This window comes from Dermacentor variabilis, chromosome 5 (assembly GCF_050947875.1).
Source record: "Dermacentor variabilis isolate Ectoservices chromosome 5, ASM5094787v1, whole genome shotgun sequence".
Taxonomy (NCBI): Eukaryota; Metazoa; Arthropoda; class Arachnida; order Ixodida; family Ixodidae; genus Dermacentor; species Dermacentor variabilis.
Genome location: NC_134572.1, coordinates 115,339,099 through 115,411,187, shown reverse-complemented (window position 1 = coordinate 115,411,187; position 72,089 = coordinate 115,339,099). Strand labels below are relative to the sequence as shown.

The 72,089-nt window shown below is 46.7% G+C and overlaps 3 protein-coding genes across 3 annotated transcripts in view; 1 reads left to right on the top strand and 2 right to left on the bottom strand.

The window, feature by feature from the left end:
* Positions 1 to 21,246, bottom strand: part of LOC142583076 (glycerophosphocholine choline phosphodiesterase ENPP6-like) — a 92,159-nt gene extending 70,913 nt beyond the window's left edge. The window contains exon 1 of the mRNA XM_075693365.1: positions 20,644 to 21,246. Within this exon, the coding sequence (XP_075549480.1) occupies positions 20,644 to 21,034 (391 nt within the window). The 5' untranslated portion in view covers positions 21,035 to 21,246. The remainder of the gene's footprint in view (positions 1 to 20,643) is intronic.
* Positions 21,247 to 41,663: 20,417 nt separating this feature from the next.
* Positions 41,664 to 52,850, bottom strand: LOC142583075 (uncharacterized). Its single transcript, XM_075693364.1, has 3 exons — positions 52,460 to 52,850; positions 47,908 to 49,105; positions 41,664 to 42,299 (listed from the first exon to the last, which is right to left on the bottom strand). Exons 2-3 carry the CDS (start codon positions 49,095 to 49,097, stop codon positions 42,038 to 42,040), a joined length of 1,452 nt encoding a protein of 483 aa, XP_075549479.1. The 5' UTR covers positions 49,098 to 49,105; positions 52,460 to 52,850; the 3' UTR covers positions 41,664 to 42,037.
* Positions 52,851 to 68,954: 16,104 nt separating this feature from the next.
* Positions 68,955 to 69,314, top strand: LOC142583626 (dynein light chain roadblock-type 1-like). Its single transcript, XM_075694118.1, has one exon. The coding sequence runs from the start codon at positions 68,955 to 68,957 to the stop codon at positions 69,312 to 69,314; it is 360 nt and encodes a 119-aa protein (XP_075550233.1).
* Positions 69,315 to 72,089: the final 2,775 nt, after the last annotated feature.

Genomic DNA, 72,089 nt, shown 5'->3' with positions numbered 1-72,089 from the left:
GAGAAACTAACTACAAGGTAGTGGAGTCCGCTATGAGAGCGTGCTGCCTTTAATAGTCAACGACTTCTAAGCTAGAGCAATCGCTTTTGTCTGTTGACATGCTTTTGCTTTTACGCTCTTAGCGTGGCTCGGACAAATTTGACCTCAATTGGGCACATTTTGGCTTCGAGCTTTAGCAATAAGCGAAATGCTAGGTTTGTTGAAATAGACATAGCAAAACCAGGGAACGGTATTCTGAACATCGTCAACTCCCTCTATATTGTCGAATTCGCCATTTGTCAGCTGTGATGGGGTCACGTGCTCGTATACGACCCTTCTGATTCGCTCAAAACGCCGATATTGTCATATTTGACAATATGGCGGTATTTGAGAGTGTCCAGAAAATGAGCACCCTTAATTGTCTCAAGCAGGTTAGGGGACTGTTTGTCGCCGTCCGGTTTTCAAAGGGATGACATTACAAATCACCACCACCACCCCTTCATCGTCGTCGTCGTCGTCGTCTTCATCATCATCATCATCATCATCATCATCATCATCATCATCATCTTCTTCTTCTTCTTCTTCTTCTTCTTCTTCTTCTTCTTCTTCTTCTTCTTCTTCTTCTTCTTCTTCTTCTTCTTCGTCGTCGTCGTCGTCGTCGTCGTAGTCTTCTTCTTCTTCTCCCTCTTCTTCTACTTCTTCTTCTTCTTCATCATCATCATCATCATCATCATCATCATCATATCAGTTTGAACTCTAAGAAGAGTTTACACCCTTTGGAGTGCCCCTTCTGCCACACAACGATAATCGTCATCTACCTTGATGCGTTTCCTTTCTTTAACGCTGCGAGCCCGGTACTTTCGAGTAACGAACGGCATGCGCGTTATCAGCGTGATAGCATTCCCGACAGGAAAGTAGCGGGCGCGGCGTTTTCAAGAAAGGAAACGCATCAAGGCAGATGACGATTATTGTTGTGTGGCAGAAGGGGCACACCAAAAGGTGTAAACTGTTCTTAGAGTGTAGAAGATAATACAAGTTAAAGCCAAATGGGTACCAAGGGAAGGGAAGTGGACGGCGGAAAATTAGGTGTGGTGATGAAATTAGGAAGTTTGCAGGCATAACTTGCGACAGACTAGCGCAAGACAGGGGTGTTCCGAAATCACTGTGAAAGGCCTTCGTCCAGGCAGTGGACGTCAAAGTAGGCTGATAATGATTATGATGACGATGATCGTTATTTCTATTGTCATCACCTCTGAAGCAGGGCGTCGACAAATAGTCACCTATAGCCTGCTTGAGCCAATCAGGTTTTACTCCATCTATAGCAGCTCTAAAATGTTCACTATCTTTACTTAATCTTCTCTCTGTCCTGATCAAAACATCTCTGACTTGTGCAGTTACCTACGCATAAGATGACACCGGCCTCATCGTTTTCTTCCGTGCTTCTTTTTTTTTTTCCTTTCCCGCCAATATTCCGAAGGTCTCTTGTTTACCTCGACTGCTGACCAGTTAACGCGCGTCGCCATCATGGAGCTTTGGATCCCGGCGCTTTCTGTTCCGTGTCGCACACAAACTGCGCAGCGCCGCGGCGCGGCGATTTCACGCGGACGCGCGGTTCGCGCGGCTCGCGCGGGCCCCGGGCACGGCTCTCTCGCGCGCGGCCCCTCAATGAGGCCATTGAGGAGGCACCCGGAATCAGCGCGCCACCCGTGGTGGCCAACAACGAACCAAGGACCCGCTCCCCGCGCTCGCCCTCTGTGCCACACACTGCGGCCATGGCGCCAGAGAATCAATTGCACCACTGTTTTCTTGCCCGCGCTGCTGCAGTAAATCCTTCTCGCTTCCATCCTTTCTGCCTTATACTCCCTCCCTCCCCCCCCTTTCTTTTTGTTCCCGTGCGTTGTTACTTTTATGCCGTTGACAGTTTTACTACCACTGTTGTGCGAGCTTTATTATTTTTTCTCTCTCGTCCTTCTCGTTCTATGCCAGTAGGGAACGCCTGCGCCGAGGGACGAATGAAAAGTAGGCGCATCCCAGCGTCGTAAAAAGAAATCGCGGCGCGCCGTTTCTCGGCAACTTCTGCGTCCCGCGCGCGGCGTCGTCGCGGCCTGCGAAGCAAGCGCCCTGCAGGCGTGCTGCACCATACGTTTGCACCATAGGAACGCCGCGCAAGCGTATTCAGTGATGTTGCATGCAGAGATTTTCGTATAGAGAATGCGGTTCCACGTAGACAATCTTGTTCCAAGTGGAGCCAGTGATGTTGCACGTAGAATTTTCTGTGTCTAGAAAATTGTTCAATGCAGAATGAGAGAGAGATAGAGGAAGGGGGAAAGGCAGGGAGGTCAACCAGAGGGGGGAGATCCGGTTTGCTACCCTACGCTGGGGAAAGAGGGGAGGGGGAGGTAAAGTGATAACAAAGTAGAGATAAAGAAAGAAAGGAGCATAGACATACAATTACAATCGGTCACTGTCCACGCATACTGTCACCGCACAGCACAGTAGCACTTGCAGCACTATAAACCTCTGTTCAGGCTACAGCCGCTTGTCCAATGAAGTTGCCCTTAAAAACTGCAACAGTGCCCTCGTCGCCCTCTGCTGTGATGGCTTGTGATGGCGGCATTTAAAAGTTCAATGCAGAAGGATTTTGTTTCATGTAATGTCAGAGATGTTCTATGCAGAAATTTCTATGTCGCGTGTAATCAGAGATGTTCCGCGTAGCAATTTTTATATGGAAAATTTTGTTCTGCACCGAATTCTCTTTGACGTAGTCAGCGATGTTCCATGTAGAAATTTTATGAAGAGAATTTCGTACTATGCAGAAAATTTTGTTCCGTGTACAGTCTGAGTTATTACTTGTAGAAAGCGCTTCTCTAAACTTAGTCAGTGATGTTCTATGCCGAGAATTTTTTCTACAGATGGATAGAGAAATTAACGACCAAAATTCGGATGAGGAAGAAAAATTCAGTGATTGCAGGGAATCCCAAGAATTGCCGAACGGAACACCAAAGCATCTGTAGCGATGAATGCATTCTGATACTGTAGTCTGTTCTCTGTGATTTGCAACTTAGCATGTGAGCGCGAAAGAGAGAAACAAAAATCATGGCCGCTTTCGGTAGTATGTCGTGCTATAGTAGTTAGTATGTAGGTAAGAGTGGAGTAAAAATAATTTGAGAAGGTAATGAGGTTAACCAGGCTGAGCCCGGTTGGCTACCCTACACTTGGAAAAGGCAGGAAGGCGAGAAACCAAGATTAGTGTTGAAGGAGATGAGGGAAAGGTCATTCACGCAAGTGCACACGAACCGACTTGAGCGTTCATCATTCAGGCACGAGTGGTACAAAACAGACGGACGCCGAACAGGGAGATACGCTGTAGCGGGACAAGGATATATAGGGTTTGAAAGAACGATGAGAGGACAAGAACGCAAAATACGCACATAAACGCGGATAAATGCACTACGGATCCTGATAACCCAGCTTGCTATCTAGTAGATTACTGCAACCATTACGGCGATTAGGCAAAGCACATGTCAAGGCTGCACAGGTTCACCATCCAATTTGATGCACGCGGCGGGCCTCGTTGGAGATTTCAACCAAGTAGGTGCAAGACGTTTAACGCAACATCGCATTCAAAGTAAACGGGTACAAGCGCACAACAGCTATGTCAAAGGTTAGGCAAGCTAGTGAACTCGAGCTATGTTTGACAACAGCGCAACAACGGGACTCACGCAGACGCAGATAAAGTAAAAGTAAAAACGAGTGATGACGGACACAGCACCGACTGACTTTGAGCTGAACATACCAAATGAAAAAAAAAATTCCATAATCCGTCACGTGACTCGACTGTCAAATGACTAAAGCAGGCAAGAGTTCATCGCTGGAAATAAAAGATGAGCAGCAGCGATCATCGTTCTCAAAGAGTCCAATGCTCCCGCCTACTTTCACCGACTATAACTACGGAGCCTAACTTTCCGAAACTGCAGCTTCGGTGGATTTATTTATTTGGCGATATTGGAAATGTTGGCATCCTTCGTCGCCCGCAGTTGTCAACCACATGGCCTCCTTTCCACAGTGGGCTATGAGTAATGACGTAGAAGAAGGCTCCGAATTAAGTACGGCCACCTGGGGTTCTTTAACACAGTCCAAAGCCCTCAACCGAAACCGTTCGCAGTGGTCGGGAACCGAACCCGCGACATCGGGCTCAGCAGCCCAGCGCCATATATATGGCCGCTGAGCGACAGCGGCGCGGGTCCTTCATCGAATGCGTCAATAAATGTAGTTGAAGTGCCTATTCACTTTACGACGTGGACAGCCTATTCGCATCGGCGCGCACGGGTGGGCCGGTGCTTCGGGGTCCCTGTATACTTGCTTCTCTCGCCTCAGAGGGCGCCTTCGAGGCCCTGAACAACGCACGTACCAACGACATTTGCGGCGACTACTCAGACGAACAGAGGAATCGGAATATCATCGATGCATGCCCCTCGGTGCCGTTTGCGGATGGTGATCGACAAAGATGATGGAAATGCTTCGTCCCAAAGCGGTCATCTCCATCGATCTCCGCCGGCGAGACTGCCGCTCTGCCCGTAGCTGCAGCGTTGTCACGGCCGTCAGGACGACGACGCACTTCTTCGCTGCGTTTGCTCTTTCGGCCCTGTCTCGCTGCGCTTTCTGCCCTATAGAGTGCGCAGTAGTCGCGGTGTGGGCGAGCGAAGTGCGCCCGACTGCATGGGACACGCCTCTACGAGTCGTGTTATCAAAGTGTCGTTTTTCTCGGCCCAAAGCGAGGTTGACCGAATGATCGCGGCTCGATGCGGTGGTACGTTATCCCGTGGGAGTCACTGGGTGCCACGTAGCGGACCAACGACGCAAAAAAACAGTTAGAGAGAGGCGGGCACGGAAATAGCGAAGAGAAGTCCGACGTAAAGGCCGGCACCTCTTGGCTCGCTGAGTGATTCAGGCAAAGGTACACGTAGGCGGAAGCACTGGCTGCGTTGGTAACGGAAAAACCCGAACGAAAGGTCACATTAATTTTTAGAGATTTCGCAGTAAGGTGTTGAGTTTCAAGGGTCGTATGGCGTTAAAGAAAAAATTGCCCCGCCATTCCGGCCCTGCGAAAGTGAATGTCCAGCGAAGCTATTGAAAACCACCACTACAACTTCTGAGGGGGGTATGTAAGGCTTGGTTGCTTTAAGAGTAATGGTAGTAATTATAATTTAGAGTAATTGTAGTAATGGGAGTAATGGTAATTTTCACTGCACGCCGCTTTGGTCATATTGCCTTTTCTTTTTCCTTTTGCCGCTCCGCGTATTCACGCTGCTCCTCGGGAGTCCTAACTATGCGTCGCGCACTTATAACTGTGCTTCAAGAACAATGAAATCAGTTGCTAGGCTGGTTCGTTTATATACGAAAGACTAGTGACGTCACTCCCCTCGTCTCAAGCTGCCGTCGCCACGGCAGCTTTCGCAACAGTAATCTTTACTGGGACACGTATGCAAGGAGTGCTACATGATTCGCGTTGTTATAAGGAGCCTTATAATCAATTGTGTGGTTCGGATGATTGTTTTGTGCTTGTTCTTTATTGAAACGAATGCTGTTCTGTATGTTGTATGCCTGAATCCAAAGAATGTATGCACCTTTCGCTTCACTTTGCTGAGTCCTTGAAACCTGCTACCCCACCGCCACGGGTCTTCACGGTATTGCACTACCCCCGATATCGGCCCACATTTTCGTCCACGGACGACGACACTAAAGATGCCGACCACAGCGAGACTAACAGCTTCGCTGTAAACTAAAGGATAAGAAAAGAACACGCGTTAAGGACAATCATTATGCTCAGAAATTGTGCTGATCTGAAGTTTCATCGCAAATACGATTTAGAGTGTGAGGACTAAAGCATGATTGGACATCACGTTTCCCAAATTTCAGGTGAAGGTAATAATAAAGACTGGAACGTATGTATCATTCATTCCTAAAGGCTACTGCGTATTTTCATGTTTGTATAACCGATAAACATCAAGCATATGTGCTCCTGTCTGTAACTGCCTCATCGCTATAACTACCAACGCTTATCCCCACTTGTTTAAGTTTGTCTGATGAAATCACATCCCAGTCTTGCGGCATCGTTTACAGCAATGGGTCTAAACGAACATTTGCCAACAAACAGCGCTCATCAGCCTTCATGCTGAGTTAAGAAAACACAATATTTTACTTACTGTTACGTCGCCGAAAAACGCAGTTGACCTTTCGGGTATAAGTGATCCTTCGTCTATAAGCCTGTCGCGTCGTGCAGTCCTTCCGTAAATGGCGTTTTTCCTCCCTTCTAGCGTTTCATTTTCTTACAGTTGCACTTTCTTAACTAAGCTTTCGGAACAGCCGAAGTCCTTAATCATCATCTAACCGTTTCTATCCATTTCCAGCTAATTAATAATGGGACATTAATAATTGAAAGAAGCCGTCAGGTTCATTTTACTTTATTCCATCCACCCATCCTTCTATTGATTTGTGTAGGCGACGAACGAAATTCATTACCGATAGTTCCCTCTCTTAATTACTACAGCGCTGCTTGGACGCACTCTTGAGCGCGTGCTCATTTATCGCTTTCCGCTGCGCTGTGCAAACACTCATGTGTGCGCGGTCATTTATTGCGAGTCTCTCAGATGTAGGTGTGCGTGTTCGCGTCGTTTTCGCATCTTTCGCTTACGCTTACGCGCCATTTCAAACGGACGCGCATGCGCACGTGTTCGCACGACGTACACCGCGCGTATACCCGAGGACGCACTCACGCATGCGCTCGCCTGAGCGCCATTGAGCGCCATTGAGCGTCACGCATGCGTGCGCATACAAGCCGAGCGGCAATTAAGGACGTGCCAACAACGCAACGCCACTGCCGAATGGCTGGCGAGGCCGCGGCTTAATTCATACAGCTTAGACCTCCCAAACACACGAGCCAGAATCGCACCGTGTTCGTTGTTTTCCTTTTTCTCTTTTTCTTCTCTTTTTTTTTTACCTACATTGCAGCCACGAGGCAGTCACCGTCACTACAGAGGGGACGCACGATGCGTGTACGCGCTACAATAGCGCACGTTTTCAGAACAGCGGAGCCAAAACACGTCGCGACGGCGGGACGTCAGCGAAAGGTTAAAGGTTGGCAGACTTCGCTACGAGGACCCTGACGCTGCAGCCATCGCATAAAAGAAGTGGAGCATCGGAGAATAAGTAGAGACGTAATAGGTGAGAGGCATAGAGAGAGGAAAGGGAATGGCGGCAAGAAAGCGACATGAGAATTAGGAAATGTTCAGTTCCGCATCACCGGCTTGACAGCAGCGATGTGAGCGCGCAATCTCGCCCGCACTTCCCCAGTTGAACGAGTTCGACGCCGTATCAGGCGGAAGGGAGGGGGCGACGCCCAGGAAGTTCCTTGCGTGGCCTCTCTTTCTCATCAGCATACCAATTTGTGCCGCCTCATAGTGAATGCAGGGTGCTATACCCCAAGTCGTCTCTGCCACGCGCTTTGCAATTCTTCGGTCGCTCGCGGCTGTTGGCCTCACGCCGGCTAGCTTCTTCGCGCAGTGCGCTCGCTTCTGGGGTGAAAAGCCTTTCAGTGAGGGCGCGTGGGCGAGCTCTTTCTGGGTGCAGGGTGGAGGCGCCGCCACTCCGTAAAAGCGCCATGGAAAGCCGTTCCGTCTTGCTTTCAGCCACTACCTCTGGCGCGGGCTTCAGTTGCCGCTCGGCTTTCTGCCGTCCCGGTGCACTTGTTCTGGCCTCTCTATCGATGGCACTCGCGTGGTTTCTTCTCCAGTGGGACGACTTTTCTTCTTGCTCCTCTTTGATCCTTCGCGCATTTCGCCCTAGAGCCGCAGCGTACTTATCTATCTATCTATCTATCTATCTATCTATCTATCTATCTATCTATCTATCTATCTATCTATCTATCTATCTATCTATCTATCTATCTATCTATCTATCTATCTATCTCTATCTATCTATCTATCTATCTATCTATCTATCTATCTATCTATCTATCTATCTATCTATCTATCTATCTATCTATATGTGCAGTGCTGTAGGATAGTATAGAAAAACGTCATGTCTACACTCGCTGCTTCATAGCATATAACAAAGGACAGTTTTACGACAAGTTGACACAAACATCCGTGCCGTTCATCCCGTTGTATACGACGACGGATCGCGGGATCGAATCCCGGCCACGGCGGCCGCGTTTCGATGGGGGCGAAATGCGAAAACACCCATGTACTTAGATTTAGGTGTACGTTAAAGAACCCCAGGGGGTCGAAATTTCCGGAGCCCTCCACTACGGCGTGCCTCATAATCAGAAAGTGGTTTTGGCACGTCAAACCCCATAATTTAATTTTTTTAACGACGACGGAGTGCATCTAACCATGATGATTACTTGTCTTCGTATCTTCTTCCATGAAATGCCTGTTACAGGAACGGGATAGGGAGAGGAGTGTTGCCATGCGCTGGAGAAGGGGGAAAGGGGAGTGAGAGATGAGAACGCTATCGAAGCTCTCGAAACGCCATTCTTAGTCCACACTCTAACTAGCCCTATACCGCTTATTTTATATCGTGTATTTGGTAATATGCGCGTATTATCTTTCTTTTTAAGTACCTGCTGTGCTGTTCTGTCTGTTTCATCGCAAGAAAGTACCAAGTCGCCCGGCCAGAAGTTTATTCATCATAGTGTTATGTTAACACTGCAAATGCGTTCTTTCATGCAATTAAGTTCCACGTGCTAGTGTTCACACTTTTTCAACGCACTCTGCAAGTGAATCGACAGACAGAAGCCAAACAATGCGCGTCTCAGGCTGGTGAAGGACTTGTTTTCGTTAGGCAACATTCACCACATTCAAAGCAATACGCACTAGTGGGCGCTTGAAGCCGGCATATGGGAAAAACAGGTCAAGTGATCGAGTGGTATTGGCTTGGCCTCAGCGTCGTGACAGGTGCTGAGCCGGCGATCAGAGTTCGCTTGATGTAATGAGTCAATGCCATAGTTGTTTTGTTGCCGGGAGTATCTTTTTTTTTTTTTACGCTTGAGGCAAGCAACGCGAAAAATAACACGACCAAGAAGGAAATGCAGAAACACCTTTACTTTCTGTCGTGTTATACTTCGCGCTGTTGGCTGCAAGAATGAAATGCTCAGTAGCGCAGCAAGCCATCCTTCTGAAGCTTTCTAGGTCTGTTTTCAGTCAAAGCTAGCGCACAACCACGGATACCCAAGAAGTATATTGGCCGTGTCCGCTTGACGTTGATGACCGGACCCACACAGTATTGCAATGGTGTAATTATATACAACGCTTCAACCCAGGTAATAAAGAGTTTCAGCTTCAGTATCTACGTGCGACTATTCATATCATAGCAATTTCTTTGTTTAGATATACTGCTCTGTTGATAGCACGAGATATAGCAGAGTGGGTACACGAAATATATAATCATCCTCACAGAATGCAGACTATACACAAAACTGCATTTCCTAACAAGGCAGCAAAAAATGAATAAAGTATGCAGTGCTAACATACGATATGATTAGACTTTGCCGGAGCAATTTCTTCACTTGGCGTTTCCCTTAGTGTACTCCCGCCTAGGTTATCTCATTTTTGTACAGTTAGAAGAAATAACAAAAGCTCAAAGCAATCCAGCACTGGTTACACAGAACAGTGTTTAAAGGCGTGCGAGACCGGCGATGCAATAGTAGACTCGTGTGCAATCATGAGCAGCATGACAAGGCGGTTATACACGCGTCTATGGGCCAAGGGACAGAGTTTCAAAATGTGGGCATGTGGAGAAGGTTAGAATTACCGGTCATAAATGCAAAAAATAATATAATTATTTCATTTGGACACTTCCAGCCTTATCTATAGCAAACCAGTGGTGTAATGCCGGCACTACAGAAGCGTAGTAAAAATCGGCAGGACTAGCGACTGATGAACTGTTTTGCAATCATTTATCGAATTCTTTAGGGATCGCTTTAATTATCCACGTGTTTGTAGTGCTTTGGCGCCGGTTAGAACAATATGCTTATATTGCACATTACAGCCGTAACTGAGATGTAATGGTACGCTTTTGTTTGTGAATTTCGTAGACTGTTTTCCTAAAGTTAATTGCCGTCTACCACACGCGCCACTCCACAAAACACGGACAACAACATTGTTTACTAACTCATTGGCCAACACCTGGCTTGAAAAACGTGCCGCACGATGTTTACTATTCATAATGACAGCACCAAGTTTGGGGAGCACATTGTGGCACACGGTGTTGAATTATTTTCGATAGTCATTGAACATGGCGTCAATATGGCCCCGATTGTTTATTGCGAAAGTGATGTAATGAGAAAATTCAATCAATGGAGTCACCGTGGAATAGCCAGCCCGAAAGCCATGTTGGAACTTCTAAAGAACGTTATTTTCGGTTAAGTGCTGTATCATGTACTTGTGAATGATAAGCTTAAGTAATTTGCAGCTGGTTAACAACAACGAGGTCGGCTTGTAGTTTAACACTACTTTTCTGCTGCCAGATTTTAAGATAGGGATGACGTTAGCACTTTCCCGGACATGTGGAACCGTCAATGAATCAAGTGATGTTTTAAATATTTATTGGTCCGGTATCTGGCATTCAATTTCATGTGGATGACGAGACGTTTTCTGCCTCGTCACTGGAGGCGGCACCTTCTGACCTTGCGCTTAAACAGAGAGCACAAGACTACGGCTTCTGAGATCGCGCCATCGGATTATGCACAAAACTCTTGCTGTAATCAAGGTTTTGTGTTGCTTAGCTGCTGGCGTTAAGGTGTCGACACCAACAGAATTATGAATGTATAGTGCCTAACTTCTTTGACTACAATGAGAGTAGCTTGCAACACGAAAATGTTTGTAGTGAATAAAACATGTAGAATCAATCGTCATTATTGCTTCCGCTGCAGTGCATATCTCTGGTATCCCACAAACTACGACACTAAAAGAGACTAAAAAAGGGAGGCGGCCGCATTACGTCCTTCTATACGGTGCAACCAAGTTCAACCAAGAACCGTCGCTCTCCTTGAATGATTATTATAATTTATGGGCTGAAGCTGCATCTTGACTCAAGGGAAAAGGCGTAGCGGAGTGTTCAAGGTAAGCTACGCCGCTACTTATCAAGCGCTTTCGCAGTTGCGCGCTGAGGTAATTTCAAATTTAACGTTCTCGGTCATCATTGTGCCCGTTAGGTTCAGAAACATAAACTGTGCATTCGGAACTTAAAAGCCAACACAAATTTAAGCGGCCGAGAAATGACAAAGTGCTGACTTACAACTGATGTTAATCCATATATTACGCGATAACAACGGGCTGCTTTATTTTACCATACAGATTTTTTTATGAGAGTAATAAAAGCTAGAGCGCAACGCAAGTAGCATTCTTGCATATCAACCATCAGGCAAGGCGAACGCGCTTTGCCAGCTATTATTGAAACTGGGCAGAATAATTATCGGGTTACAATTTACCTGTTGGCATTGCAGCATAGAGAAAGACGTTTAATATGGCACAGTTTGAGGTAGTAATATACAAATCGTGACATTCGTCATCAAGTTGATCGAATGCCAAGACCAGCCAATATCAAAACCGAGCCCGCTATATAGGAGCACCAGAAAGACAGACCCCGCGCTTACGTCAGACGGAAATGCCCCGTGACGAACTGCGTGACGAAGTTCGAGTGACGGCAAGGCACGACTGATAGTGTGACGGCGTTGTCCTGCTTGCCACGCAGAATGGCAGGTAACCTAACCAGTATACGAGCAAGCCGGTTAGCATAGGCGCGCGATGTCTGGTGTGACAGGCACAATGAGAGAAACAAAGGGGTGGGAAAGGCAGGGGGGTTAACCGGAAAACATTCTGGTTGGCTATCCGTTTTACTGGGGTAGGGTATAAGGCAAATGGTAGACGGAAAGAATAGCACAGTGGCACACTTCTGCATTATGCATAGCTTTGTTGTAAGGTCACCGTGCTATAGTATACCCAAACATGGACGCCACGATGACGTCAGTGCACGACATCAGACCCCAGCACATTCTATTGCTCTTTGACCGTGACTGCTTTTCACTGGATCATCACTGTGATCAAATTGTAACTCTGTGCAAGACGCGCCTGTTCTGTTATCGTGCTCTTCCGTAACTTGTTTATGCAGCTTTCTGTACGTGTTAGTGCCCCAACATGATGGCCACGACGACGTCAATGAAAACTATGTATGGAAAAAGTGCTGCGATCGTTGCCCTAGGGATTTCATGGTACACAGCCAAGTAGTGAGGCTTAGGTCACAATGGTCGTAGCGGCCGTGGGAATTACCGGCAGCTCCAGGCTAGCCGCACGATTGCACTCACCCCGAGTGAAGAGCATACATTCACGTATGAACAATAATATGCTCCACTATTGAACGCAACAACCACTTAATGTTCGAGCTAACATTACGAAGTCAAGTTCTTCCGACCAGGCGGTGGCTGATACAACGTTTACAACATGCCCGGTTATTGATAAAAGATTAGTCTGCGCACTGTCTCATCAAACACGAGCAACAATCGGAGCTGGCATACCAATTAGACATTCCCTTTAAGAGCGGACCCTTCCGCGTACGCTTCGCCTTTTGTCGTAAGACAAAGATACGTCGTGGACCCCCCGCAGGATTCCTTCATTACTTCCCGCCGAATGCGATATCTTTCAATCTGCGAACGAAGCAGGCGGGACCCCCCGCGAGGGGAATCGGCGTCGACCCATACTTCCTGCATATAGTTCTCGCGATGCGACATCACCCCCCCCCCCTCGCTTCTTTTCCCCTTTCTCGCTAAGCGTCGCTCCTTGTGTTACGGCCGCGAGCGTTATTAACGAGTGCGTCGCCATTCGTCCCGACCTTCGGTGTTTTGAGGAGATTTCTTTTCCTTGTTCTTTGCTTTACATTCATCTTCTGTCTTTGTCGCAGCCCGCTGCTCGCTCTTTCGATTTGAGCTGAGCTGAAAATAATTGGAAGCCTTCGACGCGTGAGCGCACCAGCGGAACCTGAACTCGGTGATTGGCGAATGAATAGAAACGTGCCGCGCTATAGCGCAGCTCGGCCTTGGCGCATTGCATGGCCGTTCTCCTTTTTTTTCGGCATGGCTTTATTCCGGCCGCATAGCTTTAATCGAAGCACTTGCTTAGGGGGGATCAATATTGATGGACTCACCGTCCAGTCTTGCGAGGGAGAGAAACGCCAAAAAAAGAAGAAAAAAAAAGAGAGAGACGACGATAGAGACAGAGAAATTGCTGCACGTTGAGTTGGCTCGAAACAAAGGGACGAAAAGGAACTACTGACGTTGCGGGTTTTTTTGAGGCACGCTCTTCCAGGCGTGCCACACTGGAAGCGAACCCGTAATTGGTTTCTGACTTAGGCTAAAAGTTACGGCTATTGTTGCACCGCCACAGACATGACGTCAGGCGGTACAAATTGTTCTCTATGCCCAATGGTTTCTTTCACCAGGTCATTGTAAAATTGGATTATCAGTACCTGTCATCTTATCCCTTAACCTGTGCTCCTGCTAACCGGTGCAGAGTACCCAGCATCAAGTATACTTGTCTACTTGACTCGTTAAAGTGCCTAAGGAACCTGAGAGTTGACAGTGTTTTTTTTTTTTTCAAGAAAAACGCAATCACTGACAGGGACGAACTAACCGCTGGAATACTCTGACGACGCACCGTAAACGAGCAAAGTGCGCAGCTGCCGCTGAATTTATTTCTGCTTCGCCGGTTCGAGTAATGACTTGCACTCTCAATTAGGATATCCATTTCTTTCCATTTTTTAAGTATTGTAGGACGCACGTTGCGACGGAATAATGACGTCGTTGGTTCCACCTTTAAGCCGCTATTTTGTTTTTTTTCTTTTTGTACTTGAGAGAAAGGCCAACAAAGGATGGCTAGTACCTCTAGAAGCGATAAGAACGTAAATAAGAGCACAGGTAAGAGAGATTGTGAAGGACATTGAAGCAATCTCCAGATGTTTGTTCAGCCTTTCACTTTGTCGTGGCCTTTAAAACACAGCACGCATCGCCTCCTCTCGTGGAATGGCAGATCTTCGTCCCGTAATCAGGTTGGTCTTAATACGAGTCTGAACGTAAGCTATTCGCAGCACTAGAATTAAAAACTGATGCGGGGAGCTATTTGCCAGCAATGCAAGCTAGCCAAACCGGCACGAATTGCTCTAAACGTGTTCCAGGAATTCGCGCTTTAGGTTTACTATAAGTTCGTTCATTCAACTCCCCTAAACGAAGATGTGTCCACAACATCCTCTATATAACAGAACTATTCCAATAAACTTCTCTGTAAGTTTTCTTTCTAACCCTTCTTTCTTTTCTTTCCATTTTTTTGAGCGTTTAACACCTTATAGCAGTCGTTGCTATGCTACTGCGCTCCGTTAACAACTTAACTTTTTTTGCCTTATAAAGCTGGAGAAGAAGATAAAATCTCGCATTGATATTTTTCGAAGTACTTCCTATTAACTTAACAGACTTATCTGATGTTTGTGTCTTGTGAAATACGAAGACGACTGTAAACGTTAGTCGCATTTTGTAAATGCGGAATGCGAACCAATTCGTGTACTGAGACTTTGGCAAACGTTAAAATCGCCAAGTGTTCAAAACTATGCCAAAGCCATTTAGTGTGGCATATAACGTAAGTGTCGGGTGGCCTTGAGTCCCCAAACTTCGTCACTCAGGTTGCATAGTCGTAACAATTCCAATAAATAAACAAACGTTTGATGCATCCATAGCGGGAATATAACTATGAAGTCATATATTCTACATGCGTGGTGATAGTTTTTATGTCTGATGAATTAAAAAAAAATCGCCTATTGCAAATAACCTAATTCTAATCCTTGTGGTCAATTTTTCAGAGAGGTGTACATTATGCACGAGAAACCATCAAACGCCCATATCCAAATAACTAAACTATGACTAATTAAAATTAATTTGGGGACGGCACATTTTGCAATTTACGAATTATAGCAGGCGAGTTTGCAAGGCGTATCCAATAGGAACGAATTTCCAGAATGACACCAATTTGGAGATATGCGTCCTCAGACGAGCCGTAAAAATGCAATATCGTTTCACTTAAATGAAAAAAAAAACCCAAAAAGCACGAAAAAAAAAGCTTTTTATGCGTTGAAGCACTAAACTAACTATAACGCCCACGTATATCATGCCACATCGTGGTAAATGATATCGCGTAATGTCTCTTCCTGGAGGTTCATTCCACATGGATAAGTCTCGCAAACTCAACGTCTACAATTCGTAAATTGCAATATGAGTCATAAAGTAAATAATTAGGAAGCTAATTAGAGAAATTTCGTTAGTTATTTGAATATGTGTTTCGATTTCTCGTGCTAGTAATGTTTGCCTCTTTGAATAATCCAGCTGAAGGAGAATAATTATGCCATCTACAACAGGCGATTTTTAAAAATTCTAGGAAAGCTTAAAAATGATCACTCCGTATATACATCTGGTAGCTTGTCAAACCAGCAGCCATACAAATCTAGCTAGATTCAAGTTAAAAACTGCACTCCTATTACGGCAAAAGTGTGATTTGCCAGCCGTATAGCACCAAGAAACGGCTGCTCTTTCTCTTCTTTTTCTAAGAAGTTACCATGCCCTACCCCCTGCCCCATTTTCCTCTCCGCCCTCAATGAAAGCGCCTCTGAGCTGCAAGCATCTGGACAGGATTCCAGAAGAAAGAAGCCCCTTTGTGAGACACGCTGAGCAGCTGGACCAACAAGGGATGAGAGAGCCCTCCTAGTGCGCATGCGTGACAGAGAAGATGCGAGAAATGAACGCGGAATGCGTGGTACTCGGTATACGAACACGCGACGTCGAGCCCCTGACTGCACGCGTCTTGTAGTGGCACGTTGTGTGACAAGCGTGTCTATCTTCACATCGCCGATCTGCGCGATCGCCGCAACCGCAGTGTGGCTTCTCTTTTGAAAGCCGTTCCCTTCTTCCGCCACGAATCTGTTTGTGTTTGTCGCGGGAAATGACGTTACGCTATTCTATACGCGAGGTTTACGCCTTTGATTGTGGAAATTGTTTCATCTGGTACAACTCGCAGTATGCGGTAATTGCAGTAGGTGTTCTTACTTTAGGTGGAACTAAAATTTGAAAAAAAAAAGATTTATATTTACTTTTTTACAATAGTGTTCTTTTTTATGTCGAACACTTCTTTTTTAATCCCCTCAAAGAGTGCTCGAATTGCGTTACTGCAGGTGAATGGTGTGCCCAGGCGGACATCAGTAGCAAGAAAAACGAATGCAGTTGATCGTATGATTAAACTAATTATATTAATTGACCTTTTGGTTGCGAACATTACAGCACATGGCTATTTGTAAAGTTGTATAGGAAGCCTTCGTAAAAGTATTGTTCCATGCTTCTACAATTCAAAATGACTCTGTAGACCGAAATAACTGGCGTCAAATTATTCGTTCAATTTACCTCATTACGCATGCGACACAGCGAAGTGCGGCTAGCGGTGCATGTCTCTGTAACGTGGAAAGATGGCGTAAAATTAAGCTGCCATTGCGCTTCCGTCTTTCTACGACCCGATTCTGATTGGCGCTTTCTGCAGCCCACGATTATTATTATTATTATTATTATTATTATTATTATTATTATTATTATTATTATTATTATTATTATTATTATTATTATTATTATTATTTGTGAACACATATGCACAATTAACAGGAAAGGGAAAGCGAGGAGCAGGCTGGCAACTGCCACCGGAAGGGGCACAACGCCTGCCTGCTCTTCAGAAGGGAGGTGCCAGCAACACAGAAATGGAAGATAGGAAGTATGGGAGGTAAGAGGAAAGGAAGAGCAACAGGACAAATCTAAAGACTAAAGTAGAACACAGTACAGATAACACACAGTAGGGGCTGAACACAGAATTTTTACCAAGAAAGATATTAAGGAACACGTCATATACTGGTTCCCGGCACACTTAGGACCAAAGATCGGCGACGTCCCCAAGCTTAACGAGGTGGTGCACGAGGCTGCGCGCGCGCTTACAGACCGCGCGGCTTCACCCGGCCACTCGGAGAACAAGGGCGCCCCCACTACATACAATGAAATCACGAAACATTACTACCTACAACGTAGAGAGTATAGCTCGCCACACCGCACGCTCACTCGAGCTCAGGCGGTTACACTCGGAATGCTACAAACAGACACATATCCCACGCAAAACCGAGTACACCATTACATGCCTGAGCTCTACGACAAGTCTTATTGCACCAGTTGCAATACATCCCTTAACGTCTATCATTTACTCTGGCCGTGCTCGCAAGCTCACATAAATTGCGAACAGGACAAGCGCAAGTTTGAGGAAGCAATCCGGAGCGAAGAACTAGCTCCCCTACTCTGGGCCGTCTAGCAGGTCCACGACAACGCCAGGAAACTCAACCTCCCGGTTCCGTCGTGGGAGACGCCCACTCCATGAGAGCCCAAAGCTCTCGTGGCCTGCAGGACCTCGAATAAAGTTTATTTCCTTCCTTCCTTCCGCGGGCCGCGGTTTCGCGCGTATGTTGAGGAGAATTTGAGAAATAATTTGATGACAGTTATCTTGCTACACGTGGCCATTTTTGAAATGTATAAGCACGGGACTATACTTTCATGATGATTTCCTTCAACTGACTACTTCAAATATTAACTGTAATGCTTGTCACTAGTAGTTGATTAACGCAATTAGTGTGAGTGAGTGAGTGAGTGAGTGAGTGAGTGAGTGAGTGAGTGAGTGAGTGAGTGAGTGAGTGAGTGAGTGAGTGAAACAACTTTATTCGGTCCGCAATAGACGCTAGTAAACTCAACGTCACCTGGCTAGGCCCACTCGGGGACCATCAGGTCACAGACTTTCTATTTCCAAATGATGTCGGCCTGGGCAGATGGTTAATCTATAGTAACGCATATCGAGCAATATAAGCCGTTGAACGATATGGTTATGCTTAAATTATCTACCGTCAGCAACTGTTGGCTATGTGCCATTTGTTTCCTTATTAAATTTGATCTTGCTAAGCGCCCTTCGTTGTCCTAATTTTTTGCATAGATCAATAAATACAGTTGTAAACATCTATTGTACTTCTCTTCTGCTATATATATTGCGAATGAATGTAAAAGGAATGCACATAAAAGGAATGCAAAAGGAATGCACATAAAATTTTCGACGAAAGATATTAGAGAGTTTTAGAATAGGGGCCCCAATAGTTTGGCGCCCAAAAGAGCTTTGCGGGTGTTAGCCTTGGGGCCCGCAGGAGTGAATAGGTTTAGAATAGGGCTTTGCGTTTGCGGATAGCGTCTTGCGCTGACAGCGCCATTACGGCGTCAAAGAAAAGCTATTAGAAATAATTGAATAAAATATACCACTTTATGATATTTACTTTCATGTATTACAATTATTTAGAGGTTATTTAGAGGTTACTCTGTAAGCAGCAAACAATTACTTGCCCTTAGTTTTGAGTAACCAACATTACGTACCTTCACCAGTCATGCTAAGCCATGTTTAGGATACGAGCCATAAAATCCGCAATCGAATTCGAAATCAGCGGCGTCTAATGAATCAATCTTCATAACACACGCTGGTTGAAAGAAATCGATAACCGCAGTCACCTCTCCTAGCTTGCGAAGTTCACGCGTTACCACGAATTGAACCCAGTTTGGTGCTAGGTTATAGCCGTTGCTTCGATGAGTGCCCGCCATGTTTGTTTACGCAAATCTTTTGGGGCAATTTTTGGGGCTGCCGCTAAATCAGTGAAATAGCGTGCCCAACGCAAAACCCAAACGCAGTTTGTGTCTCGCGCATGCGCAGTGGCTTCGACGCTATTTCCTTAGGGCCCCAAAACGTTTGGGGCCCCTATTTTAATGCTGTGTATTGATTTTCTTGGAAATATTTTGAGGCAACCTATCATTCTTAAAACAGTTAAAGCAGTTAAGCAGAAGCATCATGTATTGCTACGTAAATACGTGCGCTAAGTATTACGCGAACCCGTTGGAGCCCTATGCATAGGCGCGTGACACAGAGGCAGTTGAGCATAGCCAGCGCTTCAGAGGGAATGGGGCACGTGTTACAAAGAAAGACAACGGGTCGTTGTACCAACAGTGCAAAAGTGTACTAATAATGGGCACAGAAGTGAGAGGCTTAACGGACTGTACAACAAGAAGGATGCCATTTCAACCCACATACCGCAGAACACGTGTTCAAAGCGTTACAAACAAACACAAAGGGCCATAGTTCCAACAGCGCAAGGGTGCACAAATAATGTCCACAGTATTGAGAGGCTTAACGGTCTGTACAACAAGAGTGCCATTTCAACCCACATCCCGCTGAGCAATGGTATCTCTACTCAGTCACTTCTTTAAGCTTCGATAACCATGTAACGCACATACATCGTCTTCGAAGGCACTGATGTGCACGCCATCTGTCCATTGGGCTAGAATTTAGCATTCGGGAAAAATAGGGAAATCATAATTTGCTCACGCCACTTCAAAAATACCTCACTTTCTTGTCGCTGCTCTTTTCCTGATCGTGTTACGCCCTCTGATTCGTATTGAACTCACTTCTTCAGTTCAGCGTGTTACAGGTAGTTTCGGTGCACTCTGTCGCAGCTAAGGGCTGAAGTACTAACTGTCTTTATCGGATATGTGATGTCGCAGCGATTTCAGTGTCGTCAGGCCTCACTACCTTACATCACCTACAAATCTGTTTGTTTGGTTTCGTTCATATCGATTCAACACTTCTCGCATTTGGAGCAGCGACTGACGAAATACGCTGAAGGCTAAATCATTCTTGTCAACATCGTCATTGACAAATCTGATGTCATACTTCTTGCTGTTCTTCAATCGCAAGCTACAACCGCCTGTTCCGAGGTGGCGGGTGTTCATAGGTGTTGACCTATGACGGGCAACAGGAAAATCCTCACAGTCATCGCTTGCGTAAATGTCAGTGTCTCGGAACGATGAATGAACCACCAATTCCGCTTTTCACTCTGAGTCCAAGATGTTTTGTGTAGCATCAGCGAACTAACGACGCGCATGGTACGAGGAACAACCCGCTGTAGATTCGCTTTATATTTCGAGTTTCCGTCACTTGTCACCCTGATGCAAAACTCTCCGGACGGCAAGCAGTGCATCGACATTGTTTTTGTTTGTCTTCCAGAGCACAGAAAAACGGTTGCCCTAAGCGACGCTTTCGAATGACGGTTCTTAATGCGAGTCTTGAATGAACTCCTAAAGGGGTCCAAACTTTGAACCATTGTGCTTTTTTAATATAAAAGCGCTGGTACTGGTAAACAGTTGTAGCGACTCGTGTCCCTCGTCACTGGCTACAGGCGGTTCCGCGTTTTACTGGTTAAACTGTGGAATTAAATGCGTGTTTCTTTTTGACATTCTTGGTCTGTTAGTGAAGCTGATGAGGCAGAGGGATTTCACCGCTAGGAATGAAGAAACCGAACGAGGAAATTTCGCAAGTGTGGTGGCATGCTGAAAAAAAAAAAAACGAAACTTCTTGCGAAAGACAAAGAAGCTTGGCGTCAGTAGGCAATCGTTCGCGTATACAGACGGGCATCGAAGCTACGCCAAATATCCTGCGTCTCGTCCGGCCATTAGTGTACACGTACCTGTGGCAATGCTGTACGCGTTTGGGTACGGGCTGGACGGGAACACCGGCAGCACGTACTCGGCGCGGATGCCCGCTTGGGCCATTCGCGCGAATCCCTGATGCACGGCGTGGTCGATGTAGTCGGCCCTGACGCCCTGCACCAGAATCACGAGCAGCTTGGCCCTCGCCGTCGGCTGCTCCTCGTCCGATGACGAAGGACTCCGAGGGTGGCGACGACCGTCGCTGGTGGTGTCGGTCGCCGCGTTGGTGACGCCGGCCATCGCCAGGCACCACAGGATCCACCACCAGCACAGGGCGGTGGGCATGGCCTGTCCCTTAGGACGACGAGTTGCGAGCAGCGGGCACAGCACGATCGATAGCAGCGGCCGCGGCGCGGGACGTCTCGCCATGCTGGTGCGCTCCGCGCGTCGTCGTTTGTCCGGCTGCGGAGAAGTGCGCCCGCCGCTGGCGCGCTCGCACCCGCTTGCTCGCCCGGGCGCTCCTCCGGTTCTTTCGCTCTCCCTCTCTCCCGCTACTCCTTCGGAGGAGCGCGTTTCTCTCGCAGATTTTCGGGGCCGCGTCCCGTCCCGTTCCCGGCGTCGACGCTCGCTCGCTCGCTCGTCGGCGGCGCCCGTTCCCCAGCCGCTTCCAGAAAGCGTCCCGCGCCAGTTCCGAACTGCGCATCAGCTACTCTTCCTCCTCGCATCGAGGTCCCTTCAATTTCTTTCTCTCTCTCTCTCCTTTTTCCGTCTTGCTTCTCCCTCAGTCTTTCAGAAGGGGGGAGAGATTAGAGCATCCCTTCCGCCACTTCCCTTGCCCACCCGCTTCTACCCTTTCCCTTCGCTCCCGGTGCTCTTCTTTCGACATCCTCTCGGGTCCTCCCGTGTTTCTTTCTTTTCTCCTTCGCATGCGCGCCGATTGGAAATCCGTCCCGAGGCAGGCTTCCTAGCAAAAAAGACGGCCCGCGCTTCCCATGTCGCATGAGTATCGCTTCCTGTTTTTCTTGCCCGCTGCAAAGAAAGCTTTGCCGCAATCTCTTCTCTCCTAAGTGGTCTCACCAACCGTTGGTCTCAGTCGCGACCGCTTCTCAGCTCTTTGTACTCGAGAGACACTGGGCGGCCTGGGCGCAGTTTCTCCTTCCCTTCTCCCACGCAAGAGATCACCTCCTCACTTAAGTATTCCCTCAACTCATTGCTCTAACCCTCCCCGTTCTGTGGTGTCGCGCCCTACATGGCTCTCTTTCCGGGAGGAGGGCGTGTCGAGTAGGGAAGCAAAAGGGTGACCCGTCGCAGAGGGAAGGGATGCGGGAAAGGTCCTCCTCCTTCCTCGGCGGTTCTCTCTGCGGCTGAGGAAAACAGACGCAAGACGGGCCTCGCCTAACCCGGACACGAATGTTCTAGGACGGCTGTACGTAGAAGCTGTACGCTTCAGAACGAGAGAGCGCGCAGGGCATGGGCGAGGAGTAGCAGCGAAGCAAGGGTCCCTTCTGGCTCGGACATCACGCACAATTCAGGCAAAATGCAGCTAAGAATGAGCTCGGTGAAATGGCTGGCGAGTGAGGAGAAGAGTGGGGGCTGAGGACGCTGCAAAAGCTGTATGTTCGTGGAGGATACGAGCGATTTTGTTCGAGTCGGCTTTTATTCCTCTGTTTGGCGTCCCCGTCCGCTTGCTCTCGTGCCTTGATTTCCTTTGTGTTCACTGGCTCCTTGCGTGTCCTATTTATACGGGACCACGTTGTCGCTGATGTATCCCCGCCCTCTCTTCCATGCCGTTCCTTCTCCGAAGAATTCTTTCAATTGCTACCCCTCCGCTGATCCCCATTCTCGCATTCGAATGCTGCTTTGAATTTATGTCTAGGCCACAGACGATCTCTTTGTGCTTCTATGGGCTTTTCTTCGAGCGTTTCCCGCATAGCGGTGGGTGGTCGCGTCGTGGAACTGCATGGTTGGTGGCGTGTTCATTTTGCCGGCCTAGGCCACTGACATCTCTTGCCCTTCCGCAAGCATTTTTTTTTTTATGACAACGATGTTTCGCTGGAGGAGGAGGAGCGTTAAAAACATGGGAAAAAGCTGTGTCCTCTTTTTTAGGCTAAGGCCCGACATGGTAGGTAATAATACATAGATGCAAAAAAACAGTACCGATTTGGGAACAGACTGCAATACACTGAAAAACTTCATGGAACAAAGTCTACAGCTACGAACATGAAATCTTGTTTTAAATGGTGAAAAGGGCAGATCGCAAGAACCTTCCGGGAAAACAACTGAAATACCGAAGTGTGTCATTGACCGCAGCTTGTATCTGTTGATTACACGTCGGAGTATATGCGCAATCTTGCTTGATACATTCTAGGTCCTAAAAACTCGAGAATGAGGTTTTCGTCCCGCCAGATTCTCTTGTGCAGACGCTTCTACACATGCTCCGGGTAGAAGTTGCGGTAAACAGCTGACAGAAATTGATGCTTTTTTAATATTATTATTCGGTAGCTAGAGTGACTCGAAAATGTAGATTCAGCTCGCTTTTGCCTACTATTGAGCAACTAGATGCATGTATCATTCCCAACTTCAGTTACTGCATTGCAGCTCGTAGAGACAGAATTGCATAACTCTTATTTACTTATAAGAATATGTTAATCAAGCGAAGCTGATCAATTAGTATGGAGCCTCCCACTACAACAACCCTCGTAGTTTATAGTGGGGCTCTGGGGATCAGACCCCATAAGCTCAATCGCTCTTTTTTCGCTGGATACGAGAATGCAAAAAAAAAGAAAGGGTTACTGAAGAGCTCGCTATAGCAAAATTGTTCCTAAGGAAATTGTTGCCCCTATCCCAAACAAGGGGAGGGGCCACGTACTGTTCAGTTCTAATGTGAAAAAAAAAAATAGATAAAGAGCAACAACAAAAGGCTAAAGAAAAACCCTTCACGCTTACCATGACTATATATTATATTACCATGATCCTTTAAAACACAAGTTTCTCAAGACCAAGTAAAACCCGCCGTGGAGGCGTACGGGCTATGGCGTTGTGCTACTAAGCCCGAGGGCGCGGGATCGAATCCCGGTCGTGGAAGCCACATTTCGATGGGGGTGAAATGCAAAAGCGCCCTTGTACCGTGAATTGGGTGCACGTTAAACAACCCCAGGTGGTCAAAATCAGTCCCACTACGGTGTGCCTCATAATGAAATTATGGTTTTTAGCACTTTAAACCCCAGTATTTAATTTTAATTTGAAGGGTATGTAAAAAGAGCTCGGGAGCCTTGATATATCAGATTCTTATCCCTAACCAGCGCGCAGATTGCGAAGAACGCGAGCGCATTCTCGATAAAACATCTGGCTGTAATACTTGGTGCGTGCTAATTCTTTAGCAAGAGTGCGAGGACGTGCCTATCCATGTCGGTTCCCTGGTCCTTGTCCTTTAACGGCGCCGCAATGCTTGCAAAAAAAAAAATGCCGGCAGGAACTAATGGTCATGTTGAAGTCAGGATGCAAATGAATGCCAGATAAAATAGGGGCGAGAAGCCTGAAACGATTGTGCGCCCAGTTGGCTTCCTCGTTTTCGCAGGCAGATGTACTGCGCATCCCTCGCGTCTCTGCTGATCTAGCGCCCCTACATACAGATGATGATGACAAGATGTGTTTATTGAGGGATGGCTCGAAAGCCTGTAATGAGGAATAGGAAGAGGAGGGGCGTATTCAGGTGCGTAAGAAGTTTCAAGGTAGCGCCATTTCTTGTTTTTTCATCTAGCCTCCGTCCTCCGCTTCCTAGCGCTCTCCGACCATTGCCCGTGCGTGAATGGCTTAGTGCGGTCACGTGGCATTTCTACGTCACCACTTTGATCACTAGCGGCTAAAGAAGCTCCAAATTTTATTCATGTAACATAGTTTCGGCCAACACACGCATTAATAAGGATTTACTGCACGGAATACAGTTTCAGAACGAGTATTGGTAATAAATGTTGTGGGCTGTAAGCTAGAATAAAGAGACAGAGAATAAACTATATTTACACAGGTAGATATTGTGTTGCCGTGAAGGAGGGGCATCGCAAATGGTCGGGGCCCCTAGTCCAGGGCCCTGCTGGCGCTTGCCATCCTCTCTGCCTTTTGGAGCAACCTAAGCTGATCTTCAAGGGCCAGGCTGGACAGCAGTGCCTTCCATCCTTCTTTTGTATTGTGCATGTTGTGACGTTCTTCATTGTGTAATGTACACTCCCACGTGATGTGGAACAGAGTTGGTGAGGTCCCACACCACGGCCATATATATCTGGATGCTGTAGGGTAGAATACATCTAGCATGTGTGTGTTTGTTTGTGTTTTTGCCTGGAGTCTCCGTAGCGCTGCAGATTCCATCGCTGTAAGAGTCTTATGTGGTGCACACGTTATTCTATTCTCCCTGTAATATTTTAGAATTGTTGCGCTATTAGGGGGGGGGGGGGGTCTATGAGTGTTGGGTCCTCTACTACAGTGTCCCTTGCGGCTCGGTGATTTGTGAAGCCTCGAGCAGCCTCGTCCCCAAATAGCTTCCTAGTGATATCCTCGTGCCCTGCGGCCTAGAATATAGTCTGGGTGTATTCAATAGGGGGGGGGGTCTTTATTGGCATTGGTCAGAATTTGGCACCCCTTCAGTAATATTTACATGCCGTCTGTGAGTGCGTAATTATTGCCAATGACGCTTTTCTCTCCTTGTCCTCCTTTATTGTCACTGCGATTGCAACCTCCTCCGCTTCTGTTATAGAGGCTCGAGCTATCGAGGCGCAGGATGTAATTTTTGCTTTTTGGTCTGTGACCACTGCCCCCATTTTCTTTGGGTTTGCTTGATAAGGTGCGGCGTCTGCGAACCTCGGCAGTGTTGATGTGTTTTGTCATTTTATCTACGTACTCAGCTCTTGCATTTCTTATCCCAGCATGCAGAGTTGGATCAATGTTGTTTGGTAGCAGGGATACCGTGTACAAGTTTCTGATGAGGCAAGAGAGTTCCTTGGTTATTTGATGTGCCTGTACTTGTTCGCCGAGGCCGATCCTGTGCAGAACTTCTCTGCCTCTTTGTGTTTCTAACAGGTGGTTCCTTTGTGTAGTCAGTTGTGCTTCAGCCAACTCTTCGAATGTGTTGTGGAGACCAAGCGCTAATAGCTTCTGATTTGAAGTATTTCCTGGTAATCGTCGATCTGCTTTATGTGCCATCCTTATTATTTGGCCGGCTTTTTCTTTTTCCTCCCTATTTATGTTGTGATAGGGCAGAGAGTACGTAATTGTGCCTATGACCAGGCTTTTTACTAAACGGAGCGTGTCTTGCTCTTTCATTCCTGTTCTATCGTTTGTTACTTGAACTATCATGCGAACAATTTGCTGAGTTGTTCTCTTAATCATGTCTAGTGTGCGAAGGCATCGTTGATTGGATTGCAGCCACATTCCTAAGATTCGAACGGTGGTTTTCTATGGAATGATACTTTCATCGATCTTGACCTCAAGTCGAAGTCTCGTGTTCGTTTTTGAGCACTGAAGTCCTTTTTGTCTTGTGTATTCCTCTATTATGTTGGCTGCTCGTTGGAGCCTCTCTTCTTTTTCTGCCAGGTTACCCTTGGCTGTCCATATTGTTATGTCTTCCGCACAGAAAGAGTGCCGGATGTCTGGAATTCCTTTGAGTTTCTTGGCAAGACCAATCTTGGCTATGCTGAAAAGTTTGGGCGAAATTACAGCTCCTTGAGGTTTTCCTATGCTAGGTGGGTGGAAGATTTTGAATTCGTCCTCTCTTATTTTGATTACTGCTGTTCTTTTACTGAGAAAGCTCTGGAAGTACTGGTATGGTCTTCGACCACAGTTGGTCTCTGCCAGCCTATCCAGTATGCCCTAATGGCTTACGTTTTCAAAGGCGCCTTTTATGTCGATGGCAATAACAACGTGTTCTCCTGCTTTTGGAACGTTGCTTAATGCTTCCCCCTTTAAAACTAGGAGGATATCTTGTATTGAGAGATTTGGTCGTATGCCAAAACATGGTGTTTATTGGCATAAAGTTGTATTCTTCAAGATGTCGTTGAAGTGTCGTGTTTATTAATATTTCAAACACCTTTCCTAAACATGGTGTAAGAGAGATGCGCTGGAGATTTCGCATTGCTCTTTTGTCACAGTGTTCGTTTATAAAGTTCACGAGGGATGTTATGGCTTCGTCATCCATGTTTCTAATCGTGCCATTGCTGGTCTGGTGTGCCCCTTCCGCTGTGTTTCGTTTCGTGCTGAAGATTTACGCTCTTACATCTGCTGCCAGGGAAGGTTCATTCATTTCTGGGTGGGGGGTCCATTGTATTCAACTTGGCAAGAGGGTGCCGAGGCTTGTTCTCCGAAGCACTTGGTATAGATGTCCTGAAGGAGATCATCACCTGTGCCTGCGTTTGAATGTAATAGTCATTCTAAAGACTTTTGCCCTTCTCGTTTTGTTTTTATTGGGACAATCATGGCTCTAAGGATATTCCATGTCTTTGCTATTCCTAGGCTTCCATTTAGTGAATCGCAGAATCGTTCCCAGTTGGCTGAAGGGAGTTGATTAGCCTATTATTCAGCTTGCTGAGTGATTTCTCTGATTTTCGCTTTGAGTTTGCTATTCCGTTTTTGTCTTTCTCAGCTTTTAGTTGAGTTTCGTCCTGCTTCCCACAGGTGCAGTAGGTGCGAGTCTACTTTGGGTGTTTTGTCTGTTCTAGCGACGGTTTCGGCATGAATTTGCTTTGGATTTCGCATTAATTCTCACCACTCGGCCAAGTTGGTTATGTTGGTGGCTTGCTCTTTCAGTGAGTTTCTACAAGCACGCCAGTTTGTTACTTTAGCCGTGCCGATTTGTCTGCGTATTCGGCCTGCGCGGATTGTGGTGCTTTGTATGAAGTAGTCGCTGCCTAGGTTTCCGAGGTTGTCGCACCACCTGGCGCTTTGGCAGTTTTTGATTATGATTAGGTCTGGACTTGTGTCCGTGGATATACTGTTCCCTCTTCTCGTTGAGGTTGCAGGGTGTTAATAGTGTCATGCTTAGGGCCTCGATTTGTCCTATGATATTATTGCCTTTGGTGTCTTGGACCTGATATCCCCAGCTTGCATCAGTGGCGTTAAAGTCCCTAGCTATCACTGGTGAGTTTCCTTTCGCCAGTTTTGCTGTTTCTTTGAAAAGTTTGTTGAATACACAAACTAGAAACTATTTGTTTTTGCACGCATATTGAGAAGTTCCAAATCTTTCGGGGACGCTAGCGCCACACCCTGCAGGGGGACGATTTGAGGAGGAGGACAACGGGAAAAAGAGAACGGCGCTACTTTGAAACACATCTAGAGACTTTATGGATACCTTCTAATCCTCCTCGCACGGGTCGCGCATGCGCGTAAACGACGCAACGGCACGGTCACACCAGCGCAGATGGCGGCGCCAGCGGCAACGGTGCGAATGCGTCTCGAGCGTCCGTGTAATCGTTGCTGGAATATAATTAAAGAGCTAAAGACAAAGGGCTATCCGGAATATGTCACCAGTTCTAAAACATAAAACATCGTTAAGCCCTTAAAACTAAAACCCCAAAGCGCATGGACGATGATGTCTATAACCGGAGTATCGTTGTGGTGTGATACATGCATAGAATCTCCCACCGACTAATAAATTCCTGAGACATGACAACCGTGAGTTATTATGCAGCGTCCTACAAGCTGAATCACGTTTGCCGAGATAATTGAAGAGTAGTTTCATCAATAAAAAACAGAAAAAAAGCAGTAACAGAAACAAGAGGACGATAAAAATTCATGTGTAGAAACGCAGGAGGTGTGCGACTGTAAAGAAGCAGCGTTACTTATGTCACGCATTTTCGTGCTGTAACAAGTAGGTGAGTTATACAGGACGATTATTGAATAGAGCACCGCCGGAACGGCTAGCTAAGTAACGCCCAAGCGACTTAGCTCATTATTGTAGAAAGCGGAAATGTGCGCTGAAATGCAGACGTTAACGAACTCTACGGATTGAATTGAAATAATGCTATTACTGACCATGCAGGGATGCCACTTCCAACCAAAATTAATGTGTCAGTGCACCCTCCATATCGCTGCTGCGAGAGGAGATCAGGTTCCATAAGAGCACACAGCGATGTGCTCTCAGTGGTCGTGCCCAAAACACTGAGAGAAAAGGAACTCGCTTCTTGAGAACCTACAAAAAGACTTTCCGCATGTATGCCTGCAACAGTTCTTTCCTCCAGAAGGGTCAGTTATAGCCCGCTAAGAAGCTTCACGCCCTCCTCTTGCACTCCTATAAGAGAGACTGGTTTCATGGACATATGGTGACATATCGCAGTGACATTGTTAGAGACGCTCAGGCAGAGCAATTGCCGGCCTTGATCGCCAGGCTAAACCTGCCTCTTGCTGCAACCATCCACCGCCAACACACAGCGACGGACATTAGATGCAAGTACGAGCATGGAATTAATTATAACTTTTCTTGTCCCGTTTGTCTCGTCCTTCTCGCGATTTCTCAGATTATCTGCGGCGTAGCAGGCAATGAATCATTTGTCTGTGCGCAAAGCGTTACGGTTCAGGTCAACGAGGAACGCGCTCCTCAGGACGCAAAAATAATCATAACGCAAGTCATCTTAAGTCAGTTGCCTTCATCGTGGTCTCCACTATATTAGCCTTGTGGGACTAAGGGACTTCACAGAACTGAAGGCGTGCTCCTTTATAGCATCCGAACACAGACAGCGTGAACTCCAGCTTGGTGGTGCATGACAGGACTTAGCACGTGATCGTCGTGCATACGCGCATTGTCAAGGTCTTGGTGACGTCGACCAATGTATGTTAGAGTGTCCTGAATTTGACGGTAGAACGTATTCGTAGATGGATTGAAGCGCGAGATGGACTCCCCTCTCCACCTCCTCACTGATGCAGAGCTCCCCCGCAAAGCTGTATTTAGTTTTTGTGGAAATAAAGCATACATACATACATACATACATACATACATACATACATACATACATACATACATACATACATACATACATACATACATACATACATACATACATACATACATACATGCATGCATACATACATGCATGCATGCACACATACATACATACATACATGCATGCATGCACACATACATACATACATACATACATACATACATACATACATACATACATACATACATACATACATACATACATACATACATACATACATACATACATACATACATACATACATACATACATACATACATACATACATACATACATACATACATACATACATACATACATACTATAGCATGAATGGTGAGCCGTGTGGGACGACGTGAAATGAACGACGCGAAGCTTTGTGCCCCGGTTCTTCCTTGTGTTACCTGGGGCTGTTTTGTTACCAGATGGAAGGTGACAGCCTTAACGCCCTACCGCAATTGATGAGTGGCGCTCGGGTGGACTAATTGCCGGCATCTTTTGCAGGACTAAGTCTGCCTGCAGCAAGCGATCCTCCTCCTTTATCTGAGAATAAAGATTTGGTAGTCACATTTCGTCGTGTGTGCGTCTTCTCGACGTCTTTATTGCTTGTCTTTCATGTTCACGGGTTACCCACATACGGAGATGTCCGACTTTTCAGTTTTTCAGTCATTTAATGCTCAGACTCAACACATGCAGGAGACGGCGTAAAAGGATGCATATCATTGACAGAATTAGAGGGCTTGCCGCAGCCATTCATTAAAGATGTCATAGCCTCTTACATCATGAAATCATAAACGCAAGTTCGCTATTGTTTAAGATTACGTGGTGTGGGCGAGTAAATATTCACGATCGTAAGGTTGCAGATATTACGCCGGAGAATTCTTAATGTATTCCTGAATTTCGAGCTGCGCCCGTTAGAGGGAAACAGATAGCTACAGAAGATTTTGTCGGCGTATCTCTCTTGTTCTCGGGTGTCTTTTTGGTTAGAGGAGTCCTGCTCGCGTCAATGTCTGTACTGCGGATAGCACCAGACTGGCCAAGTTTCGTCTTCTGTTGTTGTGGAAATCTTGACAATTAGATGTCATATGATGACAGAGCAAACCTGGACCGACAGACCGAGCTAGGGGCGCCATCGGCAATTCAGCCTAATGGTTTGCTCTCTCTCTTTCTCTCTCTCGCTTCTATATCATATCAATAAGCTTCTCCTTTCTAAGCCTCTTAGTGCCTAATTTCCCTAGCTAAGTATCGTTCTGACATGTCCTAGGAATGCTTTTTTCACAGTTTGATTTGATAATTCCTTAAATAACATTTTTAGCTTCATGGTGTACAAACTATATTTAGTATAGCCATATATTTCTCGCCGACGATGAACTGCAAAAAATACTTTGTCGGGTTACTGCTAAACAATATTGCACAATGTCTCCTGACTTGATTTCATAGCGAGCAATTAAATGCCAGCGAGGACAGCTATATCTACGCCTAGGCGTATTGTTGCTCGCTTTCGACGCACGAATCAAAATTTTCGCGGGTGACAGCGGACAACTGAGATATATAGAGCATTCGGGCCACTCGAATCTGACGCGAGACACCGCACATAAGTTCCGAGCAGAGAACACGCGACACGTTGTGGTCAACGTATATACGTACTACGACATTTCGAGATTAAAGATTGGCCTTATCAAGTTGCCAAATATAATGTCCGCAGTCAGCGAATGCAAGTGTTCTTATAGCTACCGAACGAGATACGACTTTGGAAATGGCGGCGCCACATCATGTCTCCCGACCACACAAAAGCTTGTGGCTTCGCTTCCTGCAGACTTCACGGCAACGCGTACGTGCAGAAGTGTCGGCCGATCATGGTTCCATGAGCTCTGCTCTGCCGCGAAATCCTCGAAGGCGAAGTAATGGCGGGACTCTACGGCTCCTTGCTTATTCTTTTCATATATATATATATATATATATATGTATACAGACCCCGGAGCGTGCGTTCTGATAGCGCCGGCACAAACAGTGCCCGTAGCCTTCTCGGCGAATATCGCCGATATGCCGAGAAGCACGCCGACGAACGCCGGTTCCGTGTCTGGTGCGCTATGTAGATGACTTGTTTGTTCGGCAAGACTTCGTGGGAAACTACATCCTCAGTCCTTCTTTATTCATTTCCCTTCGTATCTGTTCATTGTGACTGTCTGTGTTTTTTTCTTGTTTTTGCGCCTAAAAGAGGGGAGTACAAAAGCGTCTAGCCAGCGCGTCACGACGACGTCGACTCGAACGAGCTCCCATGATCGTTGCGTTTATGACCCTACGTGATGATAGTCACGCGAGCGTGTTGGAAACATTTGGAAAGCCTTCTTTCTTCTTTTCGTTATCTTTAAAATTTGAGCGCGCTAGCATGAATACGTTACACGACGCGCAGACTGAGACCGAACTCGGTCGTTGAACCTAGCCAGAATGGCTGGGAACAATTGGCGTTGAATTGCGTTAGAAAACATTATGTTAAAACAATGCGAATGCTCAGCGGAAATGCAAACACTGCATCCAAGCGCTAGGAAGGTGTTATTTTACTATTGTTTACAACGAACAGCTAGCTGGTATAACGAAAATATGCAGCAGTAAAGTTGAAATTCCCGTTTCAGTCTTGAATGAGATCCAATGCGCGGAAACCAGAGGTTGAAAATAATAATTTTTAAAAAAATGTGGCAAGTACAACTTATCGAAAAAGCAGTAAGGAAGAGCCGGCCGTTGCCGACAACGGTCGACTGGTCATTGCCTTTTTTTTTCTTGCGAAAGGCTGTATGACAGACAGAAAAGAGGACATAAGGAAGGAGAATTACGCGCGTATGGTGGTTTGTTACCGTACACAAGGAAGGGGGTTAACTTTGTAAAGCCGAAACTAACATAAAGAAAAATGAGAACTTGTTCGCTTTAGTTTTTGGGCATAGAGAGCACATTCGTACAAGTGTAAAGAATAAAGTATTCCGTGAGTTATAACCTCAAATAGAGTAATCAGTGTTTTAGACATTTGCTTGTTGAACTACACACAAATGGAAACTTTTCATCGCATCAAAAACTTACCCTATGCTATGCTCTCTCCCATGCTTAAATCATAATTTTGAGCTATTGCAAGAGGGCAGCATATATGATACGTCGGTATCACTAGATTAAGGAAGGAAGGAACGAACGAACGAACGAACGAAAGAAAGAAAGAAAAAGAAAGAAAGAAAGAAAGAAAGAAAGAAAGAAAGAAAGAAAGAAAGAAAGAAAGAAAGAAAGAAAGAAAGAAAGAAAGAAAGAAAGAAAGAAAGGAGTGCATACTGAGGGTATTGCTTCAACTGGAGTGCACATCGACACCACAGTTAGTTATTGAGGTCTGTAGACGACAGGAACTGCATCAATTCCCGTGCCTTTTTGTGAGCTTGACGTTTTGGTTTTCTTCACAGAGCTGCACAGCCTGGAGCGCATATGTCAGGTAAGTAACAGGTATGAAGGCCTCTTTTTCTGTGTTCACCGGGCGTTGAAGAGTTGACAGATTCGTAGGCAGATAGTATGTAGTGATACTGTAATGTCAGATAATGTAGTGACAGGTAGTGTGGTTCGTAGGCAGATAGTGTAATGAAACTTGATAGGTTAGTTTGGGAGCTAATTCGCTAAAACGTAATGACGTAATGATCAAATGAGAGACCTGATGCCTCTAGCATTCCACTGGCACATCGGTGAACTTTTCACTTTGGCACAAGTGGTGACAACGTGCGAGCCATGATTCCGACTGAAGTATTGCAAGCACTAGATGTGGGGCGTCTAGTGCTTGCAAGGCGCTTCGAGTTGACGATTTCTGCTGCTTAGTGAAGATAGTGCCAAGAGAAGTGGCCAGTGACTGGGACGTCACTGAAACTTGCAGCTCTTGCTTTGGCTAGTGCTCGGGAAAACATGGGAATTAAGGCTGTGCGTAGTGCGAAGTACCATGGTTCGGCATTTCAAATAAGTTATCGTGGTCCTTTACAAACTCAATAATGAACCACGCGTGCACAAAAGTTGCATATATACCTTGGCTTTTTTTTTTCGCTTTGCTCTCAGTTACGACGGCATCAACGTGCTGCAGACACATAGACGGCCGAAACCCTATAACTCTGCTTTGTAGTCTTAGTTTGTGAACGTTAGCATTCTTGTAAAAATTTACACGTGCCTCGTGTAGCTGTTTTCATTTACTGTCAGCATCATCACCGTCTTTCTTACCGCAATCGAATCATGTGCGGAATGCTCGGTAAACCAGAAACTTCATCTTCACCTGAGCGATACCGCTTGTTAGCGGCACGCTATTCTTCCATAAAAGAATAGCGTGCTATTCTTCCATAACCACCACTTCATTTCTCTCTCTGTCTGTTTGATATTATTGTGCACTCCAACGCTTGGCATAATACAATAATGATGATTAGCGCCTTCATAAACATAAAGGCAAATAAAGCAACTAACACACAAAGTGGCTGTAGAAAGTGTAGCCTGCCCTGGTGTTCCATGGCTCCTATGTGTCCACTCCTGAAAAGAACAAAGTGTCTGAGGCTGTCTGTGTGAGCTCCGTGAGCACGCGGCCTCTGAAAGTGTCGCAGGCGCGCACACATTGAGACGTCATACGCTCAGTCTGTAGCACAGTCTTTGTAACGCAGCGGGGCCTCTACAGGAGCTCGCGCTGACGACAGTCGACACGTCCGTTTCCTCTTTCTGCAGTAAAGGGTCTCACTCTTGTCCTGTATGACGAGCGGGCATGACACATGTAACTCTTAGGCCTGCATTTAGTCCTTCTTGAAATTAGACAGAAAATACAACACAGCGATTTATTTGCATCCGTGTCTCGATAAGAGGCAGAAACATCGAATCACCAATTGCTGGGTGGAGCACGTGTCTACTGATTCACGAGCGCAACACTGCAGCCTCGACAGGACGAAAGAAGTTTCCGCAGAGTTGCGTACAGCGGCTGATTATAATTCATGTGCAAATACGTACGGTGGCGTAACCGCAGGTTTTCGTGTAACCGTGCGCCGGAAGAAAACATCAACATGTCACCGAGGTGATTTCTTGCAAAAATATTATTAATTCAATGATATTGGGGTCTGCCTTTGCGAGTTATCCTCTGAGAAGATGATTGCACCTCTGTACCGTTTCAGAGACGACGACGAAGTGTTTCTATCATAGAACGCTTGTACCTTTGTCTCGCTTTGTTTCTTTCCAAACTCTGGGAGCTGCCGCTCCCTTGTTGCGGCAATGGATGAAGAAGCCCTCGAAGACCTTCGTGGAGCCAAGCCATCACGTGGGGTCGCGTCCAGGAAACTTGGAAATGCGTCAAGTGACACGGGCAGCGAGGCAACCGAGTTGTACTCGGACAACGTCGACTGGTCGGACGACAATTTCACACTTGTCATGAGCAGAACCACAAAAAGAAGACTGCTACGGAGGTAATCATAGCCAAGTGTCTCCACCGTGAAGACAAAACCACAGCGCTGGCCGTACACTATGCTCTTCATGTCTGCGGACCTAGTGTGCAATCTGCGACTCCTAAATAGGCAAGTCCCTTCTGCGTTTCTTGAGGGAATCGTGCCAGGCAAGATAAAGGACGTGAGATTAAACGCACGGAAGAGTGCCCTTGCAGTAGATGTTCTACACCGTAGTGCACTGCAAAACCTGCGGCACGTAACTGAGATCGACAAAGTACAAGTGCGATCCATGATACCTACAGGCTGCAATGGCACTGTCGGCGTCATTTATGATGTCGATATTTTTATACAAACCTACGACTTACCGATATTAATAAAGCCAACTACAGAAGGCACTCTTATCACGCACATCACAAGATTTGGCAGAACACGTTGCCTGAAGCTGTCGTTTGAGGGAGACAGCCTTCCCTCACACGTCAAAGTTGGCCACGTCCACTATCCAGTCCGCTCATACGTACCGAAGCCCCTGCAATGCTACAAATGCTGCAAGATGGGACACGTAAAAGGTGTCTGTAGAAATAACCTCGTGTGCCCACGGTGCGTTGAATCTCATTCAGCAGATGCCTGCCGCGCAACTGTGTTAAAGTGCCCTAACTGCCATGGTACTCATGAGGCCTCATCCAATGATTGTCCGCGGGTGAGGAACCAGCGAGCAGTGCTCAAACGTATGGTACGGGACCATTCAACACACAGAGAGGCTGCCGCTACTCTCAGGTGACGACGACATCGCCACCGAAGAGCATGACGAAGAGTTACATCTACTGAAAGATATACACCATCTATCCGTATCACCGTATCAACACCGTATCAACGCAGACTTCCCCAAAGACAGACACTGCGAAAACGAAGAAAGGGGCAAGACGCGCACCTCCTGAAGAGTGGCCTACAATTCCAAGAGCACAACCTGCATCGGAGTCACATCAAATTGAGCCGCCCTCAATGACCTCACGAACCGCGGATGCGACGACGACTGAGGATCGCCAAGCATAATGATGCTGAAGTCACTTATGGACGCCATGCGCATTCTACTGAACAGCATGAAAACCCCGTCGGCACAGAGCGCACTGCACGTGCTGGACACTTTGAGTCCGGTGCTTGCGGCTCTAGGGTAAAACAACGGCCCGAGAATTGCCGCCGTTTCAAGAGGAGGTCAAGGATGAGTCTGTCTTTCAGTGGAACGCCAGAGGGCTTAGGTCACGCATGTCCGACTTTAGACAGTTTGTCTTTACGCATCAATTCCCCATTATCGTGATTTGCGAGCCCAACCTGTCAGCTCCTATCGGACTGCCCGGCTATGAGTGTTTTATCTCCTCTACCCACGGAGAGTGCAGCAAGGTTGTTGTGTTTATACGCCGTGACTTGACTTATGTACATCACCCAGTGCCTCCTGACGAAGCAAATCAATACGTTTGCTTAACAGTGAAGAAGAAAAAGCTCATGTTCACAATTCTTGGAGCCTATTTATGTCCAGCAACCCGTCTAGATTGTGAGCGCTTACGGGGAATTTTGACATCGACTCCACAGCCGTGGGTGCTCACTGGTGACTTTAACGCCCACCATTACCTATGGGGAAGCTCCAAAGTAAACTTTAGAGGCCGAACCTTGGTGTCCTTTGCCTCTGAACGCGAATTTTGCCTGTCATATGATGGAAGCCCAACTTATCTGCGTGGATCAGCGTATAGTAGCTGCTTGGACCTTACCTTCGTTTCACGTTCGCTTTCGAGAAGAGTGCACTGGTTTTCATATTTAGAAACGCGGGGTTGCGACCATATCCCAACCTGTTTGAAGATCGAAGGTTTCACTAGCTCCAAGTCCTCCAGAACCTTCCAGTGCACCGATTGGCCTAAATACAAAATAATAATGGAAGACTGTTGTCGCGACGGCACCTCCTATAGCCTACAGGGCGCGATAAAGGATGCCATACAAACAACGCATTTGCTTTCGAAGAGTTCTTCCCGCACCAATTTCGACATCGAACTAGCGAAACTTCTAGCAATTCGGTGTCGTGCGGAGCGAAGATGTCGACGCACGAAGACCAATTATGATTTGAGATTGGCTAGACGAACACAAAAGAAAATACAGCGTCATATGAACAAGCTGGCTTCGCGACAACGGTATCCTTTTAGGAGTCCCTGGATCCGCGAAAACCTTTGTCGCTTATATGGAGGCGTGGCCTTCGCACAACCTCTCGTCAGCGCCACCCGTTTAAATCTCTGGCACTCCATCTACAATGTAGAGATATTGACGTCGCTGAATCTTTCTTCAGGAAGATTGCTGGCGAACCAAATTCCGATGGAACGGGTACGGGAACGCTCGACCAGCCACTGCTCTCACGCGCTCCCCACATGGAATGCCATTTTTCTATGGAAGAACTAGAAGCTGCGCTGGCTTTGTGCAGGCGTTCTTCAGCGCCAGGACCTGACGGCATTACATACAGTGCCCTGTGTAACCTAGGAGACCAAGCTCGGAAGGCACTCTTGCTCCTGTACAACGACTCGTGGCAGACGGGTATGGTTCCGCAAGAATGGAAGTCAACTCGCCTCATTCCACTTCTTAAAGCTGGCAAGTCACCTTTGGACATTTCCTCATACCGTCCGATCGCGCTTGCCAGCTGTGTCGGAAAAACAATGGAAAGAATGATTTTAACACGTCTGGAATGGTACTTAGAGTACTATGAAATCTACCCAGATGCTATGGCCGGATTAGACCCGGATTCAGATGTGGCCGTTCGTCAACAGACAACGTTGTTGACTTGATAACATTTGTGCAACACCAAAAGGCCTGTAAGCGACTATCTGCTGCTCTGTTTCTAGACGTTAAAGGGGCTTATGATAATGTCACCCATGAAGCCATCCTTAGCCCGTTAGAAGCCGTCGGACTTGGTTGTAAGATATATATGTGGGTGTGCAGCTACTTACTGAGGAGACCATTCTACGTACACACAGAAAATGGCCCGACATCTGAGCATACCGTAGCCGAGGAGTCCCTCAAGGCGGAGTGCTTAGCCCGACTCTTTTCAATCTGACTCTCTGTGGATTAGTTGATAACCTGCGAAGCACCGTACGACTTTCCATCTATGCGGACGACATCTGCATTTGGGCATCAGGTGTGACACGACTTCAGCTTCGCGCTCGGCTTCAGAAGGCAGCCACAATGACATGTTGCTACCTTCGTGAACAAGGACTTGAAATTTCATGCGGAAAGTGCGCAATGGTGGCATTCACGAGGAAGCGAATGTCTGCTTACGGCGTTTTTAATAAAGGGCAACTAATACCTTACAGCAGAAGTCACAGCTTCTTGGGAGTCGTAATTGACTTGGACTCCGCACGTGAATTACGTGACAAAGCGGCTGACTGCTATCTGTGACCTGTTCAGGTTCTGCAGGAAAAAGTTGGTGAGTATCTATACACGCTACGTTACAGCTGTCATAGCGTTGTTCGTTGGTTTCCTGCGATACAGCCTGGCCTGCAATATCCAACACCTGCAAGACTAACCTGCGTAGCATTCAGAGTATTCAAACCCAAGCCCTTAAGATATGTCTTGGCTTACCAAGCAGTGCATCAACAGCTGAAACCATTGCCCTTGCGCAGGATTACCCAATCAAGACGCACATTACCGTTGAGACAATGCGTGTGTATCTCAGGCATTATGCTAGGACCCCTTCCCACCACTTGGCGAGCCTCACTGCTGCAAGGCCCTGCTCCACATTTACCGGTATTTTCAAAGCACATCGTGCGTCGTTTACATCAGGGTACGCACCTGCGGCCAAGCCGGCGTTTCTTCCGTGGTGTTTAAGCCGTCCACAAGTACATATAATGATTCCAGGACTACAGAAGACAGATATACCGACCCCTGCTCTAAAACAGCTGAGCTTACTTCTTTTGCATGAGAAGTACAGCAACGACGTGCACATCTATACCGATGGATCGACTACGTCGTGCAGTTCTGCTGGTGCGGTCGTTATACCAACGCGAGGAATGACACTGTGGTTCAAGACCTCGCATGTCACGACCTCAACTGCGGCAGAACTAACGGCCCTGCGTCGAGCACTGGAATTCATTGATTCTGAAAGACCTACAAAATGGGCTGTGTTCTGTGGTACAAAACCGGCATTACAGTGCACGCAGTCAGTTCTCCGACACTGATGCCATGACCAATTGACATACGAAGTCGCGAAACTTTACCATCACGTCCAACAAAAAGGTAACGAGGTCGTTTTTCAATGGGTACCTGGCCATTGTGGAATCAGTGCAATGATTCCGCCGATAACGCTGCTCGCACAGCACATCAAGAAGAGCACAGCGTTCCGATTCCGCTCTCGAGGATAGACGCCGCAAGGCAGCTTCGACACCTGGCACGCAGTCTCACACTGACCGAGTGGAACTCGCCAAACTTACGACTTACACGACTGCATCGACTAAACCCCTCCCTGCAACTCCGACCTCCACTCGGACTTCCTCGACGAGAAGCTACGCTTCTCTGTCGCCTTTGGTTAGGAGTTGCCTTCACAAAGGCATATTCTGCATTAACTGGAATGACTGACAGTGCAGCATGCGAGGTCTGTGGGACCGAAGCAAACATCGACCACCTGCTGTGCCACTGTCCACGATACACCCCAGAGAGACAAGAACTTGCCAAAACCTTCCAGAAACTGGACAATCGGTCGCTTTCTGTGCAGGTGCTGCTGCAACACCGCCCCCATCGCCCATCGGCCCACAAAGCGGTGAAGGCGCTTTTGTGCTTCTTAAGGACGACGGGCTTGTGCGACTATCTGTGACTATTAATGCAATTTCTGTAAGACCACACACGTCAGAGAACTCACCGCTCCTTCTTTCCTTCCCTCCTCTCTCTTTCCATGTTATCTTTGCTTCCCCCTTTCCCATTTCCTCGGTGTAGGGTAGCCAACCGGACGTTATTCTTGTTAACCTCCCTGCCTTCTACTTATCTCTTTCCCTCCTCAGTTTCAGCGTCTTGTGGGTCTTGTGGGCCTTGTGGTCCATTCTGCATTTTAAATGCTGTCGTTGTTTAGGTTTATTCCTGTTCTAATGTGTCGGCAGGTGAGGCATAAGAATGCTTTGATGTGTTGCCCCGAAGGTGTTCCACTCTCGTAGTTGCTACCTTCCAGGCTCGACGTAAAACACCTGAATGTTGACTGCTAATATTGCTGCAGGTGTGACCGTCAACGCGAAAATGTAACAAATAATAGTAGATGATGTAGCGTTAAAAAAAGTAAACGCTAACTAACAAAGGCAGAACCTGGTAACGAAAAATCGATAATTTCTGGGAGAAAACGAAGCAGATGACAGAAGCTAGTGGCGATGTGTTGTAACAGCAGCATCACGATGAATAAGAGCAAGTAAAATAAAAAGCGGCAGCTTTATATGGGCAATCAGTTGGGTTGAGTATCAAGGAATGATGCTACCATGCACAGGCTTCAGGACGAGGACCACGGAGTGCTCAACATGCGGTCGAGACTCGAAGCGAATACGTAAACTTAACGTTTCTTTTATATATAATCAAGAAACGCCCATTATCTAACCAGCAGTCCTCTGGCAAAAAGTACATGTTACTGATTGATCCAAGCACGCTCAAGCTTACATACACTTTTCTTTTCAGGTGATTCAATCACTGCATTGTCGAAAATAAAACTAAGATGCGCATCCACCCAAAAAGTATGATTGCTCAATTATTACGAAAGCACACGATGATTCAGTGCGCAACTCGGAATAGTGTAGCGCCGATGCTCGCTCTCTTCAGCATAAAACCCTTTTCATTGTTAATCCTTCATAATCATTCCCAATGCGCAGTGGTACCTCCAATTAGCCAAAAGTAGATCATTTGTGCAACTCGCGGGGATCTGAGAACGCTGACCGGTCGCGAGGCAGATATTATCCCCCAGAGAGTGTGTATTATGAAGTTTGAGTACAGCTTAAAAATGTTAATATTTCAATGTTGATATACGTACCACTCCCAATTATTCCTGATGTATGAACCCGCTTATCTTGCTGCATACGTGTGCGGCGCTTATATAAATAAATGTATACATTAAATTCGTCACAGTAGTTAGTGATTAGCTGTATTAGCTCTGTGCACCGAGTCCTGGACTGTGGGACATGGACGGATTTGATCTAGGCCTATTTCTAAGCCGTAAAAGGCGCCTGCACCATAATCTCCATTCATCTAGTGTATTCTAAAAACAAAATATTTCTGCTTCTCTGCAGCGGTCACGCAACAAAGAAAGGCAAAAGTAGAAGCGACATCACACATTTCAATGCAAGGTGAGACAAAAATAAGAGGTTCAGGCAGATTGTGCCGGTGTTCACTTGCAAATTGCAGTACGTAGTCGCAACGTTGTTGTCTGGACAGCCCGTTAGCTCACATCAATAGCAGTGCTTGTTAAGCAAACGACATAATCAGCTGAAGGAAGCCGGGACAGCAAAAACTTAAATATTGCGGAAAGAAATCGAAAGCACCATTCAATTGGGTTCCGTTAAATTCAAGGTTACATGTGACATGACCATACAAAGGACTCCTGGAGAAGCGCCTGGTTTCCTATCCAATAAAATATTACTAGAAACCGATGAACTACACAAATCCGATACAGAGCAGTTGTGATACGCTTTACCTCATTTTTATTTATCACGAACAAGACATGTTCATCCGCAAGAAACCACGAAAACATCGATGACAACAAAAGTCAGCTTTCCGTTTTGGTTTTCAAAGTATTGTTTCGTAATTAATGAAAAAAAGAAGAGGTGAAATCGGCAGGAACTCTGCCGTTACATATTCCGGCTTCTTGTGTCGCTGCCTAAACGATTGTTTATCACGTGACCTACGCCGCGCTCGCTTCCAATGTCCAGGTGACACTGAAAGCCAGTCGCGTTCGTCGGTCCTCGGCACTCCATAGAGATGTGAGCCTCGCGCTTGATTCTGACTCGCCTCTTCGGACGCGAGTCTGACTAGCGTGGTACCGCCGGCAGAGGGCGAGGCTAGTCTTCGCCGCCGTAGCCGAGCCTCTGCTTGAGGCTGAGGTAGACGTGTGGCTTGGCGCGTAGCTTGAGGAAAAGGAGCGTGGCGATGATGATCGCAAGGATGACGGTGACGGTGACGAGCAGTCCCAGAGCGACGCGCATGGCGATGTTGATCTCCTGCCAGCCAGGGTGCTCCAAGACGACGCTCTCGGCGCACGGCATGTCGGCGCTGCTCATCTTGGCGATCAGCCGGCCCTCCAGTTCCTTAGGGCTGCCACACCTGCCAGAAGGCAATACGGTATACGTACCGCACCTGTTTTCTTTTTTTTTTTGACTGAGATCTCGTCACATTTCTCAATGGTTTTCTCTGCGTGAAATGACCCGAACGAAATTGCGGCCAAACCAATCTCACGATGAATGTCGACGTTAGTGCGCTTAGCAGAGAAGTAAAGCAATAAATTTTATAAGGCATAAGCTTAGAAATTCGCCCCCGAGTGTAAAATTACTTGCGTACTATACAATAATTATATCGAAACTTGAATATGCATGCGTTGTTCGGGATCCCTTTACTAAACACAATATTACCCCCGTCTCGAAAAGGTACAGAGGAGAGCTGTAAGGATTCATTTACTTAAAATTTTCTCCGTACGACTCACCGTCTGAAATAATGCAAGCTAATGGCATTCAGTCAGTCGAACAAAGAAGGAAAACTTTACGTTTGCAATTTGTTTTCTTTCATAGGAATCGGGACCTAGCAATTAACCCATCAGCCTATCTATCGTCTTCAACATCAAGGCATTCTCGCCATGATCATCCTAAATCGCTGACACCGTATTTTGCACGAACAGATTTATTCAAGTTCTTTATTCATTTATTCTTTATTGCCTTTCGTAAGAATGTGATGCTTTTAAACTTAACTTTGTTTATATTTGCTTTGTTTATCTCTTTCACCCATCCCACTTGGACTTGCACAAGGTTTGCAGTATTGAAAAATAAATAAATAGAGGTATCTAAACACTGTATTGTCAGCAGAGGGATGCATCATGTACGAGGCGTGTGTGAAGTCGGGGTTCTCACTCGCGCATCCCTCTGGACATGCTGGGTTGGCGTTAAAGAGGGTCAATGAACAGCGAGGCATACCCAGTGGCAAATAACCGGGGACCCAAGTTAGCGCCATGAAGATTTACTGAAGAGCGGTGCATACTCTATGGCACACACCCAATTACTCAAGTTGGCGTCAAGGAGGTTCAATGAAAAGCGGCACATAAGCAGGGGCACGTGCCCAGTAACACAAGTTGACGTGAAATGGATTAACTGATTAGCGGGAAATAGACACTGCATGCATATATATATATATATATATATATATATATATATATATATATATATATATATATATATATATATATATATATATATATATATATATATATATATATGTATGTCACCAAACACACACACACACACACTGCGCCCGAAAACTGGGTGAAGTACACGAAGAATCTTAATGGTCAATCGGCATCAGGGACGGATGACATTACGAATCAGATGTTACGGAATTTAGACGACGGGTCAATTGAGTTCCTTACGCGGGAGATCAATAGCCGATGGAAGGAAGGCTCTTTCCCGGAAGAGTGGAAACTTGCAACTACTGTTCTGATACCCAAACCGGGGAAGACCATAGGGCTTGATAATGTCAGACCCATTTCGCTGACATCGCGTTTGGGGAAAGTCGCTGAGCATGTCATTTTAAATAGGCTAAGGCGTTATGTTGAAGGCAATGGGGTCTTTCCGCACTCGATGATAGGATTTCGGCCCGGCCTCTCGACTCAGGATGCTATGATCAGCATTAAGCATCAGCTCCTTGACCGGCGGACAAGGCATACTAAGGCACTAATTGGACTTGATGGGGAAAAAGCTTTCGATAAAATCCTACATTCCTTCATTCTGCGGGTGCTATCGGACTTGAATATGGGGCAGCGTTTTTCCATTTTGTCAAGGCTTTCCTTATGTATAGAAGGACACGTCTCAGGTTCGGGGAGATAAAGTCCCAAGTCTTTAAACTGGGTTGCTGTGGTACTCCGCCGGGATCCGTACTCTCGCCTATGGTATTCAGTCTAGCGATGTCGAAGTTGGCTAATACGCTGGACACTGTCCAGGGAATTGGCTATTCGATCTACGCGGATGACGTTACTATATGGAGTGTCGGTGGCAGTGATGGAGAGCTTGAGGCTAGGCTGCAGAAGGTGGCAACGCTTACGGAAGAGTATTTGGATCTTGTGGGGCTCAAGTGCTCCACTAAAAAGTCGGAGTTGTTGATCTTCAAATCTAAGAAGCTAAGTCGTAGGCCGAAGGGTTGGGTAGCGGAAGTTGAGCCTTGCATTATAGTCCATACTAGGGAAGGGTCGTTGATACCCAAAGTTGAAGCAATCAGGGCGCTGGGTTTTATACTTGAAGTGAATGGATCGAATATTAGAACCATTCAGCGTATTACCAAGAGGACGGAGGAGGCCATAAGACTTATAAGGAGCATCTCTAATAGGCAGATGGGTTTAGGAGAAGAAAGTGCGATGCGGTCAGTTCACACATTTATTATGTGTCATTTCTCGTATGTGACATCTGTGCTAAATTGGAATGGGGGGAGAAAAACAGAAGCTATAAGCAGAAAAGCCGCCAAGGCTACGCTTGGTCTGCCTGTGACTACGTCAAACGATATGCTGTTATGACTGGGTTTGCATAATACTTCAGATGAAATTGCCGAGGTTCAGCGTGCGGCACAGGGAGCGTTTGCTAGGTACACCAGCGGGTAGGTATATTTTAGGGTCGATTCAAGAAGCGGTGGCTGTGTCGCACGATGGGCCTCCCCTACACGAGTTCAACGTGAACCTTAGGGCAAATATCATGATTCGTCCATTTCTGCGGAATGTACACCCCATGCACAATGTAGGGAGGCGGGTCGCGAGAGCTAGGGCTTTGTTGCGAGAGGCAAAGTATCAGGAGGAGTAGTCTGCGTTTGTTGACGCCGCATGGATTAATAGGAAAGATGCTTATTCGGTGGTGGTGGTGGTGGTAGATGGCAAAGGGAGCGTTAGAAATGCCGCTTCCATTGATACCAAAGATCCGGGGATCGCCGAGCAGGTGGCTATTGCTCAAGCACTAATTGATTCAAGAAGAGTTTTGGTATTTAGTGACTCGCGATCTGCGATTAAAGCCTTCTCGAGAGGACTTGTTGCGGAACCGGCTAACAGACTGCTGCAGGGTTGGGATATCAGTTCGCATACAGTTACTTGGTTCCCGGCGCACATGGGGACAGTGGAGGGTGCCCCGCGTAACCTCAACGAGGTGGCGCAAGGGAGGCACGAGGATTAGTGTGCCATGTACTCCCTGAAGGGGCTGGATCTCCCGCTCCTGAGTTCAGGGACCAACTGTTAAGCTACAACGAGATCACCAAGCACTATTACTTAGGGCGCAGGGCATTCCCCCTGCCACATTCTAAATTAAATAGGCCACAGGCGGTTACATTAGGGCTTCTGCAGGCATGAACGTACACTAACCCGGTCATCATGAATAAAATTAATCCTGACTGCGGGGTTTCAGTTAGTAAGTGTGGGGGTTTGCTCGATTTAGAACACACGCTTTGGCGCTGCTTGGCGTTGGCCGGTGATGGTTCTCGAGGTGAACAGTGGTGGCAGCGGACGCCGCACAGTGAAGTGCTGGCGGACCAACTCAGGGCTGTCTAGAGGGCCCGTGTGACGGCAGAGGGGCTCGGCCTCTCTGTCCCGACATAGGAGCGGCCCGCATCAGTCCCAGGCTGATTCCTCAGGACCCAAATAAAGCTCTTCGTACCATAGTCTGGCCAGTTTTCTTTCAGGCTATGTAACCATCTCACCAAAAATGTGGGCCGATCCAGAAGATAGTGCAGTCCAAAAACAACTTGGGTCACTCGCTACTGGGTATGTACCGCTCTTCAATGTACCTCTTTGACGCCAAATTCAGTCATGTGCAGGTCTAGATTAAACCTTTTTGACGACTACTTAGGTCACTGGATGTGTGCCACTAGTTACGTGGCACTCTTCATAATAATGTGTAAGATTGCTATTAAGGTTTACAAAGCGTATAAAGTGCACTAAGAACAGGAAAGAGCCACTCAATGAACAATAAATTAATTTCATCCCAAAAGAATTATATTCGTATACTTAGACAGTCATCGTCGATGAGTTCTACTCGAGTTTTTAAATTATGGGGTTTACTGTCCCAAAACAACGTACGGGCTATAAACGACGTTGTTTCTATTTAAATATCTCATTACAAATGTGACATTCAGTACACACAGACTCGTTACACTACACGGTAGGCTTTCTCTCTGACTCCAGTGTAGAATGTATGAGTATACCAGTGTATTAAGGGTATGCTGCCGGCGTTATAGAAGGCAAGTGCTCGTGAAGAAGCAGCGAAAAATGCAACGATATTTGACGCTACTTCAGGCCGGTGAGACAGCTTTGCCTAACGACACCGAAAACATGCTACACTCAGGTATAGTTGTTATGGTTAAAGTGCACAAGGAATAGGAGTCTGTTGGTTTAGCGACGATTCTTGTTTTATCAACTGCGGACGAGGAAATGATCTGTGGAACTCGGGGCTCTAGAGAATGTGGACTGCCTAACTTCCAAGAAATGTTCAAAAGAGCGGGGAATCGTTTCAGTCGTTTAGATAAAGGAAGACAGCTTCAACTAGCCTCACAGAAACCGGTGGTACAGTTCTACTGCGTGCAGTGGTTGATGTCGTGCCACGTTTTACTATACCACCACTAAGTGACATGTGCAAATTTAAGGTGACGTATGCTCTGACTTCCTCTGGAGGAGTGATTAAAAGCGGTTTTGCGTTGATTTCCGGTATAGAATGTGTGTCACTTCAAGACTCCTATTTTCGCAGATGCTTTATTTGTCCCTTTCTATCTGTCGTTCTACGCGCGCCTGTGTGTGTGTTTGAGAGAGAGAGAGAGAGAGAGAGAGCGATCACGCGCTGAAAGTTAATGTCCCCGACGCGCTGCTTAAGTACGCCCGGAAACGCGTCCAAAACAGGCGTTTGCATGTTCTCCCTTTTGACAGTTGTTCAAGACAACCACAAAAACTTTTAAGTTTTTGTATCTTTCGTCAGAAACATAAAAGGGGTTTCAGCTTGTAGGTGTGCTTCTGCGTCATTAAATACCGTTGAGGTGCGATGTGCATGCGCAATTGGTCGTCACCGTTGTCGAAGCTAATGATGCATAAAGCCAAAAAGAGTCCATTTGTCTAGGTGCGCCTGAAATTGCCAGGTTATTTCGTTTACGGAAATGGAACAGTTAATAAATCATACAGTATATAAACAGCCCACCGCTCTGCTTTGACAAGAGTTTTAGGTGAGCAAAGAAAAAAGTTTGGTAACTTGCACTTTATTGATACGAAAAAAAAAAGACCACAACGCCCGACATCCTTCATAAATCGACTCGACTCGTTGTTTTTGTAAGCAACTAATTTCAACGTCCGTTTCCTGAAAGAACAATTATTTTGTAGGTTTCCTTATGGCATAAGGCTTCTATAGGTCAGTAGTACATTTCTTATATGTGGAGGACCCGCGCTATGTCAGTCGGATAACATGCTACACCGTGCGGCTACATGACTGAATGAAAAGACGGAGGGGGAAGCCCGCAGTAGGCATCATTTGCACAATGTCATACGAGAATCTCCTGTCATTCAATGGGTTCGTCATCGCGAAAGTGAAAGAAACCGACACTGTCATATAATGAACCGATGAAAGGTAGCCAGTTCGTATTGTCCACACGCCGTCGCTAGAAAGTATCTTTTTGTTATTCAGAGCGAAAAGGTAGGGGAATAGAGCGGGTATCTTACCTCAATTTGGCGTCGATGACGTCTCTCTTGACGACGTGTGGCATCCATTCGAGCTTGCAGTCGCACTTCCAGTCGTTCTCGGCGAAGTCCACCTTGGTGACGTATTCCCAGCGCAGAAGGCTCCCTGGCAGAGTCTTCAGCCCCGTCTGGCGAGCGTAAAATTCGTCCAGCTCGATCTTAGCGTCGGACCAGTTGTAGGTAAACGCCCGTTTGTCGATGTTTGTCAGCCTCGGGCAGAAGCTGAGATCTATGGTCTTGAGACTCGTGACGTCGCCGAACGCGTGCGCCTCGATGGTGGTCAGATCTACCATGTACTTCAGGAAGAGGCTTCTCAGGGACGTTAGGTTGTAAAAACTGTAAGGTTTGATGGTCGTGATGGGATTCCTGCTCAAATCTAGGTGACGCAGGAGACTCAACCGGTGCAATCCTTTGAACGGAACCTCTTCGAACCCATTTCCGCTGAGATCGAGCCACTTGAGGTTGGTCAGACCGTCGAAGTCGTTCTGCCTGAGTTCTTTGAGGGCGGTGCTCTGAAGGATCAACTTGTTCAGAGAGGTAAGCTGTGCGAGCGCGTTGCCGTTGAATTCCGCGAGACTATTGTAGGCCAGGTTCAGTTCGGTGAGGTTGCTGAGATGGTCGAAATGCCTCGGATACAGCGTCGTCAACCTGTTGTGGCTGAGGTCGAGGTACTGAAGTTTCCCGAGGCCAGCGAATACCTCTTCCTCGAGCGACGCAAGGCGATTGTGGCAGAGCGTGAGTCGGTTCAGTTCGCTGAACATTTGAAAGGCCGTGAATGCGATGAACTGTATGTGGTTATGGGACAAGTCAAGCACGTGTACGCCAGGTGCCGTGTAGAAGTAAGTGTCCAGCACGTTTTTGAGGTCGTTCCCTGCCAGGTTAATTTCGATGACGTGGTTGGGCACGGCTACCCGGTTAAGCGAGGTGATGTGCTTGTAGGAGCAGTCAATTGTTTTTGGGACGGCTTCCGTGTAGCAGCCGCAGCTGTGAAGCCGACACAGATCTGTCGGGGTGCTTATTGGAAGATTAGGCCGAACGGTGTCGTTCGTACCATGAGCTTCGGATTGTACTTGGCTGCCAGCGCCGGAAAACATCCTGTTGAGCAAGTTGCACCGAGCACTGCTGACAAGCAGCGCGAGCAGCAACACTGTAGATTTTCTTTCGAGAACCATGATGAAGCCTGCACAAAAGTAATTGAATGACTGTTTCATTTATTGGGCTTAACATTCCAATGAAACACACAGGAGACTTGAGAGACCCTGTAGTGTGGGCTCCGGATCAGTTTCACAACCTAAAATTGTTTAAACGACTCTCAGTGTGTAATGCACAAGTGTTCTTGACTTCTGCCTTAATCAGAACGCGGCCACCGGGAGCGGGAATTAAATATGCGACCTCGTGATCAGTAGCATAACACAATAGCCACGGAGCCACGGCAGCGTTAAAAGAAATAAAAAGCAATGTCTAAGAGCTATTATTATGCCAACTAACCTGTATCATAAATTATAAATTGTCCCGGTGCTGCGCTTGCGACATATCGGAAATACTCGAAAAATACACCGCTGAGAACAGTATGTCCGAGCCCAATAACGCGAATCCAATGCGCGTTATCTGGTATTAAGCCAACCCATGATAATGAGTCAGTGTTGTTTATGCATTTATCTTGCATTCAGACACACTTGCCAAGTTTCAACGTCGCAACCGGCACAGGCGGTCAGTAATTATTATGCGCCTAGAGAAATGTGCGCGAATCAGCTACATGGTTCTCGATTGCTATAATCGCCAGAAAAATACGAACAAAGTATATAGGAAATAGCGCAAAGCGACGCAACAGGCTATCGACTTTCTTATGGTTCTGGTAATATATGCGGCATTAGTTACTTCAACGTCAACAACAAATACTTATATTATTGTGTTACACGAATGCATCTAGGCGGTAGCTACGGATCATATCGAAGCCGAATCATGAAGCCCTCTAGAATAGTATATTGCTCATCACATAATCGTGCTGTATTATTAACCATTTCAAAGAATTTCAATCACGATACCTCCTTTGTCCCTCCCATTTCTAATACTAAAAGCAAGCGGTGTTCCTCGCGTGCCTCTTTCGGCCGTTGTGGACCTCTAGGAATCTCTACTGCGATAAGTTAAGTGGAAGGCAGAGTCTGAATGACTGCGATTCTTGAGTCACGCTTGAACGGCGCGCTGGTTGATCCTTATCGTAGAAGGTATCATGCGGCAAGCAATACTTGCCACACACGCTGACGGAAGGTCCCAAGATTACCTTGGCAGTAAAAGCGTCACCTGCGCGTCCTATATCTGCTACCCATCGTGGCGGCTAGGCGGAAGCAGCTGCGCACTGACTTCTAAAACGTTAGGCATGCGCCGACAGGAAAAGGACGGGGGCGTGCAAAATATGTCTTTTGAAGTTGTGCCACTTTAACTCGTCATGTAGTCCAGGGACTGCAGTATAAAACTGATGTGAGCAAACTCCAGCATTTGATACCGTTAGATTGATAAGACTGCTCATGCGGTCTTCTGTCCCCTCTTGAACGACCGGAACCCCCCTTGTAACGTCGAGACAAAACAAACTTACTGAATATAACGATAAAGAAAAGGCGCGTGAACAGTAACAAATGATGTAGCTCGCACTGACCAACAGGCTTGCAACTGCCTCATCGCAGCCACCACTTCCCAGGGAGCAACAACAATTACGAGCTATATTGTCACAAATGTGAATGCCCAGTCTATAAATAAAAGTTTTCATTCACTACGCATTGAAGCATTTTATCTCAGGCATACATTGCGATTGCCGAACCGAAATCCACTGTTTAAGGCATGCACATTTATTAGGCTTCCCAGGGCTATCTTCCACTTTCGAGGAGTCACTCTCCAATATATTCGCTGAAATATTGTTGCGTTCTTAGCAATATTTTTGGAAAGTGTTTTCGTAATGCGACACAACACGTCTTTGGGACAGGGTGGAATATTTTGGCAACACATACCTACAAAGTTTTGTTAGCTTAAGGGTCTCTACTAAATGAATACGCTATTTTATATGCTATGATTACCGGCAGGCAACAGTCAGTAATTGCAACATGCGCGTTAAAATCATTAAGCAGAAAACAGAAGGTTGAATTTCATCGTTTGTACATTCCAAGCAGTTGTGATGTCTGCGCCATTAAGTAAACTGAGTGAAGGAAGAGATAATTCCATCATTTTAAAAACATTTTAAAAGCCTGTCCCAATGAAAAAAAAAAGGGGGGTATTGGTATTGTGACAGGAGAAGCGCGGCCGTCTCTCCTCATCCTTTAATAAAAATCCGGTGGTTTGTGGAAGGCTAGCAAAATAGTTCTCTCGAAAAGACGCATCGCGGGATCGAATCCCGGCCACGGCGGCCGCATTTCGATGGGGGCGAAATGCGAAAACACCCGTGTACTTAGATTTAGGTGCACGTTAAAGAACCCCAGGTGGTCAAAATTTCCGGAGTCCTCCACTACGGCGTGCCTCATAATCAGAAAGTGGTTTTGGCACGTAAAACCCCAAATATTATTAGAATAGACACATCAACAGCGCCGCACTTCCGTGATGAAAAACACTATCAGACTTGTCATGTGAAAATACCAGAAAGCTTGCATTATCTAGACGGCCCTGTGTAACTATGTATCTCCTCTTCGCGCAAACACACCATGACTCACCGAGCACCTTATCAACACTGCAGCCATGCTATATATGCCGCCGAACGCATGGTGACTAGGAGCTAATGCATTAAGTACTTCAATCTAATTAGGACTTTGTCAATTGACAATAGAAAGTCTTCTACACGTGTCCTATCGCGCATATGACGTCTCAACTTCGGCATTTGACCAGATCGCTGGCCTTTCAGATTCTGCAAGCAAGTGAAATAAATTTCATCCCAGATATCATGAAAACTAATGCACTAATATTTCAGCTAAATAAAATAACATAATTTGTAGTAATTGCCTTTTTTATGCCTCGTAATTATTATTTCACTTCCAAATGAAGCGAACATCAGCTTTTTAAGAAGGCGTTCAGCTTGAAGCAGCAGCTGCGCTTTTAGGTCCCTTAGGTATTTTTTTTTTGTAGCAGCCTCGCTAATAATGCCGTTTTAGTATTTTTATTGGTTTTTATTTGCAACGCTTTACGTTAAGATTACAATATAGTGGGCGGTGTAGTAGTCGGGCTGCTAAGGTCGCGCTACGTTTTACTGCACACAATGAAGTATATAAAAGCAACGGAAACTTGCTATAAAGAAATAATGTGTATTCGATTACACAACTATATGGAACCGCACATAGGAAAATGTAATGGCAAATGTCAACGCGGCGTTTGTGTAGTCCTACTCTGCTACACGGCATAACACTATCTGAGTTACCCGGGCCTGCTAGGACTCTCGCAGCGTTCACGACTCGCACGCGATAGTTGTCTTGTGGCAGAAATCCATCCCTGTTACATCACATGCCCCTGTTCTCTGTCAGCGTCACTGTTAAGATCCCAGAAAGGTGTGAATTCTTACCTGAAGCTGGAACGGTCGCAACTGCTAAGACTAGCAGAGAATCCGAAGGCGTTGGCTTCGGAGCACCCCGAGATAACGGCGCGTGGCGATCTTTGCTCTCCACGTAGATACCGGTTGCTGGAGGCGCGGCTAAGCCGTTGCCATGGCAATAGCCTAGATAAGCTGTTCTCTCGCTGCTCGTACTTTCCTACACTCCACCCCCCCCCCCCCCAACGCTGCTGCACGGTAGACAAGGGGGAGCAAGGGGCGGTGTGGTCGTCACACTGAGTGTCGAAGGCCCTTCGACCTCGTGGTTCTATTTTGGCAGGTATTGTAGGCGCACAACGGCGTCGATAGGCGGCAGCGAACGCTTCTTCATCGCATCCTTCCGCTCCAGCTGCCGGCCTATGTGCTGATGTCGTTGGAGTAAAGGGGTAACGCGATACTGGCGGGAGAGCCAGGGCGTCCGGACGGCGCCGGAGACGGCAGCTATAGCGTACGTGGGATGTGCAAGCGAAGCAGCGCAAGGGTGAAGAGAAGCTCGGCCTCTCACGTAGCGTCGACGGTCGCCTAGGAGAGCCGTGCTGGAAGCGCAGCTTGTGTATTTTACTGTCGTTTCTCGTGCAACAGACGTGTTACGGTGCAAAGATGGCCGGCGCGCTGCTGGGGTTTGTCGCGTTGCCATGGCAGCGATGCTGCAGTCGTAGCTTCGTGCGAAACTTCGAGGTCTATTAAGGTGGCCGTCACTAAGCGGTCTGAGCTGAGGAAGGCAGGGAATGAGAGGACACGGCACTTGCTGTATGTAATCGCTAATCAAGTTGGATGAAACCTCAATTTTTTTGTTAACGTTTTAAATTTCACTTCCATTTACCCGAAATTTTTCAAGCGTTCACGGTATGGCTAGGCGATAATAGTACACGTGTGGGAGGCTGGTTCCGAGACTAGGGGTCGCTTGATGGTTAAACATTTTCAGGCTGGTAACAGGGAGTTTCCGCACGGTATAACAGGTTGTCGAGGAACCACATCGACGCAAATTATTTCTGAACTGTTACCGTTAGATCCACCGATAGCTTACTGTAAGATTATTCGCGCAAGCGGCCACTTACCGCAGAAACTATTTGTTACGCGTTTTTCATTTCACAAATTTCCGACCATACAGTAACAAGATCAGACTATGTGCTCCCTCACCCCGCAACATAACATACGGACACAGGACAGTTTTTCAACCGATATGACATTATGCCAACATACCCGCTAGAGAAGATGCAGATGAAGCTTCTCGATCTGTCCATGACGACGTTGACTCTATGTCAGTACCTCTGCCGAGAGCAGACGTGGATACAAGGCTTGGCTTGCAGGCGCGCCGTGCGGGAGCTTAGTGTCGCAGGAGAATTCGACTTAATTCACCTGACGCCTGCCTTAATAGATTGAATGGCCTCTTGAAACTCGGTTTCCACCTGGGATACCATCAACTGAATTAGAGTTTTCCCCTCCCGTTGAGTCGGGTGTGTGGGCTGGTATCCATAGGATTTGGACGCAACTGTCTTCGCTCGTTGTTTTGCCTTTTCTGAGTATGTTTAGTGCCTCAGGTGAGATCCGGCCGTCCGTTAAGTTGCGTACTGGCGTCTGGGAATCGCTGATTATACAGTATGCATTGGTTTGTGTTATGTCTAACGCTATGGGGCTCCTGCTTTGCCCAGGGGGCGCTGCGAAAATGGTGCTAAAAAGCGCCCTCTGTCCTTAACTGGGTAGTACCAAGCTCGGTCGTCTGCTTCGGAAAAGACGTTTATAATATGGACCCACCACTTTCGGTTGTGTTGTGCCACGGCTTGCAGCGAATATCGGGCGCCGAAGATTTCTTCAGGGGTGGCACGCTACGTAAAGGCAAGAAATTATGCAACGCCGAATACGTGTACGCCGTTCAAGAAATAAGCGGCAAAGTTTTAGCGCGGTGTCAATCGCAAGTGAAGCGAGTCGCGTACGAAGTTGAGCTTCAGGTAAGGTTTGCACGCTGCTAGATTCAGGCGCACAAACGCGAGGAAATGCTTGCTATAAATCAATTCACAGCAGCGATAACCAGACATCATATGTACGGAACTTCTCGAGCGCACGACAGTACGCGCCGCGACGGCAGCGGTCTTTCAGCATGCCGCAAAAACAGCATGTGCTGCTGCCTGACTTCGGATGGTGTCTCGGTTTTAACTTCAGTGTAGCCAATGATCAACGTGCACTCTGGGTATTTTTTCTTTGAGCACTCAGGCTGTGAAAGTTATATATCTTTAATAGGGAACTTGTAAATCCAATCTTTTGTTACTTCTGCCAATGCTTTCAGAACTGAATAAAAGATACGACAGGCAGTGCTCTCATGCACCCGAAACATGACACCAATAGCTGCAAAAGATACAACCATCTGCTGGCCATCAGTTTGGGCTGATGTTTCAAGTCGCAAGACGCCTGCAGAAGTCAAATCCTCTTTCAGAGGTCTGGGGCAGCATTCATCATCGCGAGTTCATGCTGAGGAAAAGCGTCCATATGTCTTCTCTTGTCTGGTCAGCAAGAGCTGCAGTGTAGTCGGAGCACTCTGCAGGCTTCTGTTGCTCAGTGTGGGTTTATGGCTGCATGGCAAGTAAAAGGTGTGAAAATATAATACATCAATAGCTACAGGTTTGTAATGTGAAGGAAGTGATAATGCTCAGAAACGCAATAATTATACACCACCAAAGCGACTAGTTCTGCGGAGAAAAATTTTTAGCTTGCATTTTCGCTTCTCGCCTCGAAGGTTTCCTCAGATGCAGTTTGCATGTCTGGAACGTTGTTCCCAGCAGCGCAGGAACTCGGCTTCAGGCCCGTTTTCTGCCACCTAAACGTTTGAAAAGACCACAAAAAAAATTCTATTGAAGTTCTAATATGTGACGCCTAACCGCAGCAGACGGAAAACAGGAGTCACCGAGAACCGTTCCAGGAGGAGGAGGAGGAGACAAAGGGGAGGAAAGACAGGGAGGTTATCCAGTGTAAGTGTACCGGCTGGCTACCCTGTGCTGGGGAAAGGGGTAAAGGGAATAAAAGGAGAAAGAGGAAGAACAGGGAAAAAATGGAAACCAGAAATTTCACACAGTAACGCGATACTACGCGCTACAACATTCAAAGGCGGTCGCACAATTCGCATGTCCTTAAAAACTTCAGCAAAGCCTTTAAGGCCTTGAGTGGCGAAGCCCGTCTGGACCAGTGTCCTAGAGCTTTTTTCTCTGTAAAGGGGCGATTGGCCAGTTTTTCGTGCACGGTCCAGAGCACTTTTTTGGCACTTTGTAACGAAGACCGTCACAAAGGAGGTGCTCAATCGTCTCCTCGCAGCCGCAGTTGTCACAAGTAGGGCTGTCGGCCATTCCAAATAGGAGTTCGTGAATGCCACGCCGAGCCACAGGCGGCACAGAAGTGTTGCTTCTGAAACCGTTCCATGTGACTTGAAGAGTCAGGCGGAAGAGATCTGTTGTAGGTCACGGGGAAGACTGTAGGCACATACGCGGGATGACTAGCCGAATTGCTGTTATCGTTGCCCACAAAGTGGCGACTGCATATCCTGGTGTTCGGTGCTGGTTCCCACGGTTTGCCGTCGGGACTGTAGGTGCAAAAGACCGAATTTGAGCAACGCAGATAATCAAGCAAGCTTCAAGACAGACGAAGCAGTCAGCATGGCGCGAAGTTTCGCTTACCCAGCGCGACAAACTGCAGTTATCCAGTGCACCCGACGCTCCGCTTCGTGAGGCCTTGAAGGAAAACGGTAGACTGATGTTGGGATTCAGGCCTTCTTGTTCATAGCAGCCTACGACGCAGCAGTAACGACGGTGACACTTTTTCGAGGCTGAGCTAGGTATCTCCGGATCGGCACCGCCGATTCCTTCTGCTGCCAGCATTACGTCCCACGGCACACGGAGAGTCCGTTTTCGTTAATCTATAGGCTGCGGCCAGCTTGCAGCATGGTCGGCGTGGTCTGAGAGAAGTGACGAGCCTTTTCGTACTCGCAACAGGGCAGAAAAAAAGTTCGAATCGACGCAAAACTCGGGCTAGAAACATGCTTCACCACAGCCTGGGCTCAATGCTACGCAAGCTGGTACTACCCAGATAACGTTTCTCGCCGCCACCAGGCGCCGCTGCTATACCTCAAACTCCAGCGCAAGACGCTCAGAGCCGCTTCCTCCGCAGTTTCGATGCGTGTCGTGTTTATAGTCCAGCTTGTGCAGCATTGTTTGTTGTGCTTAAGTACTGCTGCAACAAAGCTGCGTTTGTGTTTGTAACGTGCAGCGTCTACAAATACCACGTCCTTGTTTCTTCCGTAGTTCTTCGCCAGTTCTTTGCCCTGCTTTTTCTCCTGCCCTCATGGTATATAGGATGCATATTCTTGGTTAGGGGGGGTACCGTAAGATTGTCCCTTATTTCCTTGGGTATGTCCCTTTTGTCTCCGTGTTGCGTGTGGTAGCATATCCCTAATTTATCTAGGATGTGTCTGCCCACCGTCGTCTTGTAGAGGCGTTCGTATTGGAGAGGCGCTTTTATTAACTCCTCTAGAGTGTTGTGTAGTCCCAGCTCTAGGAGTTTCTCCGTCCTCGTGCTTAGCATGAGTCCAATCGCTTGTTTATGTACCGTCATAATCAGGCCCTCTAGCCTCTTCTTTTCTGTGGCGCACCATCTGTGGTATGCCACCACATACGTGATCTGACTTATGACGAACGCGTGGATGATTCTCATGGGTCTTGCTTCTTTCATGCCCTCGTACCTGTTGGTGATTCTTTTGATCATTCGCATCGTCTGAGAAACTTTGGCTTCGATTTTGCGAATGGTTTCTCTATTGGCGCCCTTGGCTTCTGTGATCATTCCCAACACCCTTATCTTCTCGACTTTGGGTATGGGTTGTCCATCTTGTGTCTTGAGTTGTATGTCTATGTAGATTTGTGTGTTGTGGTTCTTGGGCGGTACGCTTTAGCATTGGTCTGTACAGCAACAGCTCAGACTTTTCAGCCGAGCATGTTAGACCGGTGTTTTCTAGGTATTTCTCGACTGTTTCAATTGCTTCGTGTAGTCTCTGTTCAATTGATTCATCACTGCCGTTGTTTATCCATTGCGTGATGTCATCTGCATAGATTGTGTAGTTAAGTCCTTCGATTCCTTGTAATTGGCTAGGAAGACCAGTCAGAGCCAGGTTAAAGAGCGTAGGCGATATAAACGATCCTTGCGGTAGGCCTGCACTGCCAATAAGCATTTTCTCGGACGTGAGATCTCCTACCGTGATTTTTGCTTCTCTGTCCGTTAAGAAGTGTCGTATATAGTTGTACGTCCGCTCGCCCAAGCCAACGTTGTTGATTTGGTGCACTGTGCTTTGGTGTGCCACATTGTCGAATGCCTTCTTGAGATCTAGCCCGAGGTTGGCTCGAGTCGATCTCTCTGGTCCGTCTATCACTTGGTACTTCAGTTGCAGCATGGCGTCTTGTGTAGACATGTTTAATCGGAATCCTATCATTGTGTTTGGGAGTAATTCATGGTCTTCTATGTAGTTGGTGAGCCTCGCGAGGAAGGCATGCTCCATTAGTTTGCCCACGCAGGAAGTTAACGATATGGGTCTTTGATTCCCGAGTTTTAGTTGTTTGCCAGACTTTGGTATTAGGATGACTTGTGCCTTCTTCCACTGCTGCGGTATCCTTCGTTGTTTCCAGCACTCGCTGATATATTCTGTACGCAGTAAATGGAAGTGATGCTTTTTACCAAGTCAATTAACGTACGGGATTGCTACAGAGTGATTACTATGCACTGGGAGGATTCCGGAAATTCAGTGCTATTTAGCGCCTGTTTGGAGCCGTACTACATATAATTTCAGAATGACTTTAGCGGTAGTTTGTAACTTGCCTTGCGATGATAGAAACGTTCTCTTAGAATATGTTTGTCGGAGCCCGAACCCGGAAGACGAGTGTATCAGTGCCGCTCAAGACTTCATGCAACGTCACGCCCGTCATTCACGCATCACCCTTATGGGTGATTTTAATCTTCCTGACATTAATTCGAATTATATTTACTACTCGTCAGCAGCCTCGGATGCACTATTTGATCTCATGTTAACCTTCAATCTTCATCAGATCGTCTCACGTCCACCGCGCTCGCAGGGAACTACTCAAAGCATTCTTGACTCAATATTCATCAGCCATCATTTCGATATTAACCATGTACGAACTAACGTCATCCGTGGCATATCTGAGCATGACGTACCAGTATGCGTGTTACCACTTCGTGGTATTACTCTCCCTTCCCCTGTTTCCATAGCAACCGCCTTCCAAAACGCTGATGACAATAGCATGCTAACATACCTGGACCACGAGTTCCAGCCTTCTCACAAATGGATTCCAATGCCCCTGTTGACGTAAATTCCCTTTGTCTTATGTTCAAAAATATCGTCCTCAACTGCGTCATAAACTACGTGCCTACTAAAACCAAGCGGCCGCCAAAATATAATCCGTGGATCACCCGATAAGTAATACAGGCGAAGCGGCGCCTGATAAGATTGCATAGAACATTAAAAATTAAAGGAGGAAACTTATTCAGAGCGACGAAACTGCCTAATGTCATCGCGGAATTCAAACTTATAGCCAAACGTGCAAGAGAACATTATTTTAATGTAACGTTACCCAGCTTTCTTACTAATAATCCCGGAAGGTTCTGGAGGCACTTTCGCACCAATGATAGAAAAGCGTCCCACCTACTCCCAGAGGAAGAAACTGCGAAGGCCAGTGCGTACAACATTTTTTGAATCGGTATTTAATACATACAATAACATCATTTCCCCCCATCCTAACCAGACAGGTTGTAAGCATTGACAAATAAGACATTGCGGACACTGGCATATGTAATCTTCCGTTTAACCTTGACCCTAAAAAAGGCAGCGGTCCTGACAACATACCTAACGACTTTCTGAAAAGGTATGAGGAATTGTGCAGTAGATACCTTGGCATAATTTTTCGTAAATCACTCACGACTTCACAGCTACCAAATGACTGGAACATTGCAAAAATAATACCGATACATAAATCAGGCGACGCAGCAGAAATTTTAACTTTTAGACCTCTAAGCTTCTAGAGCACATAATCTTAAAGCTCATCACGGTTTTTCTAGAGATCATTGACTTTTTGTCTCCCTACCAACATACCTTTCGCAGTGGTTTATCAACAGTAACCTAACTAGCAGAACTAGTCCACGATCTTGCATTTACCGTCAATCACCACGGTCAGACTGACATGATTTTACTTACATTTTTGATTGTGCATGCCATAACAAATTAATCGCTAAAGTGAGAAGTGTTGTTGGAAACGGGCCCCTTTCAGGCTGGATAAAAAAAATTCGAGCCAATAGATCGCAGTTCGTAATCTAAGAAAAAAATGCTATCTAACACTGTCGTAGTTACTTCCGGAGTTCCCCATGGCTCAGTTCTTGGGCCATTACTCTTCCTAACCTATATTAATGACATCACCGCTAACATTGATTGCAATGTAGAGCTTTTGACCGGCGACTGCGTTATTTATAGCGAAATCACTCATTATAACGACCACATCGCACTTCATACATCCGTCAACGCTTTAGCTACTTGGTTCTCTAATTGGCAGATGTCAGTTAACATAAAAACAACTGTGACCATGACCGTGACAAGGAAAACAAGACCATCTAACTTTACAGGTGAGATTAGCTGCATACCGCTGTCTAAAGTAGAACATAAATGCCTAGGAGTTACACTACCCTCAGACTTCAGGTGGGATAAACATACAATGAATATCTCCGTGGGAGCATTACGCAAATTATTCTTCGTCAAAAGAAGCCTTGCGCTCTCTGCCGCATCACTGAAGCTACTGGCCAACACAAGGTTCGCTAGACTTGTTCTCGAATGCACAAATACTGTCTGGTTTCCTCATTCAATGACTCACATAACAAAATGAGAAGCAATACAAAGAAAGGCCATAAGGTTCATTCACAGTAAATATAAACGCGCTTACTCGCCGACTAATCTACAAACGCAGAGTGGATTGCAAACGCTATCTACCAGAGCAAAACATGCACGGCTGAAGTTCTTGTTTCAGCTACTAAAGAATAACTATAAGACAGATGTGTCCAGGTACGTTTCATTTTCTGAGACACGAAAAACACGTAACAAACGTGCGTACATTTTAACAGAGTACACCTGCAACCACTACACTTTTAAGTATTCCTTCTTTCCCTTCACAGTAGCTGAAAGGAACCGACTTGATCCTGCTATAACCAACATCGAATCGTTATCAGAATTAACCTCATAATTAGAAGCAACAGCGCGTAAATAAAATCTTTTATCATCGCATGAATCATCGTCACAGATTTTGCATTGTGTTGGTTTCGACGTCCCCTTTTCTCTTTTCTTTTTTATTTTGGATTGTTGCCGTTATGTGGACATATGCAATGCTCTGTTCCCAAAATAAATTATATATTACTGTATTACTTCTAGTCCTAAGATGACTGTTGTAACTGCCATTTCTTGCCTAGCCTTTCCCTCTCGAATTCTTTCTCTCTTAGCGTTATATGTTATAAGCGCATCTCTTCACCCAACTGTATAATTTCTCGGCGAGTTAATTGTTATACTACCGTTCGTTCCTATTTCATGTATAAATGGTTGCCTCCGTGTTCTTCAATGCTAGTTTTGTTAATTTTTCTGGAATATCATGCTAGTTAATTGTCACGTGGAAACAAGCATTCATATTCCTAAACTCGGCGTCCTTCTTATATTACTGTCTTTGGACAATTGCTTTTCCTTTTTTATTTTTCTTCTTTTTTCTGAGTTAACTGTTGCGCCTATATATTGTTTCTCCGTGTTTTATGCTTAAATCCTGCGTACTGATACATGTGAATATATACTGTATTGCCCAACTGCCACGCTCTTGAATGAGAGTAGCAGTCTTGTAAATAAGAAAAGTAGTAAAGAAAAATGAATAGTTAGGCCTCTTCTAGGTCAGCGACGTCATGCCGCAAACACTACAGAAAAAAGAAAACGAGAGGAGGAAACACGCTGAAAAAAAATCTATGCACAGTATAGCACAAATCATAAGCCCACATCGTTATATAACCGCGGACATCAGCACTGGAAGCGGGGTCTTATTTCACACGGTCACCAAATCACATTGGAATAATGTCACGCAACTCTTCCCAAATATAAGTGACATACAGACAAGTGAGTATACTTAAGTACAAAGCATAAAGCGGAGCGTTCCATCATTGAAGCATCGAAATTGTACATAAGCTTAAAAATCCGAGGAGACCTAAGCACTTCTTACGAATTGTGAATGCGAAAGCAATATTGACAACTTGAACGCCGCAGAGCGGTCCTTTGAGTTTTGCACTGTGAGTAGGGTGCCATAGCGGTACGTGCGACCCGAGTCAGCAAGCAGCGCCATCCTGCCGTGCCAAAGCTGCATGCCTTCGAACTCCTGCACGACGAGAGACCGAGGAAGCAACAGCGGCCACAAGGGTAGGCAGGTGCGCACAACACCTAAGCCCAGTGGCGGTGAGAGAGAGCGATACGGACCGCGCCGCCTTCCGAGTGCGAGAGAAAGGGTGACGTGGCGTCGTGGCTGTGTCCTCTCCCCTCACGCAACACCTGGCGCGCTAGCGGAAGTAGTTCCCTTTCCCCCACTCTTCTCCGTCGTGGCGCGCTCGTGACGTGGCACTGCAACCAATGGGAATTAAAGGGCCACTTTATTATTTCGCTCACGCTAGGAGAAGGCGTCAAAACTCGCCTTACCAAACCGAAATTACCGGAGTGGGATAAATTCAGAGAGATAAGAAAGGAGGCCTCACTGCCGGACGATATCTACAATATCGACGAGTGGACACACCTCCTTAAAAAGCACGTAGGGGAAGCGACTCCAACTGTAGAGGATGAGGATGCACCCCCAGCACTGGACAGCAAAATACTGAACATGTGGAGCAGAAAGAGTAACCTGGGGAAAAGACTCAAGGCACAAAGATGGAACAGGAATATCCGGGGCGAACTAGCCAGACTCAACAAAGAAATAGAAACGTATGCGATTAAGCTCAACGAGCAGAATTGGTACAGCAAGTGCGATAAGATGGAAGCCAATATGAGTTTCTCCGAAACCTGGAGCCTTCTCAGACATCTAACCGACCCTAGTAAATTAAATATGCAAGCTATTAAAACCAGGTGAGAGCGAGGCATGGCTTTGTTGGCACAGATGACGAGCTCATTAGCGAGCTCCAAGAGACATATCTTGGAAAAGCAGAGAGCGAGATGCTTAAGGACTACGAGGGGCCTCCCAATCCAGATCTCGATGCCCTCATCACCACGACAGAGGTTAGAGCAGAGATTAATAACCTCAGAAAGAGATCGGCCCCCGGTCCGGACGGGATAACAAACACAGCTCTCAGGAATCTAGACGATGAGTCCATCATTGCATTAACCAAATTCATGAACCAGGTGTGGGAGAAAGGAAAACTCCCAAAAACATGGAAACAGGCGGGCGTAGCCTTTATTCCCAAGCCAGGCAAAGTACCCGGCTTGAACAACATGCGACCAATTTTCCTCACCTCGTGTGTAGGGAAATTGATGGAGCATGTTGTTGAAACGAGACGGACCAGGTACATGGAGGAGAATGATCTCTCGCCGCATGAAATGGTTGGATTCAGGCCTGGGCTCAGTACACAAGATGTCATGCTCAGGCTTAAGCATGATATCCCAGACTGATACGACTCAACTGACACCAGGGCCATCTTAGGCCTCGACCTCACCAAGGCATTTGACAGCGTTAGCCATAAGGCTATCTTGGTAGGCCTCGAAGAGGTAGGTGTGGGACACAGGGTATATACATACGTCAAAGACTTTCTGTCACAGAGGGAGGCGAATATAAAATTTCTGGATGTAAAATCCCCTCGCATCACACTTGGGAGCAAGGGGACCCCGCAAGGGTCGGTGCTATCACCCTTCCTTTTCAACATAGCGATGAGGGGTCTCCCGGCGGAACTCAATAAGATTAAATCGATTAAATTTAGCGTGTACGCGGATGATATCAACATCTGGGTTAACAGTGGGTGTGACGCAGCCATCGAACTTAAACTACAGATAGCGGCGAATATGGTGGAAGAGCATGCGGCCAGCAGAGGCTTGGCGTGCTCGCCACAGGAATCGGAGCTTTTAATCACTGAGCCAAAGCATCAAAGGGGACACGCTGGGAGCAGCAGACCCATCAATGTTTTCGTAAGCGGAAATGAAGTTCCCAAGGTGGAGGAAATCAGAATTCTGGGCATGTATATCCAGAGAAATGGATGCAACCTCACGACAATCAAAAAGGCTAGAAGGATACGCGGCGCAGGTCACGGGGATCTTTAGGAGAATTTCACTCAAAAGGAGGGGCCTCAAAGAGAACAGCCTCCTCAGACTCATGCAAGCCTTCATTACCAGCCGTATAGCGTATGCCACACCGTATCTTATGTTTAAGCGAGAAGAAAAGGAGAAAATAAATGCGATCGTCAGGATGAGCGTTAAGAGAGCCTTAGGGCTCCCAGACTCGACCTCGATAGACCTCCTCTTCAAAATGGGGGTTCACAACACGCTAGTTGAGCTCACTGAGGCAGTACGAGTGTCTCAGTTGAAAAGATTAGGCCAGTCTAAAACAGGGAGAAAAATCATGGAATGGGTAGGAATCCAATGCGACAGGGGTGCTCCGACTGACAAGAAAGACATTCCGTTGGACGTGCGTAAACGCTTCCGAATCGCCCCCCTACCTAAATATATGCATCCTATCTACAACAAAGAGAGGAGAGCTCACAGGGCTAAGGCTCTAGTAAATAAACTTAAAAACACACCGGCGCATAAAGTAGCGTACGTGGACGCCGCTTGCGGCAGAGACGGGGCTGCGGTATCGACGGTGGTTGATGGCGACGGGTGCGTCAAGATAGTGTGCTCCATGTGCACGAGGGACGCCTGTACAGCCGAGGAGGTTGCAGTAGCGCTATCTTGTGCGGGTACAAAAGCGGGAGTAATATTATGCGATAACAAATTATCTATCCGAAATTTTAACAAAGGGAGAATCTTGGAAGAAGCCCTCCTCATTCTACTCCAGAACCCTCCCAGGAGGGACATAACCTTTATTTGAGTATCGGCCCATGAAGAAGTCCCAGGCAACGAAGCCGCTCACGAGCTCGCCCGAGCACTCTACCACCGGGCAACTCTAGAGCAGCCAGTTCCAGGGATAAAAGATAGCATCATCACGTACAGGGAAATTGTCGATCATTAGAAAGCCGAAAGAAGAATCTTTCCGCCTCCGCATCGGTCTCTCTCTCTCGAGGACGCTCGCATTTGGCGACGCCTCCAGGGAAACAATTATACATCACCACATTGGATCTACTTAACACAGACGAGGAACTATAACGACGCCCTCTGCAAACTTTGTAAGCAAAAAGGTAAGCTAAACCATATAATATGGGAGTGTGCTGGCTCCCCAGGGGCCAAGGAAAACGTTGACAGTAGAGAAGCCTGGGAGGCCTTGCTCCAGAGCGAGGCTGAAGACGATTAGCGTCGAGCAATCCGCCTGGCCGTTGAGGCCGTGAAGACTCACCGTCCTCAACGCGCGGGGACTGCTTCGTCCTCCCCCCCTACCTACGTGTAGGTTAAGAGGCGGGCGCCCCAGCTCGGTGGAATAATAAAGTTTTCAATCAACCAATCAATTTAAGGACCGTTTCGCTGCTACAGACTTCGGACGGCGGCTTTTTCGCTCAATGGGTCATTCGATGCTTTCGCATCAATAAGCCGCTTTCATAACACTGAAATGCTCTTCATCCGGAACTGCATCTCCATCAGGTATAGTTGATGAGATTCCAGTCCACTTAGAAGCCGCGGTGGACATGAACGGCATGTCTGTACATATCAGGACACGACTATGGTCCGACCACTTTGCTCATTCATAGAGGGCGTTCTCCAAGAAGGTTCAAGCGGCCACGCGGGCGAACCCGCCGTTATAACATTATGGCCGTTCGATAAGAATATGTGCCACTCAAGCGTCGGCTTTGTCCCGGGAACTAGTCCGGAGAACAACCTGATTTGACGGTGCCCTTTTCCTGCTCACATCTACTCTTGATTACGGGAGAGCCAGCAATCTTTATTTTAGTGCTCTATTTTATAATTTTAGGACTATTTAAGCGCTTCTGTATGTCGTTACCCCTCTGCCTTGCTCTGCGCTCCCACGCCAAGAACATTTATTATATTAGGAATTATGATACACACAGCCACACACCGTCCCAAGCTTACTATACCGAACGCACGTTACACTTGAGCTATTTATCGGCGCGGTGTTTTCAGATCGCAGCGCATGCACTACTAATTATAGAACTAAGATTTCTTGGCGAAAAAGCAAGATCGGTAGAAGCCTTCGTTGATGACTGTCAAATCAAGCGGCAGCTTTTTCTTGAGTTCTTTATGCCGGTAGCCACGCGATCTCGTGATTTAGAGGAAATCTTACGGCAGCAGTCTGATTAGATAATAATCTTTCAGTATAGTGTCGGCGACCACATTAAAGTGATTTCGATACCGCGGCAGGTGTGTCGTGTGCTGAACTATACCTGAATGACTGTGATGATAAGGTGAAATGGAGATACCACGTTACCGCGCTCATATATGGTGGGGCTCGCGTGATCTAGGTGACGTCACACCGTGCGCGGCCGTTGTCGCCTGCACCAACCGATCAGGTGCTTCTATATATGTTCCCCGCGCCTGCGCTTTCTTTTCTGTTTTTGTCCACCTTCTCTTCCTTACCCCTGTTGCGCTCTCCAGTTTGTCATGCGAGAAATCTATGTATCTGACCATCCAAAGTGCTCGAAGTGTACAAGGAAAGCTATCGCCTTAAAAGCTTACTCACGTCCGGCTACATCTAATACTCTTGAAGCCACACAATCGGTGTCTGATCGGTGTCCTGCAGTATTTAGAGGCGCTTCCCCGCAAATATTTGTCTGGAAGCTACCCGTGGCCCTGCCTACAGAGCACCGAAGCAGAAATATTTGCCACTGGACAAGTCATCCAAAAATACGCGCTGCCCACCAAAACAATAAACATGTACACCGACTACTAAAAGCATGCACACGCATCTTACACAGCGATCTACTCCGCCCTCCCCTCATGGCGCGCACGCTTTATGAAAACATAAAAGGAATGATCGGACCCTACTGGGTACCTGGTCAAGCCGCGATGCTTGGAAACGAAAGTGCAAACCGGCTTTCCCGCGTAACCGCAGTCCGTGCCCCGCGCAACAGCAGCCATCCCCAGAGAGATTTCACGCCGCCGAAATCCATTAGACTGAAATATCTACGACACAACACATACACTTAACCTAAGCCACACGAACATCTCACCAAGGAAGAATAGGTCCTCAATTCAGGCGAAAATAGGTACCCTCCGAAAGCTTGCACGAACGGCCCTCTACGAAAGAAGGCCACCAGCCGGATGTTGCACGTGCCAGGGACTGCTAAACCAGACCAGACTCACCTATATATATATATATATATATATATATATATATATATATATATATATATACAGAGTGTCCCACGTATTTTGAGCCAAACATTAAAGAGACTGACAACCAATTTTCGCGGAACCAGAGTTTTATGGCACAACGCAAAGCTCACCCTCGTTAGTGTTCACATCTGCAACGGTTACTTCCAAAAGCGCGTGGATGTTTAGTGGGCACAATTTTCCGATCTGAGCAGCCTCTAAAAAAAATGTAAGAGTCCCTCCTCCAGCAAAGCCGAGAAGTGAGAGCGATGTCGATAGCCCGCCTCGCAAATTGTGAAAGCCGCCCATCGTACTGATTTCGCAGGAGAGAGTGTGACTATTGTTAACCACCTATATTTTGACCTTTTTAACCACTTTGGAAAATAAAAAGCTGGTGCAATAAGTTCGCGTTGTTGTAAAGACATTTTTTTATATTTGTACCACGTTTTCCCCCTAGTACACGCCTACTTCATGGCTGGCTGGCCCCTGTCGCCGTTGTTCTGTCGATAGACGAGCCACGGCAACTCATCAAAAACGAAGGCGAAGGCAGCGCCACTTTTCTGATCACTAAAACCGAAGGCTTATGCGCACTTTGTAAATCAGGAAAAACTATTGATAACGAAAACTATGTTGCCTTTCAATACAAATAAAAGACCAGAAACCGCGTACATTAGTAGGTCACGTGGTGGACCTCCTATGCAGATTCATGTTTTTGACGCGTGGGGCGCAAAAGGTCACTTTTCGAGACTTTTAGGGATGAATTAAACATGTAAATCCTCGTTTAATCGGAAAACCATGGCTCGTTTTAGGCTCTACGATAGGCTCTACAATCTTTCCATCAGCTAGGTTATCTCGATTCTTGTTCTGAGTGGTTGTCTGTCCCTTTAAATATTTGCAAATGACACGTAGCTGGACGGAGTGAAGGTATTGTCGTTTGCTGTTGCTTGGAGACACTCAGGTTACTTTTCGCATTCCGCCTGATTATGTAATTATGCCTAATTAATTATTCAACTTCTCAAAAAGTATAATTAGATTAAAAGTGTCAATCTAGAGAAACATGAAAAACTCCCGATACAGCTTTCTGTTGCTCGATACGTGCTACATGAAAGTGCTTTTCCGAGCGTGACAGAAGCCCGGGAATACGCGCAAAGTGCCTCGAATGGCCAGCCGCGCGGCAGTTTTGGCCGTGGCAAAATGGCCGTTCCCTTATCATCAGAAGAGAAATTTTGCCACCACACTAACGCCCACTGACGTGTCATCTCCAAAGACGACAACGACGAGGCGCGAGCACCAACATATAAAGGAGGTTTAACAATGTTTTAAACCTCCTTGCAACGTATGCGCTTAGCACGAGCGCGCCTCACGTGCAGAACTCCCGGTCTATTGTTTTTTTTTCAATGGTTGCGATGCTGTTATAGTTCGGGCTCATTTCACGAAGCAATTCATCGGTGGCCAGAAACGGCTGTGTTGACGCAAGTACAAGATCCTCACTTAAATAATATTATTTTTCATCATGACCCCTACAACCATGCATAAGTCATAACTCGATTGATTGATTTCCTGCTGCTGCGTCTTCTTCCTCTGTTTCTCATCCATAAACTTCGTGCTCTTCAAACGTCAGTCGTCTTCAGCAGGACCAGCGGATTTAAAATATACGCATGTGCATGTCCTCTGCCTAAGCCGCAGACATTTCAAAACAGAAATCACTGGGAATCCGCACCACGTTTCGGCGTTTCTTTTTCTCACGGTGACAATTCCTCGAAACGCAAATGCGGTACGCTCTCGCCGCGACGCGCATTGCCATCGCGATTCTGCTCGTGACCCGGTCGAGTTGTGTCGCGACACGGCTACGCCTCACGAAGCTGCGGACTTGACGAGAAGGGTCAGAAGAACCTGGAGAGCCTCGGCGCGTGATCGGAGTGCTTCGCTATTCTTTGCACGTGCACGACGACTGCGGCTGCCATGACATCGCACCGCGGCAACGCCACGGCGACAAGGGCCAAAGCTGGCGGCACCACGAGCAGCAGTGAGGTCGAGGACACCTTTCTGTCGCTGCACCAGCGCGAGGGCGTCGTGGGTGTGATCGCCACCACGGCCGACGGGGCGGTCATCAAGTCGACGCTGAAGGACGCCCAGGAGACCACCCGGTACGCGCTGCTCGCCGCGGGCGTCGGCAGGGAAGCCAACAGCACCACCGGGAAGCTGCCCTCGTTCTTGAAGATGAAGGCTGGTGACCGCGTGATCCTCATCACTCCCAGCAAGAAGTACACGCTCATCGCGGTCACCAAGATCTCGAATCCTTACGCGGACGCCACTCAATAAAGCGTCAACGCTGCTAGCAGCGATCCACCCTTTGCGTGCGTGGTATTAACGCTATAGCGTTAAGGAGCTCGTGTCGCAGAAAAGCCGGTGTCGTCGGCGTCGGTGTCGGCGTCCGCGGCGTTGGCCGTGAGCGATAAATCACGGCAGGCACTTCATAAATAAAAAGCAACTTCCAAGATGGGCTGTGTGGGAATCGAACCAGGGCCTCCGGAGTGTGAGACGGAGACGTTACCACTGAGCCACGAGTTTTTTTTTTCTTTATTGCCTCGCTTTTCACAGAGTTTACGAGATAAGAACAGATTAACAAGATAATAGTACCGAGAACCGTCAGCTGTTTGCTGACTACAAGCCATCAGTATTTCGGCATCTGCAACAACATTTCTAATCTTGGAACCCACTCTGGTACATACGACTGCACCTTCTGCACTTCGACAAAATGGGACACCGATTCGCAAAAATATTCGCGAACCGGTCTAGCGTCAATATCCGCATTGTGCACAGCAGTCCGAGTTCGCCATATACTGTGCAGGCCCAGGAGCATAACCAGATCGAAAGGCACACCATCGTCGTTTTCGACCGTGAGATAACGGATTCCGTGCGGACTTAATGGCAACTCTTTTTTCAAGGTTCTCTGTAAGATGTCCCAGAAGAACACTCCACCCCAGCAATCTAAAAACACATGCTCAATTGTCTCTGGTCTTTTGCATAACAAACAATGAGTACCCCACGGAACAAATAAACCCTTTTCTTCTAACCATGTTTTAACAGGTAAGGTTCCTGTGTGCAGCTTAAAAAAAAAGGTTTTAACCCCTGGCGCAACTGGCATTTTTTTAACGCGTTTCAAAACATCTTTTCCTTTGCCTGCACAGTATAATTCACGGTACAATGGCACAGGAAATAACACATCCACAAGGTCCTTGTACAGTTTTTTGCGTGACACATCTGTCAAATATTGCAAAGAAAAACGCACCGATAAGAAGCGGAAAGATGACACCACTTCTTTTAGATATCCTCGTACTGGTCCTTGCTGACACACCGAAGACACAACAAACTCTGGTAGCACTTTACCCAGCCTCAGTTGAATCATAGTTCTGAGAAAGGTATGATCTACATCTCTGAGAAAAACAAATCGACTGACGAGTTGTCTCACATACAGATGCACTAGACCAAGCCCACCATCACTCCCTCTTTTAAACAGATTTGTTCGGCTCGTTTTTTCCCATAGAGAGTTCCAGATAAAGACCGCGAACACTCTGTGCATTTTTTGTACATTTAACCTGCTGCAATGCAAAACTTGCATTACATACCATAGCTTGCTTACAAGAAATAGGTTGCACGTCGTGGCCCGTGCGAAAATCGACTTATCCCATCCTTTCCACTTTTGTGCATTTTCACGTAACACCTCTGTTTGTTTTTTCCAATAAGGCTCATTATCAGAGTAGTACTGTAGGGGTGCTCCTAAGTATTTTGTCGGTGTTTCTTGCCATTTAATGTTCAAAAACATCCTTGGTGTGACGTCCCATTCCCCATGCCAGAACCCAACGCACTTGTCCCAGTTTACTGCACTACCACTTGCTTGACAGAAACTTTTAACAGCATTGACGGTATGCATTATACTTTCATGATCAGCACAGAAAACTGCAATGTCATCAGCGTAAGCAAGAAGGCTTACCTCGGTTTGATGTAACTGAAATCCACGTATCAAGTTGTTCCTAATTACGCTTAGACAAAAGGGCTCAATATATATGCAAAAAAGAAGCGGAGATAATGGGCACCCTTGTCTGACCGAGCGCTGTACTGGTATGTATTCAGCTACTGATTTGTTTATTATCAATCTCGTCGTACATCCGGCGTAAGCTATCCGCACACCTTCGCTGATAACATTGCCTACATTCACATATTCAAGCATACATAGAAGCAGATCGTGCGGCACGCGGTCGAATGCCTTCTCAAGGTCAACCTGCAGCATAGCGACACTTAGTTGCATTGCGTCACAGCATTCAAGGATCGATCGTGCTATGTGTATATTTGTCATAATTGTCCTTCCTTTTATTCCGCACGTTTGATGTGGACCGACTAAATCTTTCATTACGGTCTGCAACCTGCTAGCCAACACTTTCATTAATATTTTATAGTCTATATTTGTCAGGCTAATCGGCCTGTACGATGTGACGTTACGTAATTTGATTGGGTCTTCAGTTTTTGGTATTAGGACCGTGTGTGCTGACAAAAAGGACGGCGGTAGATGTTTGTTCGCGTAAGCCTCGTTGTATACTTCAGTCAAAACAGGTGCGATAACACCCTTAAACGCCTTGTACAATGCAGCGCTTAAGCCATCCGGTCCCGGTGATTTGCCATTATTTAAATGGTCAATCGCATTTTTAACTTCCTCTACTGTTATGGGCACTTCTAATACTTCCTTAGTTTCATCATCTAATGTTGGCATCAACGTATCCAGCTTTTCTGGACACAAGAGTTTAGTTCGCGTGAATGCCACCACGTGGCGTACTCACCTTGAACTTTTCAAACTTCCCGCGGTGACGCGTGATGACGTCAACCAAACAAAAATAAAAAAGTAAAAGCTATCCCTGCGCATTGAACTTCGCCACAATGCTTGTCCCGCTGGCGTTATCAGTGTTCTTGATCAAGCGTATTCGCTCGTCGCCTGGAAATTACTCGTCATCCAGCGTTTACTCGCGACGAGCAATTGTTGATTCTGGGCCTTTGATCCGGTTCTTTTTTTTTCCCTTTCTTTTTCTTTTTTTTTCATTCTAC

What these genes read in the sequence shown, in the direction of transcription:
- LOC142583075 (XM_075693364.1), bottom strand. Translation starts at nt 49,097, where the DNA reads ATGGTTCTCGAAAGAAAATCTACAGTGTTGCTGCTCGCGCTGCTTGTC. An exon ending in GTCATCGACGCCAAATTGAG is followed by an intron (nt 42,300 to 47,907) that starts GTAAGATACCCG and finishes GCCTTCTGGCAG; the next exon opens with GTGTGGCAGCCCTAAGGAAC.
- LOC142583626 (XM_075694118.1), top strand. Translation starts at nt 68,955, where the DNA reads ATGACATCGCACCGCGGCAACGCCACGGCGACAAGGGCCAAAGCTGGC.